The sequence below is a fragment of the Myotis yumanensis genome, unplaced genomic scaffold (genome assembly GCF_028538775.1).
Source record: "Myotis yumanensis isolate MYYU_CA2020_CCGP unplaced genomic scaffold, mMyoYum1.0.hap1 SCAF_9, whole genome shotgun sequence".
Lineage (NCBI taxonomy): Eukaryota > Metazoa > Chordata > Mammalia > Chiroptera > Vespertilionidae > Myotis > Myotis yumanensis.
Genome location: NW_027223760.1, coordinates 23,493,690 through 23,565,778, shown reverse-complemented (window position 1 = coordinate 23,565,778; position 72,089 = coordinate 23,493,690). Strand labels below are relative to the sequence as shown.

The 72,089-nt window shown below is 39.3% G+C and overlaps 3 protein-coding genes, 1 non-coding gene and 2 pseudogenes across 4 annotated transcripts in view; 1 reads left to right on the top strand and 5 right to left on the bottom strand.

Annotated features, from left to right (window-relative positions):
• The window catches only part of CPA2 (carboxypeptidase A2), a 26,359-nt gene extending 22,810 nt beyond the window's left edge, over positions 1–3,549 (bottom strand). The window contains exons 1-3 of the mRNA XM_070423896.1: positions 3,473–3,549; positions 1,021–1,102; positions 223–357 (exon numbers count right to left, since the gene is read on the bottom strand). Of these exons, the coding sequence (XP_070279997.1) occupies positions 223–357; positions 1,021–1,102; positions 3,473–3,537 (282 nt within the window). The 5' untranslated portion in view covers positions 3,538–3,549. The remainder of the gene's footprint in view (positions 1–222; positions 358–1,020; positions 1,103–3,472) is intronic.
• A 21,292-nt stretch (positions 3,550–24,841) lies between these two features.
• SSMEM1 (serine rich single-pass membrane protein 1) lies at positions 24,842–33,059 on the bottom strand. Its single transcript, XM_070425042.1, has 3 exons — positions 32,877–33,059; positions 27,382–27,436; positions 24,842–25,468 (listed from the first exon to the last, which is right to left on the bottom strand). Exons 1-3 carry the CDS (start codon positions 33,057–33,059, stop codon positions 24,978–24,980), a joined length of 729 nt encoding a protein of 242 aa, XP_070281143.1. The 3' UTR covers positions 24,842–24,977.
• A 2,553-nt stretch (positions 33,060–35,612) lies between these two features.
• Positions 35,613–67,087, top strand: TMEM209 (transmembrane protein 209). The gene is made up of 15 exons (XM_070423894.1): positions 35,613–35,659; positions 36,597–36,733; positions 36,870–36,928; positions 37,966–38,097; positions 38,577–38,815; positions 41,731–41,929; positions 49,686–49,861; positions 50,488–50,559; positions 53,354–53,450; positions 55,092–55,217; positions 57,859–57,956; positions 59,765–59,879; positions 59,974–60,071; positions 62,357–62,430; positions 65,670–67,087. Exons 1-15 carry the CDS (start codon positions 35,657–35,659, stop codon positions 65,722–65,724), a joined length of 1,680 nt encoding a protein of 559 aa, XP_070279995.1. The 5' UTR covers positions 35,613–35,656; the 3' UTR covers positions 65,725–67,087.
• Positions 56,855–56,934, bottom strand: LOC139017157 (U4 spliceosomal RNA; annotated as a pseudogene).
• On the bottom strand, positions 59,234–59,686 carry LOC139016196 (small ribosomal subunit protein eS24 pseudogene; annotated as a pseudogene).
• Positions 61,150–61,255, bottom strand: LOC139017082 (U6 spliceosomal RNA). The gene has a single exon (XR_011472767.1). It is a non-coding gene; the product is annotated as a U6 spliceosomal RNA (small nuclear RNA).
• Positions 67,088–72,089: the final 5,002 nt, after the last annotated feature.

Here is a 72,089-nt window from a genome sequence, read left to right as displayed (position 1 = left end):
TTTTGCCCTTTCCCTGAAGTTTTTGATTCCCATACCCAATTTGTGTCAAAAGTAGAAGAGAGAATGACACTGCCTCCCTTCCCACTCTGCAGGGGTGGCCCCGACGGCAGGAAGGCACCACGGGTCCCTTTGCTGGCAGAGGGTACCCAAGGATAAAGGAGGATGGTCCTTCAGTTCAATGGATCAGCAAGCCTCTGGAAGCATGGTCTCTGGGATAATTACCTGAACGTCGTCAATCATGATGGAATATGCAATGTCCTGGGACTCCAAGAAAATTTTGACTGCCTGGACACTGACAAAGGGAACTCGGACATGGGCTGTCTCTCCTGGGATGGTGGGTAATTTCCAGAAATCAAGCTGAAAGGGATGAAAGACCAAGGCAGTGAGTGGGGAATTCCAGGGAAAAGGACAGCTCAGCACTGATGGAATTCAAGAAATCAATTCATATCTACTTTATCTCAAGCCTACAAGACTGGAATCCTTGTAAAATCACTGTGATATTGCAAGAAGGGTTTTTAAATAGCCAAGCATCCGCATATGAGTTATAACCCTCCCCCTCTTCCCATGGCTAGATATTAAAATGGGCAGAAGGAACAGATTATTTAAAACTAAAAGAGTTTTTTTTAACAGTTGACATTTAAGGGATCTAATTCATTTTATAACAGAATGTTAAGACTATGCATCATTTTAGGAGGTAAATAGTGCGTTAAAGGTTTTCAAAATTTTTCAAAGTAACTGCAATCTCTCTTTTCATCCTTACAGTAAACCTGTGAGATAGAAGAATGGTTTGCTTGTTCTCATTATACAGAATGGGAAAATGAGACACAGGAAACATGGGTGGCTTGCCCAATGTCACAGAGCTGGGACAAGAGCCCAGGTTTTCTGCATCCCAGCTTCATGAGTTCGCATTCCACACTCTGTCAGAGAAGATTAGATGCAGCCCCAAGTAAGAGATCTCAACCATCGTGTCTAACTGTGGAGTAGTCTCTAGGAAAGAGAAACCCCCTCTCGGACAGATACCTGAAGATGTTCTTCAGCCTCCAGTTCCATCAGATTTTCTATTTGTTCTTCATTCCTTGGTATGATCTCAAGAACTTGATCTCTAAAGGATGTTAACCACAGACATGACCTTAAAAGCAAAACCTGGACACGGTTTCCTGTTGCTTTCTGCTCCTGTTAGTCTCCACATGCCAGGAGGTTAATGCAGCAGTTAATCACCTTTTTGACAATCAAGAAACTGATGAACAGTATACTGACCCACATCCCCAGAATGAGCAGTTGATAGAATGGCTTTACTTCCCCCAAGGGTATGTTATCTAAATAATAATTAAGAGGTTTACCTACTCCTAGCAGGAAGCTTGACATTAAAGTTACCTTTCTTGTAGCTAATGATTATTCTCAAATAGCACCTGCTGCGCATAAAGAATTGGCTTTTAAAACTTGTCTGATCCTGTTTTTCAGATACAAGTAGGGAAAAAGTAGAATAATTAGTTTGGTGCTTGTAAGAGGAATTGAATTCATATCTGGGTAGACCTAGTATGGTTTGTTTGGGTTTTTTTGCTGTGGTTCATTGAAATGTATCAGCGTTGCATCTCCAAGCACCATTTATGTAGCCCACACTTGAGACATGGCTAGGGACAACTGGGACTCAGGAAAGTCATGATGTGCCTCTCTCTCCCCACAAACACATATGTACATAATGGCGAACAAAGGATATCAAGGACAATTTGGCAGGAAAAAGAAGTTGCAAAACAAGCAAACACATATCTTTAGAAAAAAATTGGGTAGCAGAGCTGAATTTTTGTCACCCTTGGTGACAGATGTTTCTCCTCAATCCCTTTCTCCAAGCAGGCTGATTTCTGGTGTCACTACCCTGCCCATTTGTACAGTGGGGAAGGGATTGGTACAAAGAGCATACACAGGGATAAGGATGTAGGCCTTCCGAAACCAAGCACCATGCAATTCCCAATGAACTCGAGTGGAAGATATATGATAGAATGAGATCTTCAAGGCTCTCCTGCCACAGATGGTCTGAAAATTCTTTCATTTGAGTCTCATTCCTTTTGATCAGGGGTCCTCAAACTACAGCCCGTGGGCCACATGCAAATACAAATATTGTATTTGTTCCCGTTTTGTTTTTTTACTTCAAAATAAGATATGTGCAGTGTGCATAGGAATCTGTTCATAGTTTTTTTTTTAAACTATAGTCTGGCCCTCCAATGGTCTGAGGGACAGTGAAGTGGCCCCCTATTTTAAAAGTTTGAGGACCCCTGCTTTTGATGAATGCATAGATTCCCAAGAGTCCTGCTTTAAAATGGAAAGGCACTTGGAAAAGTAATACATTAAGCTAATATTTCCTGGTGTGCGTGCTAAGGAATAGTAGCCATTTGAGTTACTCAACACTTAAAAAAAAAAGTAAAGCAGAGTTTCATAATCAAAAATATTGGGTAGATGCCGCAACCCAGATCCCCCCTCATAGATTTACAGAGCATGCTAATTTAGTAAAAGAACCTAGAAATCCGATAGTTTATTTAACTCTCTGATTCCAAGTTTATTTGACCACCCACTTTTGAGGGCCAAATTTATTTGTCCACTTTGTTAGTTCCCTGGAATACTCTTCAAGAAATGCTGGCTAGCCCTAGCCGTTTGGCTCAACGGTTAGAGCGTTGGCCTGCAGAATGAAGAGTCATGGATTCGATTCCCATCAAGGGCAATCCCTGGCCCTTATTAGGGCACATGCGGGAGGCAACCAATCGATGTGTCTCTTTCACATCAATGTTTCTCTCCCGCCTCCCCCCCACCCCTAGCCTTACACTCTCTCTAAAAAAAAAATCAATGGAAAAATATCCTCTGGTTGTGGATGAACAAAAACAACAACAATAACAAAACAAAAGAAGAAATGCTGCCTAAAGCCTTTCATAGAATCTTGGAACCAAAGTATTTTGGAGCAAAGATGAATCTTACAACGCCATGAGAGTTGGATTTGGATTGGTCTTCCCACTTCATGAAGTTCCACTACCTGGGCAGTAGATTTGCAGATGGGGAAGACAAGGGTTGACATGGAGGATGAAACCAAGGAAGGTAGGGAGAAGGAGGTGGGAGGATAACCTATCACTTACTGAGGTGGCACTGAGATAAATGGCCAAACAGCTTTATTTTCAGTCATGCCTGTCACCTCTACATCCTGATCATCAGAGGGGAAAATGAGTAAGGACGGAGAGAAATAAGGTATATGTATTCGGTTTTCAGTTTTGTTGTTTTATTTAAATGTCATTCATCTTTCTCTCTCTCTCTCTCTCTCTCTCTCTCTCTCTCTCTCTCTCTCCTATTAATCCCACTATCTCCTCTCCAAATCTAAGAGAACCCTCTGAAAATGCTGAATACCTACATCCATGATTCTGCCACAATCCAGTGAGAGCCTCTGTGCATCAAGTAAGCAAAATTCAGACAGGTATCAGAAAGCGTAACTTACCCCACAAATGTTTCTCGACAGTAGATATGCCCCAGAAGGGCACCAAACAACAGGATCCACCTCATTGTCAAGGGTTCTCCTAGAGTCCAGAATGCAGTGTCGGTCCTGAAGTTATTTATAGGGACCGTGACTGAGGCTGACCTATCGGCAGTCTGAGAACTCAGGTGAATTCCCACCTGGTAAAATTCCCACCTGCAGGTCAAATTCTCAAGGTTGTAGACCCACCTGTGTGATATCTGCCATTCGTACATTTTCCATTCCTACGGTGAGATAACAAACTTTAATGGAAAGAGCATACCAAGGGCAAATTACGTATTTATGATTTTGAACATAAAGTGCCACTAGCTCTACTCAGTGACAGAAGCCAGATTAATAGACCTAGAGGTTAAAGTCCATTCTGGGTCTCTAACAAAAAAAAGGGACACAGCATTTATAGCAATTATTTGGGCATCCTGTCTATCACATTCCATTAGTTTGCTCATTTGTTTGTTTTTATAATGTTTACCCTTAAACACTGCAATCACTGAGTCCACATCTGCGGAGTCTCCCTGTAGATGTGGCCCTGTCTAGTTCTCACTCTATATTAAAACAAAACAGAAGGCCTTTTAATATCCAATTCTGAACTGTCTCTAAAGTCATCCATCTGCATTTGTACCAAATTGATGTCTTTGTTTCTGTACCATTTCCCAAACTGAAAATGCCTTTCTGATTATGATAATGAAATTGCTCGTAATAGAAAGTTTATATAAAACGGAAGTGTTTTTGCGTAATCACCAATAGTTTCCCCACCCAAAGAAAATCATTTGCTTTATATCTTTCCAAATTTCTGTGTTTTAGAGCCTTTCCTTAAGCAAAAAATTATATCATATCATAGATTTTGATTTTTAAACAAAGATTTTTTTTAAAAAAAGCAAAGGTGATATTTTCTTGTCTATAACATAGCTACTTTTAGGACTCATACTTTATTGCATTTTAGTCATTCACTCACATTATATTCAGCCTAGCAAGAATCAACCATAAACAGACACAAGGAAATATTCGTCTGTCCTCTGTGTGTCAAATTCTTCATCTGCATGCACTTTAAATCCTTGGGTTAGAATTCTCAAGTACCTACTTGAAAAGGAAAGGGTGTTTCTGGTTTAAGAAACACCTGGATAAAACTTGTGGGGGTTTTTTAGTCTCTTGGGTGTCTGGAGAAAATAGAAACAGAGAGGCCGAGGCCATGATTTATCCTCAGATCCCCAGCACTTCTCAAGTAAACAGTAGTCATATGAATTGAAGTGAGTGTGCTTGGGGAACCAGTAAAAGCTTCTTGGAAAAGGCGGGGATTGAACTGAGTCTGAGAGTGGGTAGGATTTGCCGAGGAGGGCCTGGATTTCTGGTGGTAGGGAAACAGGTGGGCAACTGGGAAAACACGTGGCACACGGTTGGATCAGGGGGAAAACGTGCCCCACTCCGGCAGCTTTGACCTTGGACAGGGGGGAAGGTAGGGCTACATGGCGGAGGGCCTCCCAGTCCAAGCAGAGGAGTTTACACCAGATGAGAGGGGAAGCGTAGAGCCCCGGGAGATGTCTGAGCAGGTACCTGATGATGAAGACAGTATTGACAATCAGGAGTCTTATAAGATGGGTTGCCCGGCAGAGATACTCTAAGCAGGGAGCCAAGGACTTAAAATGATGCCTCTGGATTAATGGTAGCAGAGGGGATGCATGAGATGGGCTCGAAGAGGTATTTCAGTGGAAGGATCACAAGGGCCTGTTGAGTGATTGGGCCTGACTGGGTACAGGAGGGGGTGGGGGGGGGGGGTGCTTTCCAGGGGCTAAGAGCCACCTCCCTGGAAGCCTCTCAGCAGTTCTTCACCCAGTTGTCACCTTGTGGCTTCAAAGAGGAATTTTTACTGGGAATTGCCACTCAACGAATTGAATTCCCTGTAAGTGTAAAATACATGACAGCTCTCTTTTCTTCCTGAAAAGGACAGTGCGATGAGCCTAGAGCTGCCGTGGGCATCCAAGGTAAGTTTGCATCCCTCAATACTGAGCCTGGAGTTCGTCCAAAGAAGAGAGAAGACTCTAGCACCACGCCTGAGATGAGGAAAAGAACATTCCCTGGGATGGGTGAAAATAGTAATTTTAAATAAATAAATACATAAATAAATAAATAAAGTCGGAGGAGGCGAAAGCACAAGCTTTAATAGGAGGCTGTAGGGAAAACTCCAGAAAGCATTGTTGTTTCTGTCACTGTTGTTCCTGACAATCTACACAGATCCTTACCAAATAGAGCTTCATCCTTCTACCCCTTCATTCTAGATTCTAGAAGCTGCATAAAATCTGTTTAGATCGCTATATTGAGGTGCACCTGACATACAATAAACTGTATATATTTAAAATATGCAATTTGACAGTAGATGCAAAAATGAAGAAATAAATGAAGCCCTAGCCGGTTTGGCTCAGTGGCTAGAGTGTTGGCCTGGGAACTGAAGGGTCCGATGTTTGATTCTGGCCAAGGGCACATGCCCGGGTTGCGGGCTCGATCCCCAGTGGGGGACGTGCAGAAGGCAGCCAATCAATGACTCTCTCTCATCATTGATGTTTCTGGCTCTCTTTCCCTCTCCCTTCCTCTCTGAAACCAATAAAGATATATATTTTTTTAAATTTTGAACGTCTTTGCATGTAGAAACAGTATTACTTGTAGTAAAAGGAGTTCTACAGCTCTGTTAGTAAACCATTAATGATATTTTTCAGAACATTATGGATTAGATAGACTCCTATGCTCTGACTGGAAAGTTCATACTTTCTGGAAAAATAAATGTGCTCCAAATTTCAATCAACCGAACTTTAAACCAAAGTTTCCATCAGAGGAAGATCATTACTTCAGAGTTGCTCGAGTCTCTGCCCCACATGAGCAAGGCAACTCTAAAATTTTATGGGATTGCTTTGTTTTGACAATTATACTGTGGGTATACTAGTACAGTGGTCGGCAAACCGAGGCTCACGAGCCACATGCGGCTCTTTGGCCCCTTGAGTGTGGCTCTTCCACAAAATACCAAGTGCGGGTGCGCACGTACAGTGCGATTGAAACTTCGTGGCCCATGCGCAGAAGTCGGTTTTCGTCCTGGGCGAGTCTATTTTGAAGAAGTGGCGTTAGAAGAAGTGGGGGTATGCTTGCTGAGGTCGACCCCGCGGATTGAGGACATTTTTAGCAAAGGCCAGCTTAGGAGTACCCTAATTAAGTTAATCACAATGTACCTACCTATATAGTTTAAGTTTAAAAAATTTGGCTCTCAAAAGAAATTTCAATCGTTGTCCTGTTGATATTTGACTCTGTTGACTAATGAGTTTGCCGACCACTGTACTAGTATAAGATGTTAATGTTAGAGAAAGACGAATGAAAGATATACAGAAACTCCCTTGGCAACTTTTCTGTCTTGACAACTTTTCTGCAAATCCAAAGTTATTCCAAAAATTACTCTAAAATTAAAAGTTTATTAAAAAAAATAAAACTTTCTGGGAAGCCACATGCAAAACAATGAAAACGGTGGAAAATATTTGCAACATAAATTTTATGTGTGTATGTATGCATGTATTTTGCAGCCAAGAAAGTAAGAGTTTATTAAGGACATAGTGTCATGCCTGAAGTCACAGGTAACTAATGCTTAAAGACCTGACTTACAGCAACATCTATTTTAAAGGGTTAATAGCCTTACTATGTGGACAGTACTTATAAAACTTTACAAGAAAATATCTTGTAGAAAATAGGCAATAATAAAAATAGGCAGAACAAGCACACACACACACACACTATACACACAAGTATATAACCAAATATTTTTAAATGTTCAATATCTGTAGCAACCAAAGAAATGCTATTTTTAAAAATGAGATGCCATTTTTTTCATCAATCAGGTTAGCCAAGTTGTTGGTATGTTTTTTTTAAATATATTTTTATTAATTTCAGAGAGGAAAGGAGAGGGAGAGAGAGATAGAAACATTAATGATGAGAGAGAACCATTGACTGGCTGCTTCCTCCACGCCCACACTGGGGATCAAGTCTGCAACCTGGGCATGTGCCCTGACCAGAAATCGAACTGTGACCTCCTGCTTCATAGGTCGATGCTCAACCACTGAGCCAAGCCAGTTGGGCGGGGTACTTTTTATTGTAAAAAATGTTTGTTTGCTTGTTTTTTTTAATTTATTTTTCAGTTACAGTTGGCATACAATATTATATTAGAGTCAGGTGTACAACCTAATGATTAGACATTTATATACCTTATGAAGTGAACACCCTAGTAAGTCGAGTACCCACACACCTAACACCATACATAGTTTTTACAATATTATTGACTATATTCCCTATACTGTACTTTACATCCCCATGACAATTTTTATAACTGACAGTTTGTACTTCTTAATCCCTTTGACCTTTTTCACCCAAATCTAGAAATTAATTTAATCAAGGAGGTAAAAACCTGTACTTGGAAATCTAAGACACTGAAGAAAGAAAATGAAGAAGGTACAAAGAAATGGAAGGATTTACCATGCTCATGGATAGGAAGAAATAATATGGTTAAAATGGCCATACTACCCAAGGTAATCTACAGATTCTATATTTGTTTTTAATATCCAGAACTGGTGAGGGTTTGGAGAAAATGGGCAATAGTGGAAGAGTGTATACTATTACAACTTTCCAAGAGACAGATTTGGCAATTCAAATCCAAAAACTTGCCCTAGTTGGTTTGGCTCAGTGGGTAGAGCATTAGCCTGTGGATCAAAGGGTCCCAGGTTCGATTCCAGTCAAGGGCCCGTACCTTGGTTGCAGGCTCCTCCGTAGGCCTGAAGTCTGGTCAAGGCTCATGCAGGAGGCAACTAATCGATGTGTTTCTCTCACATCGATGTTTCTCTCTTCCTCTCTCCCTAAAAATCAATGGAAAAAATATCCTTGGGCAAGGATTAAAAATCAATACTAATATGGACCTCTACACCTACTGTTCTACTTTTAGGAATTTATTCTAAAAAGTTCCTCATAAATACACATAAAGATTTACCTAGAATTTACATGTTTTAAAATGGTGAAAAATTAGAAAAATCCTAATGTCTTCTAATTGGCAACTGGTTAAATCAAACAGAGCAAATTCACACCAACCAAAGATGAGGTGACCATTAAAAATTATGTTGTATAAGAATATTATGACCATGTAAAGACATGGAAAGATGTTATGGGATATTGCAGGTTTTTTTTTAAAGGCAGCTTACAAAAGGAAAGAAGGAAGGAAGGAAGGAAGGAAGGAAGGAAGGAAGGAAGGAAGGAAGGAAGGAAGGGAGAGAGGGAGGGAGGGAGGAAGGAAGGAAGGAAAGGATGGAGGGAGGGAGGGGGAGGGAGGGAGGGAAGGAAGGAAGGAAGGAAAGAAGGAAGGAAGGAAGGAAGGAAGGAAGGAAGGAAGGAAGGGAGGGAGGGAGAGAGGGAGGGAGGGAGGGAGGAAGGAAGGAAGAAAGGATGGAGGGAGGGAGGGGGAGGGAGGGAGGGAAGGAAAGAAGGAAGGAAGGAAGGAAGGAAGGAAGGAAGGAAGGAAGGAAGGAAGGAAGGAAGGAAGGAAGGACACGTATTCAAATTGTTAATATAGGAAGGAAATACACCAAAAAGTCTTTTCCTCTCTCTCTCCTGCTCTCTCTAAAAATCAATGGAAAAATATCCTCGGGTGAGGATTTAAAAAATAAATAAACATACTGCATAAAAGTTAAACAATACACTTACCTGGGGTAGTTAATTCTCAAGAACTTAAAAAAAAAATCACAAAATCCTTAATTTCAGCCTGCATTACATAATAGGCTTTTTTTTCTCAATTGCAAAAGTAACTGATGCTGATTATTAAGAATTGAAACATTACAGCTCTGCTGGTGTGGCTCAGTGGTTGAGAGTCGACCTATGAACCAGGAGGTCATGGTTTGATTCCTGGTCAGGGCACATGCCCGAGTTGCAGGCTCGATCCCCAGCAGCTGGTCAATGATTCTCTCTCATCACTGATGTTTCTACCTCTCTCCCTCTCCCTTTCTCTATGAAATTAATAAAAAAATATATATTTTTAAAAGAATTAAACATTATGGAAATACCTCAGAAAATTAAGGTATCTCTAGAGATAATTAACACTTCGAGCTATATAAACACGTATTGTTATTATTGACTATTTTTGTTAAGTGGTAGATTATACAGCATTTGGAGAGAGCTGAATTGTATTCCACTATATGGATATACTGTAATTTATTTAACCAGTCTCTCATGCATGGCATCAAATTTTTACTATTTCAAAGCCTGTTACAAGGAACATTTCAGCACTACTTTTGAATACTCTTTACTTTTTCTGCTTCTAAAATAATATTCTCACAGTAAAACCATTCAAACATTACTGAAAATGATAACACAAAAATGTGACAACCTCTTATATTGCCCACCCCCAACTTCTCTGCCCTAATCTGTACCTCTGCTCATTGTTACCAGTTGGGTGAATATTCCACAAGAATTTTTCTTCTGTGTCTATTTTTACCAGCTTACCTTTTTCTTTTACAAAATTTTGGACAGACTCTATATACGGTCCAAATTATATTTTTAACTTAAAAATATAATTTGGCTATTTTTCCATCCATGCTCATCAAGAAGAAACTAGTTCAATAAATTATAATCTATACAGTGGAATACTATGCATCCACTAAAAGGAAATGATACATCTTTATGAATGAACATGGAATGATGTCAAAAAGCAAAAAAAAAAAAAAGGCAAGTGGTTGAATAGCATTTATTACAATTCAATTTTTGTAAGAAAATTAATATTTTGGCTGGTATGACTCAGTGGTTAGAGTGTCAGCCCTCGGACAAAAGGGTCTCAGTTTCAATTCCTGGTCAAGGGCACATGCATTGATCTCTCTTCTCTTCTCTTCTCTTCTCTTCTCTTCTCTTCTCTCTCTCCCTTCCATTCTCTCTAAAAATCAATGGAAAAAATATCCCCGGGTGAGGATTAACCAAAAATATATAATAATAATAATCTGTACAATCATCCCTGGCTATCCAAATCTATTTATCTAAAGGCAGATAGCAAGAGGTAAAGTTTGGCTAGTGAATTCAGATAGTGAAGGATATTCAGTTTTCAAAATGTATTCAGCTCTGAAGTTTCAGATAAAGAATACCAAGATTTGGGGTGAGAAGAAATATATCTCAAAATATTTACCCGAATCCATTCAGTTCCCAGGTTTGGAAAGCAAGAGTTCAGCTTACTACATGTGTTTATGCACAGAAAAAAAAATAGTCTGGAAATTATATGCATTGAACTGTTGGCAGTAATCATCTTTGGGATGCAATTTTCTTTCTATTTTAACATAGCTATCATTTTAATTTCTTACAATGTGCATAGGCACTTCTAATCAGAAAACCACACAATAAAAATGTCATTTTAAAAAAGCAGATTCTAGGAACATGGCAACTCTTAAGCACTTCAGTGAATAATATCCTTAAGTATGTTTCTACATATATTTTTGTATATCTGAAAGAATTTTTCTATTGGACCAATTCTTTTTTAAAGAGATGATTATTTCATGGTTAATATTTTCTTGTTTGGTTTTTTTGAAAGAGAAAGAGAAGCATCGATTTGTTGTACTTATTTATGCATTCAGTTGTTGTTTCTTTTTCCATTGGTAGAAACCTAGGTGGATGGGGACAGCACTCTAACCAACTGAGTTACTCAGCCAGGCAATTGGACCAATTCTCTTTTTTTTCGTTTTGTTTTGTTTCGTTAATCCTCAACTGAGAATATTTCCCAATTTTAGAGAGTGGAAGGGAGGGGGAGAGACGGGGAGAGAGAGAGAGAGAGAGAGAGAGAGAGAGAAACATTGACTGGCTGCCTCCCATACACATCCCGACCTGAGTCCCAGAAGGAGTCTACAACTGAGGTATATGCCCTTGACCAGAACTGAACCTGAGACCCTTCAGTCTGCAGACTGACGCTGTATCCACTGAGCCAAACCGGTGAGGGCTGAACCAATTCTTAATAATGGAATTGCTAGAACACAAAGTCCAAGCATTTTTTATATTCTCAGGTTGCCCTCTAAAGAAATTATACCAGTTTTCTTTCCCACCAACATTTCTTTGAAGGGCCTGATTGCCACAGCTTCCAAATACTGGCTCCATCACATACTGGTCGATCTAAAATAAGAAAAATGCCTGTCTATTATGTATTTCTTTAATTACTTGTAAAGTTGAGCATCTTTTTATATACTTATTGGGCCTTTGGAATTCCTCTTCTGTGAACTTTCTATTCATATATTGTGACCATTTTTCTACTAACTTGTTTGGTTTAATCTTTTGTTTTGTTTAGTTTTGTTTTTTAAATCTTTGTTACTGAAAATATTACATCTGTCCCCCTTTTTCCCCAATTAACCCCCTCCATCCCTCCTCCACCTCCCACCCCAGGCCTTCACCACCCTATTGTCTGTGTCCATGGGTTATGCATATATGCATACAAGGTCTTTGGTTGATCACCTCCCACCCACCCACCCTCCCCCGCCTTTCCTCTGAGATTCCTCACTCTGTTCCATGCTTCCATGTCTCTGAATCCATTCCATTCATCAGTTTATTTTGTTAATTAGATTCCACATATGAGTGAGATCTTGTGATACTTGTCTTTCTCTGATTGACTTATTTCACTTAGTATGATACTCTCCAGGTCCCTCCATGCTATCTCAAAGGGTAAGGGATTCTTTTTTTTTTACTGCTGCATAACATTCCATGGTATAAATCAGTGGTTCTCAACCTTCTGGCCCTTTAAGTACAGTTCCTCATGTTGTGACCCAACCATAAAATTATTTTCGTTGCTACTTCATAACTGTAATGTTGCTACTGTTATGAATCGTGATGTAAATACCTGATATGCAGGATGGTCTTAGGTGACCCCTGTGAAAGGGTCATCCGACATCCAAAGGGGTCGCGACCCACAGGTTGAGAACCGCTGGGAAAATGTACCACAGCTTTTTTATCCACTCATCTACTGATGGGCACTTGGGCTGTTTCCAGATCTTAGTTATCATACATTGAGCTGCTATGAACGTAGGGGTGCATACATTTCTTCTGATTGGTGTTTCAGGTTTCTTAGGATATAGTCCTAGAAGTGGAATCACTGGGTCAAATGGCAGTTCCATACTTTTTGTCCGGGAAGCCCTTTATTTCACCATCTATTTTGAATAATAGCCTTGCTGGACGTAGTAATCTTGATTTCAGATCCTTGCTTTCTATTACCTTGAGTACTTCATGCCTTTCCCTTCTGGCCTGTAAAGTTTATGATGAGAAGTCAGCTGACAACCTTATAGGAGCTTCTTTGTAGGTAACAGTTTGCTTTTCTCTTGCTGCCTTTTAAGATTCTCTCTTTGTCTTTAATTTTTGGCATTTTAATTAGAATGTGTCTGGGTGTGGGCCTGTTTGGATTCTTCTTGCTTGGGACTCTCTGTGCCTCCTGAATTGTGTGGCTTTTTCCTTCACCGGGTTAGGGAAGTTTTCTGCCATTATTTTGTCAAACATGTTCTCTCTTTCTCCCTTTCTGTCTCTTCTGGCACACCTGCTATTCAAATATTGTTACGTTTGCTGTCCTCCTGTTTTTTAATTGTTTTTTTCTTTTTGATTCTCTGATGAGTTATTTTTTTCTACACTGTCTTCTAATTCACTGATCCAATCCTCAGCTTCCCCTAATCTGCTGTGTACTCCTTCTAATGTGTCTTTATTTGTGCTATGTCATTCTTTATTTCTGTTTTCATAGTTATTATACCTTTTCTCATGCTGTTGAGCATCTTTATCATCATTATTCTGAACTCTATATTAGATAAATTTCTTATCTCCATTTCTTTTATCTCTTTTGGCAAATTCTCTTGTTCTTTCATTTGAGGTTGTATCTTTGTCTCCTCATTTTGGCTTCCAGTTTGGGTTTGTGACTATGCATTAGGTAGATCTGCTACACTTCTCAATCTCTAGTGCAGGAAAATGTCAAACGCGGTTTCTGACTAATTAGATCAAGCAAATACTCAAAGCCTCCAGAAACCACCTCTGCCTACAGACTGATTGGATTCAGTCTTGAATAGCCCACATGCAATAGTCCACAGGTGTGGCAAGGTTTTTTCAGCTCCTTGGAGGCTGTTATTCTCAATTTCTGAATGGGCCTCAGAAACTCCACATCATGGGGCAATGTGTTCTCCAATAGGGTAGGTCAATTGTCTTCCCCCCCAGGCCCGTGGTTGGCGAACCGTGGCTCACGAGCCACATGCGGCTCTTTGGCCTCTTGAGTGTGGCTCTTCCACAAAATACCACGTGTGGGCGCGCAGTACAGTGCGATTGAAACTTCGTGGCCCATGCGCAGAAGTCCGTATTTTGTGGAAGAGCTGGTATTTTGTGGAAGAGCCACACTCAAGGGGCCAAAGAGCCGCATGTGGCTCGCGAGCCTCGGTTTGCCGAGCAGCAGTTTGCCGACCACTGCCCCAGGCAAAACCACCTGAATAGCAAATGTCTGCATGAGAAAGATGACCTGTGCAGCATGAGGGAATGACTCAGCACAGGAAACTGGGGTGTCTGCCTTCTGAGCTCTAACCCAACCGTGACTTCTGCTCACACAGCTCCAGTCCACTCTCCCTCCCTCTACTGGAGCACAGGTGAGTGTCTGTACAGGGAATTTTGTGTGTTGGCCCTTTAAAAGGGTGCCTGCATTTCCAGCCATTTCTCCCTGGCAGATAGCAACCCGTGCTACTTTTCACACCTAGTTGTTATATGGGCACCCTTCTCAGTTTTGGTGCTCTGCTGGGGAGCCCAGCTTGCAGATTAGACCCCAGAGTCTTTAGTGGCAATCCCCCACAGCTGAGATCTCTCTCTGGAACTTAAGTTGCTGTCTTTGGGAGACCAGCCAGCCCTTTCTCACCCCCGCCCCTCCTACAGTCTCTGTGTGGTCTCCACTTCCCGTCCTCGGTCATCAGGGTTCCCTCCAGCGAGTCTTCAGTTGATTATTCAGGGAGTATTTCTGTATTTTAGTTGTAATTCCAGTTTGGTCCTGGGAGCATGTCCATGCAGCATCTACTTACTCTGCCATCATTTTTAATCTCCTATCTCAGTGGTTCTCAACCTTCCTAATGCCGAGACCCTTTAATACAGTTCCTCATGTTGTGGTGGCCCCCAACCATAAAATTATTTTCATTGCTATTTCATAACTGTAATTTTGCTACTGTAATGAATCATAACGTAAATATCTGATATGCAGGATGTATTTTTATTGTTACAAATTGAACATAACTAAAGCACAGTGATTAATCACAAAAACAATATGTAATTATATACAGTGGGGCCTTGACTTACGAGTTTAATTCGTTCCGTGATGGAGCTCATAACTCAAATTACTCGTATGTCAAATCAACAGTGAACGAGTGAGACACGTGATGCTGGGCTGATGTTGTGGCATTCGCTGCGCCAACTAGCGGTAGGGTATCTGAAGCTGGCTTGTAACCCGAATTTTAGCTCGCAACTCAAAGCAAAAATCGGCCGAGAGACGGCTCGTATCTCAAAAAACTCGTTAGTTGGGACACTCGTAAGTCAAGGCCCCACAGTATGTGTTTTCCGATGGTCTTAGGCGACCCATGTGAAAGGGTTGTTCAACCCCCAAAGGGGTCGTGACCCACAGGTTGAGAACTGCTGTCCTATCTTATTTTAAAATTCTTTATATGTTACGAATATTAAGGGTTGCCCTAATTTCGTGTTCCAAATTTTTTCCTAGTTTGTCTTTGTCTTTTTACTGTATTTACTGAGTCTCTCTTTCTCTGTCTCCCCTTCTCATCTCTCTCTTTCTCAGTTTCAATATTTTTAAGCAGTTCAAGTATCAGTCTTTAAGTCTTCTGGATTTATTTGTATTTTGCTTGGAAAACTCTTCCCTGCTTTGAGATTAGAAAACTGTTTGCTGGCACTTTTTTCTAGCACTTTTATGGTTTCCTTGTTTTCTCTTTCAATCTTGTTTCATCTGGTATTAATATTTATATAAGGAATTCATTCACATCACCTTTCAGATATATTCTTCAGGAATATATTTCTCAACATTTTATGTGTTTTTTAAATTTTGATCTTTTTTCCCCCACACATGAACAGAGTCAACAGGCTTAAGTCCAAATATATGATTGATACTAAAATGCACCCCTTCCAGCTTGTCTAATGATTTCCAGCTTTGTTTCAACTGCACTAAATTTATTAAAATCTACTCTTCTTATCGCTAACACCAACACATTCATTTTCCATGTATAAATGTCAAAGACTAAATATTCAACTAGATATGCAAACATTGATGCACGAAGATATTGATGCCAATAAAACTAAACAATGCAGTTGTTTGAAAAGTTCATTCATGAGCTTACGTACAAAAATTCAAGTTCTGGGAATTTAGGAGTATCAGTGCATATTGTCCAAAAATTCCAGTTATATTTGAACATCAAACATTTGAAAGACTGGGTTTCATTAGAGTAAGCTATGAACAGGTCTACAACAGGGGTCTTAACTGTGGGAACCCAGCTTTCCTGGGAGAGCCACAGAATATGTTAGAGGGGTGACCTTTGAGATTAGTCTTAAAATTGAGGAGAGGTTCAACACTTGAAGAGTTCAACATTTAAAGATTTGGTGACTGGCCTACAGGCAGAGGAATCAAGTGTGGGAAGGTGGCTAGACTGGAATGGGTTTTTTTCAAGTCTCAATACTATCTTTTCTCTACCCTCCCAACTTCCCCTCATCTGATTCAGGACTTACTCTTACTGATTATTTGACCTCATTCACAACAATAGTATTACTCCAACCCTACATATGCATTTAATGCCTTCTCATTTTATCTTTAATTGTGCAGTAAAAGGCTTTTCTCTCTTTTTTAAAAAAAAAAAAAATTTTTTTTTTAAATTGATTTCAGAGAGGGAGGGAGAGGGAGAGAGAGAAAAAACATCAATGATGAGAGAGAACCATTGATTGGCTGCCTCCTGCATACCCCACACTGGGGATCAAGCCCGCAACCCAGGCATATGCCCTGACCAGGAATTAAACCGTGACCTCCTGGTTCATAGGTTGAGGCTCAACCACTGAGCCATGCTGGCCAGGCGGCTTGCCACTTTTTAAAGGAACTTCAGACAAAAACAAAGCAGATCAGGAGATTTTACAGGATATGGCCAAATGACCAAATTTAGCCCTTTGTTGGTATGGTAACTGGGGTACCAGGTAGCCTTGGCTTCTCACCCCTCAGAATGCCCCTCCTGACTGGTACAAGGTAATATTTCCCTTTTGTCAAGGTCTGGACCCTGCCCTCACACAGGTCACCTTCGTAACACCTTCCCAGTTGCACTCCCAGCCTCTTTCCTCAATCCAAGGCCCCTACCTCCCACCTCATCCCAATATACCTGAATCATTATTATACTGAAAAAAATATTTTTTCAATATTATTTAAAAACCTAATCCTACTTTCTCTACTCCCTGAGCCCCAAGACTCTGCACATTTGAAATTAATTAAAATATTTTAATGCCAGAATTCCCAGCTTACCGGCCATCAGTATATAGCCCTGAATCTCCTCTATATCAAGTGAGTTTTCTGAAAAGCATGCTTTATGTTGTATTTCTAGGCAGTGTGAGCTGGAGCTGGCTCAGACCAGTTTGCCAGAGCCAACGTGCTCATCTCTTCCCAACTCCACGTTCAGTGATGTCACTTTGGTAGCTTGAAATAAGCAACAGTGGGAGTATTTATATCACTGATAAATCAGCAAGTGCATCAAAACAAGGGCTTTTAACAATCAGAGGCAATTGTTAAACATTTACCAACACACCACTGTTTTAAGGATTCTTTTGGTTTCTCATAATAGAAACCCACTTGAGCTAGCATAATCTCAAAGGGAAATTTATTATAAGAATCTGCTAGTGAAATGCCATGACGCCCATGAGTGGGTAAACAACTGGGCCTCAGGAAGTAACTGGAATCAGGGAAAAGGATTTCAAGTTTGATTCCCCATCAAGGGCATGTTCATACCTGAATTGCAGGTTCTACCCACAGGGCTCCCATCACCCCCCATTGGGGCGCGTGCGGGAGGCAACCAATCAATGTGTCTCTCTCACAGGCATGTTTCTCTGTCTCCCCCTCCTTCCCTTCCTTCCAATATCTCTAAAAATCAATGGGAAAAATACCCTCGGGTGAGAATTAACAAAAGAAAGAAGAAGGTCTTACTGAAATCAGTGCCTGGACCAGGTGAAGGTGGGTGGGAACTGGCAGGATCACACTGTACCGGCATTCATGAGACTTGGGGTAGAAGAGGCTTCCAGAAAGAAGAGTAATAAAGCAGTCACCCCCAAAAAGGCCCACAACATTTACATAGACCTTTATAAATGAATAGCCACCGGCCCCATCAAAACATGCATTTTGTTTAGTATTTAACATCTGCTGTATTATGGAGTGCTTCCCAGGTCAAAGGAGCTGTTTTAAAAATTATAGATGATAAGAAGATGACTAAGACTGTATTGGCTGCAAGTAACAGAAAAGCCAGCTTAAAACGCTTAAACAATAAAAGAGAATTTTCTTGCCTGATAAGTCAAATAGTAGGATGGTTCCAGAGTTTGCTAATTCAGCAGCTCAGGATTTAGTCTTTTCCACAGTCTCCCTCTGACATATTCAGAGTAATGCCTTTATGGACACGTGTAACTGTCACGGTTGCAGACATCAGGTGCAGACTTGAAATCCTCCACCAAACAAAAAGGGACCATTTCTTCCCTGGGCAAGTCTTTTTTTAAAGACCAAAAAGACTTTTCTGAGAATGCCACCACCAGCAAACTACCGTTTCCAGAATTAGATCATGAACCCATGCGTGAACCACTCATTGACGGCCCCGCATTGCCATGGCTGGCTTAAACAATCAGGACCTAATTCCAAGTCTTGAAGGGAGGTGGAACGATGAAACAAAAATGAGGGTCTGCTTGAATGGAAGGAAAACAATCAAAGGAGGCTGCCACAGACCCTTTCTGCAGCTGAAGGGGTGCAATCAGAGAAGAGAGACAAAAGGACCCTGGCCCTAAGTGGCATTTCTCCAAGCCCCTTTGTCTCTTACTCAACTCTGACCTGCCAGTCAGTCTTACTAACCCTGGCTGCAGACCCTTCCACTGGGGCCTGGTTTTTATCTCCTCGCTTCCCCCTTTTGATTTACACTAATTAGTAGCAGAGCTGGCTCCCTGCCTGATGTTCTCACTGCTAAATCAAGATTTTGAACACATGAAACTTCATGGTGAGAGAGGGCCCTAATAAACAAAGACAATTATGGACAACAGATCCCTGTAATGAGGCAGCTTGAGGAACTGCCTGTGAAAGAAGCCAAGCTCAGAAGATTTAAAAAAAAAAAAAAAAAAAAAGATAAGGACAAGAAAACAGTATGGCCCAGGATTATAACATTTTTGTTTTTTAGTTTCTTGTGTTTTTTAGAGCATATTATGTATTTCCTTTGGTGCACTAAGTGGATATTTGCAATGAGAAATGTAATTCATAAAAGGACAAGTATATCTTTTTTCATAATGCATCTTCCAACTTCTCTAGGCCTCTCCAAAAAATTCCAGTTGACATTAAAGAAAAAATCAGTTTTCTATTTTCATCTGTACCTTTGTTAAATTTAGATTAAAAGTGCAACTCCTTTTTACAACAGAAAAGTGACTATAATCTAATATTGTTGATAATAATAGGTACCAAAAAAAAAAAAAGCATTTTCTCCCTTTATCTCCTTCCCACCCCCACATGTTTGTGCCCTTCTCTCAAGTACCTCTGTGACCACATGTTCCTGACGGAGAGAGAATATCCAGGTGGCCTGGCACTTGGAAACTTGTCAGATGTTATTCAAAGCAATAAAGAACACATCATACAAGTCTCTAGTATATTGTTACAGGGAAACCCTATTTAGAATTCACTAATTGGGAATTTGTAATAATTTAAGGAAGGGCTGGCTGAAGTTAACCTTTGTACTATCTATGCAAAAGAAAAAGAAAAAGAGTTCACTAAAGTTTTGAATAGTGTAAACAAGATTGGAAGGGGAATAATTATCTACTTAAAAGAACCAGTTGTTTTGAAAAGCTTTAGAAGTATCCTTTTACATACAAACAGGGTAATTATGATTTAAACAAAGGCTGGCCTGTTTCTAAGGCTTCTTTGAAATGTCAATTACAAATTATGCTCATCTATTCACCAAGGCTAAGCCCACCCCTGTGTACCAGGCAACAGTTGGTTAGCTTGCTTCCACTTACTCTGTATAGAAATAATAAATTCCTAAATTCTTTTAAAGTAATCGAATTCAGTTCAGGCTTTTCACTGATCTAAACAGTTGGTCCATCCTATAGTATGGACAGTGGTTCTCAACCTTCTGGCCCTTTAAGTACAGTTCCTCGTGTTGTGACCCAACCATAAAATTATTTTCATTGCTACTTCATAACTGTAATGTTGCTACTGTTATGAATCATAATGTAAATATCTGATATGCAAGATGGTCTTAGGCAACCCGTGTGAAAGGGTCGTTTGACCGCCAAAGGGGTCGCGACCCACAGGTTGAGAACCGCTGGTATGGATGAAGATTTTACTAATGGCTAGCGTACAACCATCAAAAATGCAGAGAGTGACAACTGCCTTCACTCACTCAGTGGAAGAGCTGGTTAATACCGAAAATCTGCAAAGAAAGCTACTCCCGAGCACTGGCTTTGTGGGGCTTCTTTTCTTGCCATAGGAAGAAACACATTTCGAATTGCAACTGAATACACACACACTGGAGCAGAAACAATACTTACCCTTATTATGTGCACTACTCTGTTATTTTCTATTTACTTTCTAATAAATGCTAGTCACAACCCACTAAATTTGATTTCACACTCTATTAATGGGTGGCTGTTTTGGAAACTACTCTAGCATCTGCTGGGAGATAGTATTCCTTCCTGGGAGAAAGGGATGGCAGTGGGGAAGAGCAGTGGTTGCTACCTGGTTTCCTGGATGTTGTCCTCTCCCCATTCTCCTCTCAAATCCTTGGTCATCAACCTCATTGCCTCTTATACCTTGACTAGTGGCCCAGTGCATGAAATTCGTGCAGGGGGTGGGGGTGTCCCTCAGTCTGGCCTGCACCCTCTCGCAATCCAGGACCGCTGGCTCCTAACTGCTCACCTGCCTGCCTGCCTGATTGCCCCTAACCGCCTCGCCCCATGGCTTTGTCTGGAAGGACATCCGGAAGGTCTCCCGGAAGGCCTCCCAGTCTAATTAGCATATTACCCTTTTATTAGTATAGATACTCAGTGCAAAGTTCATTCTTACCCTCGCCAACCTTTCCAGCTAATTTTCTATTCCCCTTCCCCCTTTTTTTTTTTTTCCCCAAAAGACCCTATGTTGTACAGCCTCTCCACTCAACAGTGTGAGCCCCCTCCAGCTTTACTAAACTGCTCCCATCGCCGCTCGGTTTCTGACTCTGCTCCATTTTCCATTAACAGGCCCCTGTTCACTTTGGATTCAGGTTGGTATTTGGTATAGTTCTCCCAAGTTCTTATCTAATCGCTCTCCATTGAGAACACAGATAATGTATTATCATCATGGTAAAAACAAAATCTTTGTGGTCAGACAAGACCCAGCTCCCCCACACTCACCAGCTGTATGATCTTGGGTATATCATTTAATTTCCCTAAGCCTCAGTTTCCTTATCCATAAAACTGGGAAAAGATGTATTCTGCAGGCTTGTGAAGGGTAAATAATCTTTACAAAATGCTTACCTCGGTGCTTGGCTTATGGCAAGCACTCTCTAAATGTTAGTGTTATCAGAATTATTATCGTTGTTGTTGTTTAGATTTTACCTACTAGCTCATTTCCATCTCTGTTGGACTATTCCCTGCATCACATAGCTCCCTGCATGGCAATTCCTGACAAGAATGATGATGTTTGATGTAAGCGGACATTGCCGCAGCTGTCAGTTCTGAACAGTTAGCTGCATGGAAGGGCCACAGCTGGGAGGCAAGCCCAGGGACTCCATGCCACCCAAGCAGGTCGCAACCAGACACAGCCTGGTTTATCCCATTTACCAAGGGGGAACTGAAGAGGAGAAGTTATGCAGCTCAGGGACCCCACCCTGATAGCCCACACCAGACTGCATATAAGCAACATCCAGCCAAGACTAGAGTTTGCAGCCCTGGTTCCATGAACTGTCTCCCACATCAATGGCTCTGTACCTTGCTCATTAATCCCATCCCAACATGCCTAGCTATGCTTTCGCTCCTCATCCCACACCTTTGCCTTAGTCCAGCGGTTCTCAACCTGTGGGTCGAGACCCCTTTGGGGGTCGAACGACCCTTTCACAGGGGTTGCCTAAATACATCCTGCATATCAGATATTTACATTACGATTCATAACAGTAGCAAAATTACAGTTATGAAGTAGCAACGAAAATAATTTTATGGTTGGGTCACAACATGAGAAACTGTATTAAAGGGTCGCAGCATTAGGAAGGTTGAGAACCACTGCCTTAGTCCTTTGATGCAGTGGATTTCTTTCCTTGGCTTTGTTTGGCTCTGTTTTCAGTTTAATGTACTCACAGATTACCCTAGTTAATCCCCTCATACTTAGAGGCCCTGGTTTATCTCAACCCTAATTCCTTCTTCCTATAGGTGGCTTTTACCCCCTAACTCTGATCTGTTCTAGCCCCATGGATAAAACCATGAAAAGTAAGTCTTCGATATAAATGACTCTTCAGAAAATAGTGTCATTGGTTTATATTCTAAACCCACAAGCAAGACATTTGGGGCATGTTTCCTTACTCTGTTATCTAGATAATAGTCATCTTTTCCTGGTAAGATTATATCTGCTTAGACATCACTTATGGCTGTGTAGGAGGTAGTGATTAACTTACCTTAAAATCAGGATCTTCCATCTTCAGAGAATAATGGTTAAATCATAGTAATTAACAGCCCAAACTCTGAAGCCAGAAAACTTGGGTCTAAATCCTGCCTCTGCAAACTACGACTATATATTTACTTGTTTTGTTTGTCTTTTGTGTTTTGTGTTGGTGCTCTTTAGATAAACAAAATAAGATCTTGATCTTATCAAGTTAGAAATATCATACTTATTAAGTTTTAGATGTTGGCCTCTGCCTTGCTTTCTCTGTCACCTAGCTTTCCTCAGCTCCTCCTTTTTGAATTTGTGCATCCCTTTGTATATCTATTCACTGCATTATTTATCTGTCATGTCTGGCACTGTGCTGGGTCACAGAAATACAAAGGTGACAAATCATGGACTCTACCTTTATGGGTATGTATATATGCATATACAGGAGTGGGTAAAAGTAAGTTTACAGTTGAGTACATGAAACAGAGAGTGAATAAAGCTACTGTAATAATCATAACCTGCATGTATTTTTCCAAACTGTAAACCTACTTTTGCCAACATATATATACACATATGTAATATATATATATACAAACACATTCATTAAAATATTAAGGGTGCTGATATGGAGGACTTTTCAATGTGCACTGGAGCATTAGAAAGGGCCTAGTGAATTTGCCTGAGGGAACACAGTGGAGGAGGGTGTGGAGAAGTAAAGGACATCTACATGGAAAAGGTAGACCTGTTTCGATTGTGAGGCAATCTGAATAAGACAGTCTCCTCAAATAAGCTCAGAAATAGCCCCCATGTCCTGGACTCTAATAGCCTATTGGACTCTAGTTCTGATGGTAGAGGCTCCCACATTGCCCTCCTGGTCTCTTTGTTGTACAGCAATCAGTTAAGGAAGCTGCTGTTATCAGTGACTCATGAGCCCTGTGTCAGAGCTCTGTGATCTTCCCTCCCCTAAAAGGCTCAGTCCCTGTGTTGCAATCTTTATCATATGTAGCACTTAAGTCCTCCCCTAAGACCTAAAGCCCTTTTTTGAACTTTAGCTTAGTGACCAGAGTCTCTGCTGCTTATCAAACCTGGCCAGCCCTCTTCTCTGGAATCTGGGTTTCATTTTCTATCCCAGCTGGGTTCTGCCATTAGAGAGTGATAGCCAGAATGGCCACCCCCTCCCCTAGGCCTACTGAGTTCCCCACTGCTGGGATCCCCACTTAACTGGAAAGCCCAGCCCCAACTATGTCTAGGTTACAGCTAACTTTTGACAAAGACCAAACTTTAAGTCAGGCTCTTCTGAGCCCTCTTGTTGACCAGATCTCAACTCGGTTGTCTATCCTATCTTTGGCCTGTCCAGCCCAGTTTTAGCAAAAATACTGCTAAGTAGGTTTAGTGAGAGTGTCCCGTCCACCCTTGAGCTCTGATCACCCTTGACATCTGATCGAGTTCCTCATCTTCCATCTTTGATGTGTAAGTCCTTGGCCTGCCTTCACCAAGAATTCTATTAGGTTAGTTTAGCAGAAACCCCTTATCCCTGATGTTTCCTCCTAATAATTTCTATTCACTGACCCCCTTACCCTGCTCCTTGGCTATAAATCATGGCGTGTCCTTGCTGTATTTGGAGTAGAGCTTGATTTCTCTCCTCTATTGCAATAGATTTGACCCCTGTAACAATAGTGTTGAATAAAGTCTTCCTTACCATAAGTGTCAGAATAAATTTTTTTTTAACATTTGCCCTGCCCTTTGGACAATAACAATGGACAGCCCATGGGCCAGCTGCCCTTCTAGGTCTACCTTCCCTCCTTGGTCTCCTCCAAGAATCAGAGATCTTATTCCAGGCTCTTGAGCTCCTCCTCCTCACCAGCCTCCAGCTGACGCATGTGCAGCAATACAGCCCAGATAGAGTTAGTCACCTGAAAATATGGACCTGGAGAATATGGGCCAATTCTATTCTAACCAACTTCACTTAACTCATTGTCAGTCAGATCATCAAAACATATGAATAATTGTAAATGGTTCTGAACATAAATATATTTTTAAAGAGCTTCCTTAAACAAAATACATATACTCAAGGGATAAAATACCTGTCTTGTGCTCTTTTGAATAAAAAAAAGATAGTGGATGCAGATCTCTGATTCTCCAATGGTGCCATGAACAAATTCATTGGCCTGTTTTTGGACAAATAATTATTTGAAATTTTACCTCTTGGGTTCCAAGTATTTTTGTTGTTATTTTAATTTTTTTTTTTAATCCTCACCCAAGCATCTTTTTCCATTGAATTTTTAGAGGTGGAAGAGAGAGGGAAAGACAGACAGAAATATTGACATGAGAGAAATACATGGATTGAGATTGGTTGCCTCCTGCATGAGCCAACCAGGGCCGGTGCTGGGGAGGAGCCAGCAACCGAAGTACATGCTCTTGACGGGAATTGAACCCGGGACCCTTTGGTCTGCAGGCTGATGCTCTATCCACTGAGCCAAACCGGCTAGGGTTTTGTTGTTGTTAATAGAGAGACTTTATTATAAAAAGCCTCCTCGCCTACAGCTCTGGTGATTTTTCCTGTTTTATCTCTTTCATTTAGCTTCAAATAAGGTAAGGACTCGATAAAATTCAAAATTTACTGAATTTTGTGTTAATCTCAGGTACAGAATTTTCCTCTTGAATATCTCCCTTCTTGGGGGCTGTTGCTGTTGTGTTTTGAAGGAAATGGCGTGCCAACCATTCATTGGTTCTCATGGCTTTGCAGTGGAGGCAGGGCCTTTCCCTGACTTGGTAGCTTCCCACACTCTTTTGCTTCTGAACTGTTTTTCTTTTAATACCGGCTGGTGATGGGTGTTCATTTTCACTCTCCTTCCACGAGGAGGCTCCGGAGTCAGATTCTTCACTGTCATACTCAGTAGTATCACTGTCAGGTTGGGTCTGATTCACCTGGCTGAATTGAGAATGGTACATAGATCGTCTTCGTTTAAGATAGGCATTTACCAAAGCCACTTCTGAGTCAGTTATAGGAGTAAGCTGGATCTGCTTTGGTTTTTTCATCTTTTGTGGAGAGTCCCAGGCACCATCTTCGTTTTGCCACTTACGGGAAGTATCTTTGCTTGCTAACAATCAATGAAACAAATCAACAAGTTAGGCACATGGTTGGTTACCATACCTTCACATTACCTAAGAGCCTATAACATGTGTGGGCTCACTCTTAGTTGCCATTTGCCAAGCCACCACTTTTCTCCACTTACTTGCAAGTGTTGGCAGCTGACGGCATTTTCCAGTACCATACCAGATCTTCCAAATACCGGAAGGTCAAATAGATGCTTGACATATGACTTTTGAAGTTTCATGAGCCCTGATATAAGATCAAGGGGAAAAACTCTAAACTTTTCCAGAGAAGGACCCTTTTCTCCTTTGAAGTCTTAAAGATTCACGTGTTTATATGAATGTGATTTGGGTAGCAGGAGACTAAAAAGAATCTTTTCTTTATACAGTGGTGTACTGGAATTGGCTGGTCAATAACTTAGTTAAGCTTTCAGAAATTTTGTGAGATAGTTGTTAAACACAGACATTAGTAAAAAATTAAACTATCAACATTTACATCAATTTATTACAAATAAACATAATGCTCAAAACATCACTTCCTAATTATTTTATTACATTTTATTATGATGTATGCTCTTGAAGCTATTTGTCTGTTGTTGGGTGTTGGAAATACCACATAATGATGTGCTACTGTGCATCTCCTTCCCAGCTCCATGTTCAGTGACATATTAGTGACTTGAAATCAGTTTGGGAAGGATAAAAATCAACAAGAGCCCAAAGTCAGGCATTGTTTTATGGTTTTGTTGACTGTCTAGGTTTAAAGTGATGGAGAACATGGTACTAACCTAGATTTACATTTAAAAGTATCATGCCTATAGCCATTACATTGAGAATAGCACCTCCAAAAACTAAGGAAATATTCTTCCAGAATATTCTAAAGCTATTATCCAATTTGCCAAGAAGTCACATCATTGACAACCAAGTTAAGTTCCAACATACATCTTGTTTCTTTCATATTACTCTTTAGGGAAAGTAACATTCATAATGGAACTACACTTGTTGATCAATTGCAGACATAAGTTGGCTAAGGATGCAAGAGTCTGGTAAAAATCAAGGAGAGTATTTTGTGAGAATCAGTGGTCTATATGGAATTTACCATAAAGAGTATTTTATATTTTACTAGAGGCCGGATGCATGAAATTCATGCATGGGGGGGGGGGGGGGCCCAGCCCAGCCTGCGCCCTCTCTTGCAATCTGGGACCCCTCGCTCCTAACCGCCCTCCTGCTCACTCCTTACCACTTGGCTCACTGCTCCTTAGCGCTGCCATGGAGGCAGGAGAGGCTCCTGCCACTGCAGCTGTGCTCGCTAGCCATGAGCCTAACTTCTGGCTGAGCAGTGCTCCCCCAGTGGGAGCACACTGACCACCAGGGGGCAGCTCCTGCATTGAGTGTCTTTCCCTTGGTGGTCAGTGTGCGTAATAGCGACCAGTCATTCTGGCCATCCAGTCTTTCCACCCTAATGGTCGCTGGGCTTTTATTATATAGATTATTTGTAAATTATGTTATATACATCCTTTATATCAGTAATTTTTTTAAAATGTATACACACATCTTTGGAGAGTCAATTGTTAAACATTTTCCAGCACACAACTGCTTATGGGTTATTGAAAAAGATGTTATTTACAGCTCATAATCCTGTAGTAATTCTAACCATAAGTGTGTGTAAAAAGGAAGCTGTGTGAAGGGAGAATGCTGAGGAATGAAAAGAACTTTAGCTTTACCTACGAGTAATTCATAGCCCCTACTAAATTAAAGCAGCTAAATTACCCTGCACTAAAGCAAGGAGCTTGTCCAATAAGCTGCCACAGGTCTTGGGGAGGCCCTATAACACGCTTGGCTGTTCACCTCTGTTGCTTGCTTTCCACACTCGCAACATAGTTCTCTCATCAAAGTCCAATACTAAATATGCACCAGCTCTCACCTTTACTTACTGAAGTGCTTGTCCCACTATCTTCATCCTTTTTCTTCTCAGACATCTGTTTTAGAAATATAGATTAGTGATGGTGATCTTACATCATACACACCCTCAGATCATTCACACCCTCATAGTCCCAACTAATATGTACAGATGCAAAAGTTGGACAGTAAAGAAGGCTGATAGGGGAAAAAAATGGACTCATCTGGAATGTGGTGTGGAAGGAAAACTCTATGGATACCCTGGACCACCAGAAAGATGAACAAGTGGGTCCTAGAGCAAGTTTAACCTGAAACATTTCTGGAGGCAAAAATAACAAAAGTGAAGCTTTCCTATTTTGGGCACATCATAAGAAGGCAGAGAAAATAGAAGATAGCGGATTCTTCACTAGAAAGGCCAAATACGAGATGAATCGACTTCCCCAAAGAAGCCAGAGGCATGAGTCCACAGCAGTGGAGCGGGTTGCTGAGGACAGGACATTGTGGACACCACTCATTCGTAGTGTCACCAGGAGTTGGAGTCACTCAATGGCACACACAATAGTCATCATAGTTGGTTGCTTTTCAGTTTCGCTTCTGCTGCCCATTAGGAAGACCATACTTTGATAGCAGAATCTACCAAAATGTTAGAACCAAGCAAAAGGAACAAAGACTTGAGGGAAAATAATGATGATAAGGGGCTATAGGTTATAAAGTTTTTCTGTATTCATATGATAGAGAAATAGCATTTAAAAAGAGATTTGATAGTAAGTACTATGATTAGTGTTTTAAATTAATTTTTTTAAGCCTCACTCGAGGACATTTTTTCCATTGATTTTTTTGATAGAGTGGAAGGGAGAGAAAGGAGGGGGTGGGGGGAGAGAGAGAGAAACATCCATGTGAGAGAGACACATTGACCAAGGTACGTGCCCTTGACCGGGAATCAAACCCGAGGCCCTTAAGTCCGCAAGCTGATGCTCTAACACTGAGCAAAACCAGCTAGGACTTTAAATTACTTTTTAAAGGGCATTTTATCAAGTCACATTATCAATAATTCTTTCAGATCTTTACCTCAATTCATAGACTTAGTATCTCCTAAATTCTTCAGAAACTTTCCTTCAAAATGCAACCAAAACATTTATTATCTGTGAATATGGCAACCAGAATAGATTTCTCTGAATAGTTCCAATTTCAAATATTCTGCCTAATACAACATAAATGTATTTGTCCCATTTATCAGATCAGTCTCCTACTTTTTCATGCTGAAGATGGTTTTGTCCAATAATCCTATAAGAGAGGAATATGCTAATTAGCCATTACACTCTGAGGCATAATGACCAAGTGCATCACGACCAGATCACAGATCAGCAGGAGGGTGGGCCGGCGAGGTACGAGGTACAAGCAAGCTGCAAGAGAGCTACAGGAGGGGGCAGGGCAGCAAACTATGGGGAGGAGGGGGGAGGGGAGAAGGAGGGGGGAGCTACAGGAGGGCGGTAGCACCTACTGGCACAAGGATTCATGGGCAGGGCTATTGGTACAAATATAAAGCTCCTCCTCCTTCAGATTATATTAAAAAAAATCTTTTTAAAAAATCTTTAAAAAAATCTTTTTTTAATATATTTTATTGATTTTTTAGAGAGGAAGGGAGAGAGATAGAGAGTTAGAAACATCCATGAGAGAGAAATATAGATCAGCTGCCTCCTGCACACCCCCTACTGGGGATGTGCCCGCAACCCAGGTACATGCCCTTGACCAGAATCGAACCTGGGACCTTTCAGTCCGCAGGCCAATGCTCTATCCACTGAACCGGCTTCGGCTATATCAAAAATTTTAGGAATACTCATAACACTTTTGACACATAATTCTTTTGGGAACTTTTCACCAGGAAATAACCCCCCAAAGAGAAAAAGTTTTGTGTACAGAAATATTCATCACAGCGTAATTCGGATAATATAAAATACAAAATTCAAAAATAGACATGGTTAATTAAATGCAGTATAATTATACAATCATATAATATATAGTTGTGGAGATGATTATGGTAAAAGTATGTTATAATATGAAGAAATAAATGTTATAATATTAAGTTAAAAATCAAGATGCAAAGTTGTATATACAGTATGATCACAAGTTAGCTAAAAATATGAAAAGAAAAAAGATTTTAAAGGATTCCAGGAGTGTTAGCAATGGCTAACTTTGAGTGGTAAAGTAATTTTTCCCCTCTAATTTTTCAAATTGTCTAAATACAGAAAAAATGAATTTATGTAAAATCAAACACTCTTTGGGTTGAAAAGTGCCATACTTGGGGTATTCATAATTGCAATCTAAGATCTTTGGCCCATTCCTTTCTCTTTTTTAAAATATATTTTTATTTATTTCAGAGAGGAAGGGAGAGGAAGAGATAGAAACATCAATGATGAGAGAGAATCATTGATCAGCTGTCCAAACAAATATATAAGCTAAACGCAGCATATATAGTCTCTGAAAGCAAAAGGTAAATGTATCTTAAAAAGTGGCAAATCCAGCCCTTGCCAGTGTGGCTCAGTTGGTTTTCCTGTCAAGGGACATACCAGGTTGTGGGTTTGATCCCCAGTCAGGGCATGTATAGTAGGCAACCAAACAGTGTTTCTCATATTCTCATTCTCTCTCTCTCTCTCTCTCTCTCTCTCTCTCCTCCCCCCAACTAAAAATAATTTCTTAAAAAGTGGCAAATCCAGAGGAAATCAGTGTGCTTCATGTTTGAGGATAATTACCACCACACTTCCATCACACTTTTACCATTACTTCAAGGTTTGTAAATAAAGGCTTATAGTTTAGCAGAGAAAATGAAGTTCAAAGGGAAGGAAAAATTCCATCCTCCTTGACTAGTCCTCATATGATTCTCAGATTTCAAATCTGGGACCCTTTAGAAGAAGCAGTTCAGCTGAACAAAATAGAAGATGAAACTTCTAAGATAATTAAGGTTTTAATTAGCACTGAATAAATTAATTCAACATTTCAACTATGCTTTGAAGCAAACAAATGATATGGCAGGAAACTTGGGTTTACGCTTCCAAGTTTGTGTGAGATTGGACAAGTCACTTAATTTCTTTGGGCCTTATCAATTTTAAAAAGGATAGATAACTGATATCTAACTTGCTTACAAACAGGAGACTGGACCCTATGCCAGTGGTAGGCAAACCATGGCTCGCCACATGCGGCTCTTTGGCCCCTTGAGTGTGGGTCTTCCACAAAATACCACGTACTGGCGCGCAAGTACAGTGCGATTGAAACTTCGTGGCCCATGCGCAGAAGTCGGTTTTCAGAAAGGAGATAGACGAAACAAGTATACAAGACGAGTGTGGATGGGAGAGTTGGAAGGGGTCAACCTCAGCAAACGTACCTCAATCAGATTGAGGACGAGTTTAGCAAAGGCCAGTTTAGGAGTACCCTAATTAAGTTAATCACAATGTACCTACCTACATAGTTTAAGTTTAAAAAATTTGGCTCTCAAAAGAAGTTTCAATCCTTGTACTGTTGATTAATGAGTTTGCCGACCACTGCCCTATGCAATCTTGAGGTCCTAGAAGCTTGGGTCACTATGACTATGACAGAAGCAAGGGAGTAGAAGAACACAGCTTAGGTCTCTTAAGTGGTCTTCATGATGAAATTGCCAGGAATCAATTTCAATTTTTTGATAATTTTCTAAAGTAGCTTTTCTTGCCAGACCAGACAAATTCAATATACTTAGCTAGGGAGTCTAAGATACATATAAGCTATCGCTTCTAAATCTCCTTTTGGCAAAGTATCTACCTTATGAAACATTTAAACTTTAGATCAGGGGTCCTCAAACTACGGCCCTCGGGCCACATGCAAATACAAATATTGTATTTGTTCCTGTTTTGTTATTTTACTTTAAAATAAGATATGTGCAGTGTGCCTAGGAATTTGTTCATAGTTTTTTTTAAAACTATAGTCCGGCCCTCCAACGGTCTGAGGGACAGTGAACTGGCTCCCTGTTTAAAAAGTTTGAGGACCCCTGCTATAGATGAAACTTCTTAAGGGGGAAGACATGACGAGGGAAAGGGTCTTTGATTATTATAATGGAATCCAGCTGGCATAGACATAACAAACCTCCTCCTCTCCATCTAGAGCTGATATAGCACTCAGTCTAGCTGACCACCGACAGCCCAGGGTTCTGGCTGCAATGCTAAATGATGGTGGTTTGATTAATCGTCAACCTGGTATTAATGGCCAGCAAGGATCCCATGTCAGCGACTTACAAGAGCTTGGTCACAGTCATTATATATTGGAACATAACAGTCCTGATAAACTGAGCTACCTCATTCCTAAGAGGATGGTATTTTTTTCTGCTAGGAGGTGGTCTAGAGTAGCGACTTTAGTTCTGTTTAGTTTCATTTAGTTCTGTAGCTTATTCTATTCTGAGAGTATGTTGCCCTATTCTAAAATCCCCAAAATATTACAACACATATCCAATAAATAAAATGACTTTTTTATTTGTAATTAAAATTACCTGGCTACACAAGGAATTTCAAGGTCATTAACCAGTAGGGAAGTTTATCCCAGCATTACACAGCATATTAACAAAGTACAAACCACCTCAATATCTCAAAATTGCAGATTTGTTATGGTGCAACCACAGACAAAACAAAAGTACGCAGTCACTAAGAATTCTGCTGTGTGAATATAATTTGGAGAAGTGTTACAATATCAAGTTTTAAAAAGCAGGATATGAAACTATACACTATAACATAAATGCCAACCATGTAAGATCAAAAGATAGAGAAATGGAGAAATATATATTGTTAGAGAGAAAAAGAAAAACTAGAACATACTACAAAATGTTAACAGTGGTTATCTCTAAGAAATAGGATTACAGTAGTTTAAATTTTCTTCTTCATCCTTTTCTGTATTCTTGGATTCTCTAGAACAGCGGTTCTCAACCTGTGGGTAGCGACCCCTTTGGGGGTCGAACGACCCTTTCACAGGGGTCGCCTAAGACCATCGGAAAACAGGTATATAATTACATATTGTTTTGTGATTAATCACTATGCTTTAATTATGTTCAATTTGTAACAATGAAATTGGGGGTCACCACAACATGAGGAACTGTAATAAAGGGTCGCAGCATTAGGAAGGTTGAGAACCACTGCTCTACAATAAGATTGTATTGTTTTTAAAACTAGAAAACAAACTTTAAAAAAGTAGTTTCATCAAAGTAAAGTGAATTTTATTTTAATGAAAAAAACACCTAGTGTACAGTAAACATATTATTTAAAATAAAAAGAATATCCTACCCTGTCAAACTACAGCAGGAAGGCCAGGGAGGGTGGAGGGGGTAGGGGGGGTGGTAAGAGATCAACCAAAGGACTTGTATGCATGCATATAAGCATAAGACACTGGGGGGTAGGGGAGGCCAGGGGATTGTCAAGGGCGGGGGAAAAAAAGGAGAAATATGTAATACTCCTTGTAATAATTTAAGCAATAAAAAAATATATTAAAAAAAAAAAAAGAATATCCTACCCAGAAAGGAGCTCGAGAGAAGAACATCAAGACCAATATAATGACAAAATACCAGAAGAGTAAGGTCCCTACTGCCCCGCAGGAGTCATCCTGCCAGCACTCATGATCCTGACTTGGAATGCTGAAAGTTAGCGGTCTGGGGGGAGGATCCACCGCCCAAAATAAGGAAAGAAGTTCTCCCATGAGGGCTTCTTGCTTCAAAAGTAAAACATGCTCAAAGGGATGACAGTGGCTGGGAAGTACTTCACTCCACATGTATGACAACTTCCTTGACAACCTATTATGACATACACTTCAGCAACTGTGACAGGAACTGACAAACCCTTCTTAGATTCCTAAATTTTTGGAGATTTACTTAAATTACTTTTATGAAAGTTTATGGTCTTTCCTCATAACTTAATATAGTGTGTTCTGCCTTATTTCCCCCCATCCCTGAAATTTGTATATATAATAGACCCTTAAGCAACATTGGTTTGAATCACATGGGTCCACTAATTAGGATTTTTTTTTTTCAATAAATACCTGTAATGTTTTGATCTGCATTTGGGAGCCCAAGGATGCAGAAAGCTGACTGTATGCATTGATCTATGCCATTTTCTATAGGGGATTTGAGCATTCTTGAATTTCGGTTTGGGACCCAAACCCCTGCAAATACTGAGGTAGTTAAGTTTTAGGGGAGTCAAAAGTTATACTTGGAGTTTCTACTGTGAGGAGGTTGGTGCCCCTAACCCCCATTTTGTTCAATGGTCAATACTGTATTTTCTTTTTTAAATTGAATTTAGAGAGAGAGAGAAGAAAGGAGAGGGAGAGAGAGAGCCTCCTGCACACCCCCTACTAGAGATGGAGCCCCAAACCCAGGCATGTGCCCTGACCCAGAATCAAACTGGCCATCTCTTGGTGCATGGGACAACACTCAGCCAACGAGCCACAATGGCCAGGGCTGTACTATATTTTCTTTACATACAGTATTTTAATGTCTTTAAATCTTAGTCTCTGAAGTACCCATTTTATTCAGTCTCTTATGATTGTAAATTAACATACATTCTAATGTGTTATAGACTGAACTGTGTTCCCCAAAATTCATCTGTTGAAGCTTTAATCTTCAATTTGTCTATAATTAGAGACGGTGCTTTTAAACAGGTAATTAAGTTTAAATGAGGTCATAAGGGTGGGGCTCTAATCCGATATGACCGGTGACATTAGAAGAGGAAGAGATAGTAAGGCTGTTCAAGCACAGAAAAAAAAAGGCCAGAAAGAAGGTGTCCATCTGTAAACCAAAGGAGACAAGCCTTAGGAGAAACCAATTCTGCTGGAATCTTGATCTTAGACTTTCAACCTCCAAAACTGAAAAAAATTCTTTTGTGTAAGCCACCTAGTCTGTAGTGTTTTGTTAAGGCAACACTAGCATACTAATGTGTAATGCCAAGTAGCAGTAGTGTTCCTTATTAAGCCTTGAATAAATGCACAGTAATTTATAGATTGCATTAAAAGGAAAATTATCCATGTGTCTGTTGTGAATGACATCAAATGTATACAATTTCTTCTTAGGTAAGAGCCAGACATGGGATAAGGAGGAACCTGGTATTCTTAATTTGACTGTACATAGAACCCTTTCACTTTGAACAATTTTCAAGTTAGTTCATCTCTCAATCTAAAACTAGAGCAAAACACCATTGCTATTAAGACGATCTAAAAATTATAAAAATCCCACTCTAAAAAAAAAATCTCTCAGATGTGTAAAACCACAGCATACCTTCATTTTCTCAATATGCAATACCACAGGGAAACGTCGTTTTCTTCTATTGGACTTTAGGAACATTTTAAGAAAGATTTTGGTCTTTGGGACTTGCATGATGTAACAATTCACTAGCTTGCGATATGGGGTGTTTTTATTAGGGGCACCCTTCTCTGCATCCTCAAGGACACGTCCTCAGGCCCTGCCCATTCTGATGGTTGTCTGCCTGAGGCCTGCTGCTTCCTCCAGGCAGCTAGTGGGGAGCCGCACCTGGGCCCAGGTGCCTCCCAGTGCACCTGCCCTCCTTCCCCCAGCAGAGCTCCCGGAGGCAGTCATCAGAGCGCTTTCACTCTTACACCCCTGCATGGTTCGGCGACACACTGCAGGCGTTTGTATTTGTTCAATAAAACCAAACTGAACTCTATGATGAACTTTTCCCCGGGATTACAAGTTCTTCCAAAGAAAATGCAGGAAATTTAAATATTTTTTTTAAAACCTCAAAACCACTAACAACTCTAACAAAACACATTTGAGTTTTTCTTGTTACTGCTGCACCTTCATTACACGGATATTTAAGAATGAACATGGGGTCGGAACATTTTTTTTTGAACACAGTTGTGAGAAATGCTTTGTCATTGCTGATGGTGTCTGGACACATCACAACGTACTCTAACCGACCCATTAGCCACTCTACTGAATAAAATGTCTTAAAATGTGAGTCCATAAGTGCCCTAAAGAAGCTATATTTATATGAATACACAGAAATTTACTTTCTTATAGTTATCAATGAGGACTCGGAACCTGGTCTGAATCTTTGCTGCTCAGTTTTCTCCCCGCACCTGAGCGCCAGCCACAAATCCGAGAGTGTTTCCCTGGTAACGCATTCAGTCCCCGTCTCTCCCCGCCCCTCCCCTTCTCTTCTCGCGAGAAGAGAGAACCCGTTCTTCCGTTAACGTAGACCTGTAAGCAGGTCTTTTCGCCTGACCGTTGGCTCCGCGCATGTGCAGTAGAGTTGGCGCGAGTCAGCGGCTTCCGGCCAGAGATCATGGTGCGTTTTCGGGGTCATTTTTTGTGCTTCCTGGACGCAAATCCACGCGGGCCGTGGGAATTCAGGGCCCGCGCATCTGCCGCGGGCTTAGCCAAAGCGGGGGGTGTGGCCCGGTGGCCCGCCACCCTTAAAGGAACGGAGGAAATGCGATAGGGTTGCCGAAGTTCGGACTGGGAGAGCCGGGAGGGAAGCCGGTTGGCCTGGGGAGTTGGGACTCCGGCCGGGTGGCGGGAAGGGCACTGCTGTGTGCGCAGGGATGCGACTCCATGTAACTGGAACAAATCTTACACTTGTCCGCGAGAGATGAGGTCCAGCAAAACAAAGAAAATGCAAATCCCAGTGTAGACCAAGGCCGAATGCATACTCCTCCCCACGCGCCCTCAGCTCCCTCACATGAACACTGGCCCCTCTAAAAGTTACAAACAAAACTGAGATCCCTGGCGGGAATCCGCCTGAGTGCAGAGTGAAGCGCATGGGCAGCGAATGGCCGCTGCGGAAGGCTTTATTTAGGAAGCTTTTAAAGCCTTACCGCGCAAAGGGGGTAGTGTCTCCCGAAACTTTGTGGTGGAGTTTCCTAAATTAGCCCTTGGGCTAGTCCTTGTGACATATTTCAAAAACACGCTATAGAGCGACTGCAGACATGACCACCAACACATAAATTACGTGCTAAGACATTTTTATCTGTTGAAGCATGAAGCTGTTTTCTTTAAGTGACCAGCCACTTCTTTGTTGATGACAGTACAGCGCTGATGAGGTTATAATTCAGGGTTCCCTTTTCATATCCGGATACTAAACTGTAAAACATGTCGGAAAGACATTTTAAAGATGAGGGAAAGTACGTGCAACTTTTACTTGCTGTTATGAAGGATACGAGTGTGATTTCTTAAACGGAGTCGTTTCTTTTTGATTAATTCTGGTGCTTTTTGTTTTTGAATAGATGCAAGGGGAGTCTAACCCTAGTGCTTCCCTTATCGACAGAACCATCAAGATGAGAAAAGAAACAGAAGCTAGGAAAGTGGTTTTAGCCTGGGGACTCCTAAATGTGTCTATGGCTGGAATGATATATACTGAAATGTAAGTTAATCAGGAAAAAAAAAAATTTTTTTTTAAGAGGCCAATGGTTGGCTCCACAGGTTTTTTTTTGTGTTTGTTTTTATTTTGGTGTGTTTTGTATTTTAAAGACATTGAAAAGCCTTTCTAATTTTTTCAGGACTGGAAAATTGATTAGTTCATATTATAATGTGACATACTGGCCTCTCTGGTATATTGGTAAGTCATTAATTTTCACTGTGAATTAGAGTTACTGTCAATGAAAAACTGCACTCGAGTTTACCTCAGCTTAGTATCCATGCCTTCATCCAACAAATATTTGAGTGCCTACTGTGTTCCAAAAACTGAATGCAGCAGGAAGGGAACAAAGTCCCTGCCCTCATGGAAGGGACATTCCAGGAGAGGAGACAATCGCATTAAACAATACAATTCTAGAGAATAATGAGGTCTGTGAAGAAAAATAGTTTGGGGCAGTGAGATCTGTATTTGTTACTCTCCCTGAAATGCCTTTCCTACTTCTCTAATTTTTTACCTTTCAAAACCAATCAGATTTCTACAGCATTGATGCCTTCCTCAGTCTCCTCGTTTCTTCATCTCCCTGCTCTTCAGTCGTCTTTGGGTATAGAGTCCTATGGCCATTAAAGGAAATTCCATCGTCTAATGTACACATTAGTCTAAAGCAGCCGTGGGCAAACTACGGCCCGTGAGCCGGATCGGGCCCGTTTGAAATGAATAAAACTAAAAAAAAAAAGACCGTACCCTTTTCTGTAATGATGTTTACTTTGAATTTATATTAGTTCACACAAACACTCCATCCATGCTTTTGTTCCAGCCCTCCGGTCCAGTTTAAGAACCCATTGTGGCCCTCGAGTCAAAAAGTTTGCCCACCCCTGATCTAAAGTCTGTGATAGAAGTAGTGTGGAAAATGGAAGAGCAAGAGTTTTGGAATCTCCATACCTGAGTTAGAATCAAGAATTAGCTGTGTGCTCTTGCAAAATAACTTTATTTCTCTACAACTGTTGGTTGATCTTTAAAATAAAGATGAAAATGTTTATTGTACTAGTTTTAAGGATTAGTGATACTATTTTGAAACTTAGTAGTAAGTACCCTACACATAATAGACATTAAGTGGTAACTGATAGGAAAAAGAAGTTTTCCATTTTGTTAATTGGCTAAAGTATAAAGAGTTCTGTTTCCCCTTTTAAATGTTTCACACACACACCCTTTAAAAAAAATGAATTGTTGTTTTCTTACAGAGCTTGCCCTTGCATCTCTCTTCAGCCTAAATGCTTTGTTTGACTTTTGGAGATATTTCAAATATACTGTGGCACCAACAAGTCTGGTTGTTAGCCCTGGACAGCAAACACTTTTAGGGTTAAAAACAGCTGGTAAGTGTTTGCGTCTTTTGCAAAGATGGGGGAAAGGTTGGCAATAACTCTTTCTCAGTTTAATTTTCCCTTTTTCTAGACTCAGCTGGAAGGGGCTTAGGCCATCCGGTTCAACTATATTAAGCAGGTCTATAATAAATTGTCTTAAGACCAGTGACTATTATTCCTGTATGTATAGATTAAATGAAATTAGCAATCAATAGCCTCCTGAAAGTTTGTTCTGTTTAATTATAATTAAAATTAAATTACTAATGCTTGCTGCATTGAAGCTAATTTCTTATTTTGAACTCTGGAAATGGTAAACAACTAATTTGTGTCTTTTGGTAATAATACTTTATGTAATTTAACAACCAAGTTCTCTTACTTTCCTTTTTGTTTTTTGAAGAAAAAGATTCAGTTCATTAAATCTGTTTTCATAGAAATGTTATTTATATACACACACATTTTATTTATTTGCCATTTATTTATGTTTCTTCTAGTTGTACAGACTACTCCTCCACATGACCTGGCAGCCACCCAAATTCCTCCCTCTCCACCTTCTTCAATTCAGGGTCAGAGTGTGTTGAGTTACAGCCCATCTCGTTCACCCAGTACCAGCCCCAAGTTCACCACCAGCTGTATAACTGGATACAGCCCTCAGCTACAAGGGCTGTCGTCAGGGGGCAGTGGTTCTTATAGCCCAGGAATGACCTACTCACCCATCAGTGGTTATAATAAGGTAAGGACTCTTTTCTCTTGGCCAGTCAAGTTATTTCAGAATTTGGAGGTACCTATACAATCTATTGAGTTGAAATTCCTCATTTCATCAATGAAGAAATGGAGAAACAGTGGGTAATGGAGTTTCCCAAATTGCCCATTTAAGAGCCAATAATAGACCCAGATTTTAGTTAGAAGTTTTTGTTTTTTAAAAAATATATATTGTTATTGACTTTGGGGGGGGGGGGGGGGGGGCAAGGGAGAGAGAAGAGAGAAACACCAACGTGCGAGCATATCGATTGAGCCCGAAACCTGGCATGAGCCCTGACCAGGAATCAAACCACTAACATTTTGGTGCATGGGAGGACACTCCAACCAACTGAGCCACCCAGTCAGGGCTATAAAGGATATTATAGGAAAATGTTTGGTTAAATTTAAATAAAACAGGGACATAAAATTAAAAATGGATAGTATTGTCATTTATGTGAAAAAAATACATTGACATAGCCATATACATGTAAAGATTTGAAAGTACATAAAATGTGAAAAGGGATTATATTATCTCTGGGTGGCAAAGTTCTAAGTGTGACTTTTTTTTTTTTCATACTTCTTAGTTGTGTTAAAACATGCATATATCACTTTAAAAAAATAGGCTTTATATTTGAGCAGTTTTAGGGTCCTAGAAAAATTGAGTGAAAGATGCAGAGATTTCCCATATGCCCCCTGCACACAGGCACAGCCTTCCCAACTGTCAACATCAGGCTCAAGAGTGGTACAGTTGTTAGAATTGAAGAACCGACACTGACACATCATTCTCACCCAGAGTCCATGGCTCACATTAGGGTCCACTCTTGATGCTACACATTCTGTGGGTTTGGTCAAATATACAAAGATGTGTATCCACCATTATGGTATACAGACTATTTCTATTGCCTTAAAAATCCTTATGCCGCCCTAACCGGTTTGGCTCAGTGGATAGAGCGTCGGCCTGCAGACTGAAGGGTCCCAGGTTTGATTCCCGTCAAGGGCATGTTCCTTGGTTGCGGGCACATCCCCAGTAGGGAGTGTGCAGGAGGCAGCTGAATCCATGATGTTTCTCTCTCATTGATGTTTCTAACTCTCTATCCCTCTCCCTTTCTCTCTGTAAAAAGTCAATAAAATATATATTTTTAAAAAAATCCTCATGCTCCGTGTCCCTCCCCATTCAGTGTCAGGATTCAGTGTCAGCCCTGAACCTTCCTTTCTGTAAGTTGAGGGGGAGGGGTATCATATCAGCAGCAGTCATCAACCCACCAATGGGATCTACTGAGTGATGAATGGATTGCTGTTTAAATGCTAAGAGTCACTGGCCTGACCAAAACACAGCATGGCCACGGGGTTCCTGTAGAGATGGCCCTCAGTTTCCACCTTTCCCCAAAACATTTGCCTCTTGCCTGATGGGGGAGGGGTTTCTCAAGACCCCTGACTGGAGCCCATTGAGCTCTCTCCCTGCCTGTGTAGATAGGGCAGGGGTGGGCAAACTTTTTGACTCGAGGGCCACAATGGGTTCTTAAACTGGACCGGAGGGCCGGAACAAAAGCATGGATGGAGTGTTTGTGTGAACTAATATAAATTCAAAGTAAACATCATTACATAAAAGGGTACGGTCTTTTTTTTTTTCAGTTTTATTCATTTCAAACGGGCGGATCCGGCTCACGGGCAGTAGTTTGCCCACGGCTGAGATAGGTGCTATGAAGTGGGGCTGGGGACCAAGAGCTGTTACTGCCATTTGGAAATACTTGCCTTGCGTAGATCCAGCCTTGATGTTTTTCTGATATCCTAGTGATAGCAGACCCTGCACAAAGTGTTATCAGAGTTAATACTGTGAGGAGACAAAATAATGAAAATAGTTTTACCAAAAAAATGAACCATCACATAATGTTTGCATTTTATCATTGATTTGAGTGCATCTTTAGAAAACTGAATGTAACAAAAACCCAGGACATTTTTGGAAATTGTATGCTCTCTAGCAACTTTGTGTGAATTTTTATACAGGCACTGTTATATGAGTTATAAAATGTTTAAAAATAGAAAAAAAAATCCACATGTTCCACTTATTCATCCTTCCCCCAACCCCTGACAACAGCTGATCTTTTTATTGTCTCCATAGTTTTTTTTTGTTTGTTTTTTTGAATCCTCACCTGAGGATATTTTTCCATTGATTTTTAGAGAGAGTGGAAGAGAGCAGGAAAGGCAGAGAGAAATATCAGTGTGAGAGAAACACATCGATTGGTTGCCTCCTGCACAAGCCCCGACCAGGGCCTGGGTTAGGGAGGAACCTAACTAGAATCAAACCCCGGACCCTTCGATCCTTAGGCCAATGCTGTATCCACTGAGCCAAACCGGCTAGGGCTGTCTCCATAATTTTGCCTTTTTCAGAATACCATATAGTTGTCATTGTATTGTATGTAACCTCAGATTAGCTTCTTTCACTTAATATGCATTTAGCTTCCTTTATGTTTTTTCATAGCTTCTTTTAGTGCTGAATAATATCCCATTGCCCAGATGTGCCACAGTTTGTCTATTTACCTACTAAAGTAGGTTGCTTCCAAGTTTTGGCAGTTATGAATAAAACTATATAAACATCTGTGTGCAGGTTTTTGTGTGGACATAAGCTTTCAACTCCTTTGGGTAAATACCTGTGAGCACGATTGCTAGATGTATGGTAAGAGTATGTTTAGTTTTGTAAGAAACCATCAGGCTGTCTTCCAAAGTGGCTGTACCATTTTGCATTCCCACCAGCAATGAACGAGAGTTCCTATTGCTTCATATCCGGGTCAGCATGGTCGTGTCAGTGGTCTGGATTTTATTATTGGTGTATTACTTTTTGAAAGTCAAAAGCCAAAACAAAAGTAAATTTCAATTAAGTAAAATAAAGGTTATTTTTATTTTGTATAGTTGGCAAGTCATAGTCCCTCTCCTTCTTCGTACCCTACCACTGTCGGACCCGTGGAGGGCAGTGGATTGCGATCTCGCTACCGTTCTTCACCCACTGTCTATAACTCCCCTACTGACAAACACGACTACATGACAGACCTACGAACCTTGGATACTTTTCTTAGAAGTGAAGAAGAGAAACAGCATAGAGTTAAGCTGGGTATGTACATATATTTTTAGACCTAACATATATATGGTGTCACTTTACATTATCCTTAACCTATTATTTCCGTTACTTGGATTATCTGTGCATAGATGTTAAGTCTTTTTAACTTATATACCTTGTGTAGCTTAGGAGAGAAATACATTTTGTTTTTATATTTTATGCAGTTAGAGTTAAGTTCCAAATTTAAGAAGTAAAATAAAGCTGAACTAACTGAGAAATCTTGAACCTTTCATCTACATTAAGATTGAAAGCTTTTTTATATAATGTAAGTTTTATAATTTCTATTTAAAAGTTAAGACTATCAAATTTTTTTGAAGTGGCCGGTACAGCAAAGCTCAGTGAAGTGATAGTTGTCTCCTTTGGGAAGGTTGGTTTGGCCTGGAACGATGAAGGACAGAGCAGGGATTTACGCTGAAAGTGCTGCTGTTTTTCAAAACATTTTAAACTTATCTTTAATTTACCTTGGGAAACAATGTTAGAAAATGTTAATCTATTTGTGGTGGATTTGATTATTACAAAGTCAATTATTTGACACCAGATTAGGTTATTGAGCAGAGTAATGATTTTTCCCCCTCAGGAACTTTCACAGAAAGCACATTAGGTGCTAAAGCATGGCCACAATGAGGAAGCCAGTTATTGGACCATGACTCTTTGTGTCACTTTAAATCTCTCCATTGATTTTTAATATAATTTGGCCTGGAATTGCCACAAATGTCAGAGAAACAAATCAATATTATCTTGTTATTTGTCAATGCGTGCTATTTCTTTTAAATTTTGAAATATTTCAAGAACACTGAAAACTATAGGCTATAGTTCAAAGAACAATCTATTAACCCTCTACATATCCTTGTCATAGCCAGAGCTTTTCTGACTTCCGTTTTTATTTCTTCTTTGGCATAAAGGAATTGTTTGGAAATATTGTTATTATTGATTAGTGTTGCTTTTAATTTCCAAATATATGAAATGAAAGGCTTGGTTATCTTTTTTCTATTCTCTAAGTTGATTGTGCTATGGTTAGAGATTCTGATCTGTACCCTATTGATTTTTGGTATTTTTTTCAGACTTGCTTTTAGGCCTGCTGTGTGATGATTTTTTATAAATGGTTCTTGTTATATTGAAAAAAATGCATAGTCTCAAATATCGGACCCCATATTTATTTATTTAGTAAGCTTTTTGGTGGTGTTCTTAAGTTCTTTATTAATTTTTGTCTGCTTGATCGATTAGTCACGAAGGAACTGTGTTAAAAACTGTCACTGATTGTCTTCCAGTAAATATCTCCTCGTAATTGTGTCAAATTTGCTAAGTGTCTATGAGACTTTGTTAAGTGCATGTAAATTCAGAATCGTTAATATCTTTCTGGCCAATTACTCCTTTTATCACTTAGGCTTTTTGCCTTCAAGAATATTTTGTCTGACATTAACACAGCTGTACTGTTTTCATTTGGTTAGCATTTGCTGGGTACATCTATGTTTATCCCTATACTTTTAACACTTCTGTGCCCATAGATTTTAGTTAAGTATTTTGTACAAATTAATTTGTAAATAATAAGTATTTGGTGGGGGGGGAGCTACTTTGAGACTATACAAATATCCTCTTTCTCATTAAATTTGACTTCCTAGTTTTAACATCCTTTTGAGATTCTTTTCAAAATTAATTATTACTATGTTTGTTGTCGTGGCTTTCTAATTCTGTCATTCTTTTAACATTTATACCTTATTTGTTTAAACTTTTTTGTGATATATACGTAAGATTTATCATTTTAACCATTTTTTAATTGAATTTATTGGGAGTGACATTGGTTAATAAAACTATATAGGTTACAGCCCTGGCCCAGTGGCTCAATTGATTGGAGCATCGCATATACAAAAGATGATGAGTTCAATCTCCAGTCAGCACATATGGGAGGTAGCAGATCAGTGTCTCTCTCTCTCTCTGTCTCTCTCTCTCTCTTTTCCTCTCGCACTAAAAAAATAAAATCATTGGGTAAGGCTTAAAAAAAATTACATAGGTTTCAGGTGTACAATTTAATACATCAACTATATATTGTATTGTGTATTCATCACCCCAAGTCTCCTTCCATCATCACATTTTGACCATTTTTAAGTGTATAATTCAGTGGTATTAAGTACATTCACATTGTTGGGCAACCACCTTTCATATTTATTTATTGGCATTGTACTCTAAGATGGACCTTTTTCTTCTTCTCAATTATGTCATTTATTTTAATGGTTATATTGTCTCAGATTTGGCTAGTGGGCCTCTGACTTCAGTGTTCTTTAGACATGACATTATTCATTCTTGAGCACTTTTTTTTTTTAACTTTTGCGGACCACAAGATATTTCAGACTCCTTTTGTATTTTTCCTACTACCTGGCTCTGGAGTCATTCTGTTTCTTTAAGAGGCTGTAGTTGCTTTTAGTGAAAAATAATATTTAGAAATTAGTATCTGGGTATTGGATGTGCCATGTTAATGGGGTGTCATTACTCTAGGTCCTCTCAGCAGACAGCTAGGAAATATATCTATAATAGAGGCCCGATGTATGAAATTCATGCGGAGGGCGGGGGTGCCCTCAGCCTGCACCCCCTTGCAGTTCGGGACCTCTCACTCCTAACTGCCCGTCTGCTCGCTCCTTACCGCTTGGCTCGCCACTGTGCTCGCCAGCCGTGAGCCCAGCTTCTGGTTGAGCAGCGCTCCCCCAGTGGGAGCACATTGACCACCAGGGGCAGCTCCTGCATTAACCTTTTCCCCCCTCGTGGTCAGTGCATGTCATAGCAACCGGTTATTCTGGTTGTTCCACCATAACCGTTGCTGGACTTTTATTATATAGGTATGTACATGCACATACACATCTATATGTATTTCTACATCTATCCATCTATATTAATCCATCAGTTGATTCTTCAATAACATGGGTTTGAATGGCATGTGTCCACTAACAAGTGTTTCGTTTTGTTTTTTCAGTAAATATGTACAGTACTGTAAATACATGTTCTCTTATGATTTTCTTTCTTTTTTAAATATTTTTATTGATTTCAGAGAGGGAGAGAAAGAGGGAGAGATAGAAACATCAATGATGAGAGAGAATTACTGATTGGCTGCTTCCTGCACGCCCCCTACTGGGGATCGAGCCTGCAACCCAAGCATGTGCCCTTGAACAGAATTGAACCCGGGACCCTTCAGTCCACAGGCCAATGCACTATCCACTGAGCTAAACCAGCTAGGGTTCTTAATGATTTTCTTTTTTTTTTTTTTTTAAATATATTTTTATTGATTTTTTACAGAGAGGAAGGGAGAGAGACAGAGAGTCAGAAACATCGATGAGAGAGAAACATCGATCAGCTGCCTCCTGCACACCCCCCACTGGGGACGTGCCCACAACCCAGGCACATGCCCTTGGCCGGAATCGAACCTGGAACCCTTCAGTCCGCAGGCCGACGCTCTATCCACTGAGCCAAACCGGTTTCGGCTTAATGATTTTCTTAATAGCATTTTCTTTTCTCTAGTTTACTTTATTGTAAGAATACAGTACATAATACATATAACACACAGAATATGTGTTAATCGACTGTTTATGTTATGGGTAAAGCTTCTGGTCAACAGGAGACTATTAGTAGTTAAGTTTTGACAGAGTTGAAAGTTATACATAGATTTTTGACTGGAAGGGTGGGTTAGGTGCCCCTAACCCCCGCATTGTTCAAGGGTCAACTGTATTAAAAACCTTGAGTTCATACTAATACTTCCAATTCCAATCCAGCCATGCTGGGTTTATTCTAGCCTCTTCTCCCTTTCTGTATTTGTAACTTCTTTCTCCAGTAGTGAGAAACCGGGCCCTCATGTACTCTTTCTCACGTACCCACTTTTTTGCTAAAGAGCCACTTCATCCCTAAATAGTTCACATGCATCTCCTGAGAACAAGGACACTTTCCTTTCTATCTTAAGTATTTTCAATATGATCATCATACTTAAGATACTACCATTATTCATGTTCACATTTCCTACACAGTAATGACCTTTGTAGCCCCCCCCCCCCTTTTACTAATCTAATTAAGGTTCACGTATTGCATTTAGTTGTCATGCTTCTGTCTTCTTTAATCTAGAAAACTTAAGGTTTTTTGCATCTTTTATGACATTTACATTTTGAAGAGGTTAGGCTAGTTGTATTGCACAATTGGATTTATGTGATCATTTTCTCATTAGAATCAGTTTAAATATTTTTTGTCAAGAATACAACTTAGGTGGTGATGTGTTCCTTTTAGTGTATGACATCAGGAGACACATGATATCTTCTTGTTCCTTTATTGATAATGTTAAATTGGATCATTGGCCAAGGTGATGCAACCTGATTTCTCCATAATAGCTTTTCCCTTTTGTAATTTACAAATAATCTGTAGTGTGATTCTTTGAGACTGTGAATATACGGTACTGTTCCCCATACAGCCTTTCAACAAGTGATTTTAGCTAGCATCCGTTGATGGTCCTTTCCCAATAAGTGAATATAGTGGTAATTTCACAATGTAAGCTTGCTAATACTTTTCATTTCTTCTACATTTAGTCGTTTAGCATTCTTCTGTAAAGAACTTTCTGTTTACCCCACAGTTTGTTCATTTTAGTCAGTTGGGACTCATGGTTGGTTCTTTCTTTAGCAACGTCTAAACTGCTTTTAACTAATTGAGTTTTTTAATTCGTATTTTTTCATTTTTCAGTTTTATTTGGCTTTCTTTCAAATATGCCTGGTTTATTTTAGAGTATCTTGTTTTGTTCCTGTCTTCAATTCCTCTCCTATCTCAATCACTTAAACATACTTTAACAAAGCTTCTGTCTAATAGTTCAGTTATCTGACGTTCGTGGAGGTGAAATACTAACATTTTTTTATCTTCTGGATTCATGCTTTGAGCTTTTTTCCTTGTGATTCATCTGTTTTTCTTTTGTGTTTTTGGTAGGCTCATCTTCAGTAGAGTTTTATCTGTGCTTTTTCTATCCTGGGTGGGCTGGATGTAAGCCTTGTTTTCTCTGAGAAGTTTGTATATGACTCTGCCAGGTCCCTAAGGAATATCATTAACTTTGAACTAACTTAAGTACTGTCTAGGCTTAAAAAATTAATCTCCCAACAGCCTAAGACACATAAGCTTCCTTGTTATCTCTTGGTACCCAGTGGTCAGATTATTTTCTTATCCACCGAGAATGTGGCCTCTGAGGTTCCTGGTCCTATGCCAGGTGCAAGGGATGGAGGTTGGAGAAAGGTCTCTATCCAACTCTCTACATCTTTATTTCCTATATCTTTATTTCCTACATCTTCATTTCCTACATCTTCATTTCCAGTTCCCATTTGGCCACTGAAATCCAAGCCGATAGGTATCCTAAAACCTACAAAATTCTTCAGAGCAGCCACAGCATCAGCTTACACACAGGCCACTCTGATTTTCACTTCTCTCTTCATTTCTAGCCACTGGCTATTCCTCTTAACTTTTTTGCAAGCTCCATTACCCATTGAAATAAAGTGTTTTATTTTAATAAATAAATAAATATATATATATATATATATATATATATATATATATATACACACACTAGGGGCCCAGTGCACAAATTTGTGCACCTTGAAAGGAACTGTGGGCACAGGGGCGGGTCTCAGCCCATCCTCCATGCCCCCGCCTAGCCCCTCCCACTACGCCTCCCTGTCTACCAGCAGCTCCACTCCTGCTGCCGCCACTGCTCCCACACACTGACGGTGCTGGCCCCACTTGCACCCACTGACAGTGCGGAACGATTGGGGCTGGCATCAGCAGCGGGTGCAAGCCAGGGCTCCGGCACTGGTGCCAGCTGCGAGTGCGAGCAGGGCCAGCGACAGGAGTGGGTGCAAGAGGTGGCTGCCTGCCCTGATCACCCCTCAGGAGCAAGAGGAAGTGAAGAAAGCCCTGAGGGGCAATCAGGGCCGGCTGCCGCCGCTCACACTTACTGACAGCGTGGAACGATCAGGGCCAGTGGGCACAAGCATCGGGCAGGACCACAGCGCACAGGAGCAAAGAATTTTCAGTAACTTGCCCTGATGACAGTAACCAGTGCCCTGCCTTGGTCTGGCGCCCCTTCTCATCTACTCCACCATCCTGCATCGGCCAACGCCTGCCATGTTCTGCGCATGCCCCCTGGTGGTCAGCACACATCATAGCAACCGGTTGTTAGGTTTTTCCGCCGTTCGGTCTATTTGCATATTAGGGTTTTTATATATATAGATAGTAAGAGATCAACCGAAGGACTTGTATGCATGCATATAAGCATAACCAATGGACATAAGACACTGGGAGGTAAGGGAGGCCAGGGGATTGTCAAGGGCGGGTGGGGAAAAAAAAGGACACATATGTAATACCCTTTGTAATACTTTAAGCAATAAAAAAAAAAACATTTCTATTTGTGATTGTTGTGTGTGGGTATGAAGTATCAATTGGTATCCTATCTAATAATAGACAAACAGGGTAATTGACCATACCTTCGCTATGCCTCCCATTGGCTAATCAGCTCAATATGCAAATTAACCGCCAACAAAAATGGTGGTTAATTTGCATACAGCGCGAAGCGTAGGAGCGAAGATTGAAGGCAGCTCCGGCCGGAGCGAAGGCCTGGGTCCCGGGTGCTGGAGGAAAACCGGTGCTGGCAGCTAAGGGGAGGGAAGGCCTATTGCACAAATCTTCGTGCAACAGGCCTCTAGTTTTTTATATTAGTTAAACTCTGAAAAAATAAGCCCTTTATAAGTATATAATTATCTTTCAAAACTTGCTGTTTATTCAAATACTGTGCTAAGTGCTAGGGGAAAAAAATACTCTCTGCCCTCCAGAAGCTCACATTCTATTTGGAAAGAGTTAAACTATGGCCCAGTGTTGCTTGGTTGGTTGGAGTGTTGGTCCCACACTCTGGAGGGCCTTGGGTTCGATTCCTGGTCAGGGCATGTGCCCAGTTTTCAGGTTTGATCACTGGTTGGGGCATGTGCAAGAGGCAACCAATCTGTGTTTCACTGTCATGTGGATGTTTCTCTCTCTCTCTCTCTCTCTCTCTCTCTCTCTCTCGCTCTCCCTCCCGCTTCCTCTCTCTCTCTAAAATCAATTTTTTTAAAAAAGCATGTCAGGTAAGGTTTTAAAAAAGAAAGATAATTGACTTTAATGTGATAATTACTCTCATAATTATAGGACTAAGTCCCTAAATATAACTTTTTACATTTCCTAGAAGTAAATTATTCAGAAGTGTGATCAGCAGTCTCTTTTATTTCAACACAGGAATTACAACAGGATATGAGTAAACACAGTGTAGTGCAGGGAAGAGTGAGTTTAGTTGCTAGCCCAAAGAGTAGTTTATTAATAGGAGGCTGTAGTTATCCCATTCAGAAAGATTTAAGCAAGGAACTTCCTTAGCCTATTTATTTCCTGAATAAATCTCTCTTTTATTTCTCGTTGAATCATTTGAAAGTCTTAGAGAGTGAAACAAGCTTAATTTTACAACCAAACAAACCACTTTCCACACTTACGATTATGGCTCTTAAATTAATACTGTTCCGAAATGTCCTTGTTAACTTTTAGCATAAGTAGTTCATGTTCTCTAAAGAAAAAATAATGCTAGGGAGGAGAAAAAAGAGAAGCGCCTTGAGGCTCTGTCTTCCTTGGTTGCCCTTGCCTCTGTGCCTAGGTACCCTGTGCTCACATACTAACTCTAGATGTCAAAATGCCTACTACACACTGATTCTCTTTAAATTCATCATTGTAGGGAGCCCAGATTCTACCTCGCCTTCCACCAGTCCTACTTTCTGGAACTACAATCGTTCTATGGGAGATTATGTACAAACTCTAAAGAAGTTTCAATATCAGCTTGCCTGTAGGTCCCAGGCTCCATGTGCTAACAAAGATGAAGCCGATCTTGGTTCTAAACAAGCTGCAGAGGAGGTAAATGAAAATAAAAATGACTTAATATTTATGATTTACAGATTATTAGGAAGTCATCTTTTTTACTTCTGGAACTCTTTTTGTCCCTGTAACCTCCACTTTTACTGGCGGATAACATAAATTTGGCACATTAAAGAGTGGAAAGTCTCCTATCTAAATCTGTACCTAAAATGGAATAATACTGCATGTTTTACTCTTTATAACACATAGTTGACCTTAGTATCCTGCCTAAAACATTTTTCTGCATTCATTTATAAAAAGGTATCTCAAGTATCAATTTCTATTTAACATAAACAGAACTCTTGTTTTTAAAATATATTTAGGTTAAGAACAATTGACAGTCTAACTTCATCAGTTTAATACCAAATACAGGATTTTTACTTTGTTCCTAAAAAGCAAGAAGAATGTTTTTTAATCATACCGACATTAGGAATTTCAAAGATATGTCTGCATGAATAGCAACAAATGCGTAATAAAAAAAATATTACATATTAGATCATTATTGACATGTATGAAGTTTTTTCCCCCAAAGTATTCCAAATATTTTTGAGGTTGAGGAAAAGAATAACTGATTTCTGGCAAGATTTTTTTCCTCACTGATTGTTCATTTTAAACGTTTTTAATAGGTTTGGGCAAGAGTGACTATGAATAGACAACTTCTTGACCATATGGATTCATGGACAGCTAAGTTCAGAAATGTAAGTTTGACATTACTCTTTGGACATTATTAGTGCCTCTTAATATACAAAGTATGTTATTAGAATATCAATTAGAGATCTTAATTATTAATTAGATATCAGAAATTGTAAAAGTGCAATATGGATGGAACATATATAAGGATAAACTTGACATTTACCTTATGGAGTCCATTTTTTGTGTGTGTGTGTCCATTTTTAAGGGATTTTTTTCCCCTCTATGTTTAGTAAATCAGTGTCTTTTGAATAGATAAAGGAACAATATGACCTTCTTCCCTTTTCCAACATCTCAATTTTATTTTTCAAAGAGCTTTTTTGTCAGAGCCTATTGTGTGTCTAGAAATGTGTGGGAAACAAAATGAGGTTCTTGCGGGAGGCTCGGTTGGTTGGAGCATTGTCCTGTATACCAAAAAGATTTCAAGTTCAATTCCCAGTCAGATCACATGCCTGGGTTGCAGGCTTGATCTCCAGTGGGGAGCATGTGGGAGGCAGCTGATTGATGAATACATATCAGTTTCTTTGATTTGTTTTTTAAAGAAGAACCCTCTCTGTTTTTGGCCTGGAGGTTGGGAAGGCCAATTCTTCCATGTACAGAGTGCGTTAATTCCTTTGTTTCCACCCCTGCCTCTCTTTCTCGCCCTCTGTAGTGCCTGTATGTCCCAGGTTCTGCTGGGCACATTGGCCCCTCCTCCACTGCAGGTGTCCACGGAGATTCTGTAGAGGACACCACTTCTTCCCCTGTTTCATGTTGCAACAGTTATTCATCTGCAGCTACTCATTTCTAGAAATACCTTGAAATCACTTTCACTCCTTTTGCATTCTTTTATTGTAATTTAAATAGGGTATCAAGAGGGAGTGATGAAAAATAGCAGCCTATTTTCTTGAACCAGAAGTCTGGATGGGTTTTGTTTTTTTTTAAATATATTTTTATTGATTTCAGAAAGGAAGGGAAAGGGAGAGAGAAATAGAAACATCAGTGACAGAATCATCAATTGGCTGCCTCCTGTACCCCCTGCAGACTTGTGCCCTGACTGGAATCGAACCCTGGACCCTTCAGTCCCACTGAGCTAAACCAGCTAGGGCTGGATGACTTTTTAAAAATAAAATTTTTTCCCGGTCATATACACAATGGAATACTATGCTGCTGTAAAAAAGAAGGAATACTTACCATTTGCAACAGCATGGATGGAACTGGAGAGCATTATGCTAAGTGAAATAAGCCAGTCACTGAAAGAAAAATACCACATGATCTCACTCATTTATGGATAATAAGGACCATTATAAACTGATGAACAAAAATAGATACAGAGGCAGAGCAGCATTAAACAGACTGTCAAACTACAGCAGGAAGGCTGGGGAGGGATTGGCGGGGAGGGGGTGGGGGGGGGCGGATAAGAGATCAACCAAAGGACTTGTATGCATGCATATAAGCATAACCAATGGACACAAGACACTGGGGGGTAGGGGAGGCCGGGGGAAGGTCAAGGGGGGGAAAAAAGGAGACAAATGTACTAACTACTCTTTGTAATTATATTTTAAGCAATAAATAAATAAATAAATAAATTAAAATAAAATTTTTGCCCTGTCCTGTGTGCTTAGTGATTAGAGCAATGGCCAACACACCGCAGAGTCATGGGTTTGATTCCTAGTCAAGGGCACTTCAATCCCTCGCCCCTGTTGTGGCAAATGTGGGAGGCAACCAGTTGATGTGTCTCTCTCCCTCTCTCTCTCAATCCTCCTCCCCTCCCTCCTTTCCAGTCTCTCTAAAAATCAATGGGAAAAATATCCTTGGGTGAAAATTAACAAAAAGTGAAATACAATTAAATTAAAATAGATAAATAAAAATTCTTGAGCCCAGCCCTGGAGGAACTCAATCAGACTTTCTGGGAATGGGGCCTAGATCTCTCTCCTGAACCCCTTAGATCAGTTTGTTGCAGCGAAAGAGTAGCTGACAACGTAGAATGTGTTTAAATAAATGTTGGAAGTATGAATGAGTGAAATGATATTTTAGAATTGTACTCTCTCTTATTTCCACATATAGGCTTGTCTAAAGTGCCAATATATTTAAAATATAAAGGGTTGGGTGAGAGTATTAGCTTAAAAGAAATATAAGCACGATCCCTTATCTGAATTCCTTAGGCTACAGTGTTCTAAAATTTAGAATTTGGGGGATTTTTTTTTTTTAAGGAATAGTAGACATTTATTTGACCTGAAACTTTTTTCATCCTTTAATTTTATGGTTAAACAGACGCATGGAAACAGAAATGGTGGAAGTTTCTAAAAACATACACACACACAAAAAAAAGAAACAACACAAATAAACCAGATAAGCTATTTCCTTAGACAGTGTTTTCATTTCCTGGAATTAGTTTGATAATAGCCACACAAAGTGGCATTTGAAATTCCTAGTCCTAAAGTAATATGGTAATATTCACAAGCCAGTTTGAAATATAATACATTTGTTTGCTCCGTGGTTAGGGAATTGGGTGAGCCTGCTGAGTTAATCCTTTTAGCTTAGTATAATAAGCATAGAAAGAAACATTTAAGAAAAACTTAACATACAACTGGATGTTTCATATATTCTTCAAAAAAAAACCAGGCATATGTGATTTAAGACTATAACTTAATCAGCTTACTTAACTTGGACTTCAGGTAGCTGCTACTTCCATTCTCTTTCACTATACTCTGTAATATTTAAAGCACACAACAATAAAAAAATCTTAAGAGTCTTGTGAATAATTATTTGAGAAATGCTTTGGAGTTACATGTGTAAAATCTTTACCTCATTTTTTCCTAGTGGATCAATGAGACAATATTAGTGTCACTTGTACAAGAGATTGAGTCTGTCAGCACACAGATGAGACGCATGGGTTGTCCAGAGCTGCAAATAGGAGGTATGTGAAAATAGAGCCCAGCATTTGATTTACCCTTCGGTGAACCTGCAGGTGGGACATTTCTTCTGTAGTGGGCTATTTAACAACTTCCTTTGTTATCTTGAGGTGAAGGAAATAAAACTAAATCTTTATAATATAATTTTTTTTAATATTAAGTTTTATTGAAATATAATTTACTTACATATAGTTCATCAATTTAACTCTACAATTCAAAGGTTTGAGTTGTACAACCATCACCATAGTCAATCTTAAGACTATTTCATCACTTCAAAAAGAAACCCACATACTCTTAGCAGTCACCTCTGCTTTCCCACCACCACCCATTCTCCAGCCCTAGGCAACTAGCAGGCTTCTTTCTGTCTCTATAGATAGACCTCTTCTGGATATTTTGTACAAATGGGATATGCAATATGTTGTCCTTTGTGACTGGCTTCTTTTTTTTTTTTTTTTTTTTTTTTTTAATATATTTTATTGATTTTTTACAGAGAGGAAGGGAGAGAGATAGAGAGTTAGAAACATCGATGAGAGAGAAATATCGATCAGCTGCCTCCTGCACATCTCCCACTGGGGATGTGCCCGCAACCCAGGTACATGCCCTTGACCGGAATCGAACCTGGGACCTTTCAGTCCACAGGCCGACGCTCTATCCACTGAGCCAAACCGGTATTGGCATGACTGGCTTCTTTCACTTAATATAATAATGTTGTCAAGTTTCATCCATGTTGTGACATCTGTCAGTACCAGCATGATGTGCTTTTTAAAAAAGAACACCATTGCTTTATGACTACAAAAGCAGTATACAGTGTTCAAGTAGAAAATTCAAAAAGTACAAAAATACACAAAGAAGAATATTACTTACCATTCAGCTTCCAGCAATAACCATTATCAATTTAGTCACGACCAATTGTTATTTTTTTTAAGAAATACTATGATATTAACTATATCAATTGTATGTTATCTTATAATTTAAGAACATGAAAAGTGTATATTCAGGGGTTGAGGAAATATGGTACATACATATGTATGTATTTCTAATTAAATCAGAGTCTTATGTTTTTTTCCCCTTGCTCTTTCTATTTTGTTAAGTATTATCCAGTATTATTTTTATGGCTGGACTGTAGTGTATTAATTGTTTATATATCTTCCAAAATGGATCTGGCTGATTCTTTGGGGGGCTGGGAGGAGGAAGGGAGGGAGACAGAGAGAGATAGATATCTGGCCGCCTTTGTCAGAAATGATAAAATAAATTATAAGTTGCCAAAGCCGGTTTGGCTCAGTGGATAGAGCGTCAGCCTGCGGACTGAAGGGTCCCGGGTTCGATTCCGGTCAAGGGCATGTACCTTGGTTGCGGGCACATCCCCAGTGGGGGGGTGTGCAGGAGGCAGCTGATCGATGTTTCTCTCTCATCGATGTTTCTAACTCTCTATCTCTCTCCCTTCCTCTCTGTAAAAAATCAATAAAATATATTAAAAAAAAATAAAATAAATAAATTATAAGTAGATAAATGCAAATTGTTAAGATAAACTATTATTGCTGTTATTTACTAGTATTCCTACAACATTTATGTAGGAAGAGCATTTTAAGTATTTTTTAGAGGCCCAAGTGAATAATAATGTTTTTGGTGTGTTTTATTTTTAACAGAGGCTAATATTACCAGCTTGAAACAAGCTGCTCTGGTCAAAGCTCCTCTCATTCCAACTCTGAATACAATTGTGCAGTACCTGGACCTTACCCCAAATCAGGAATACTTGTTTGAAAGGATCAAAGGTAACTATTGATTTGAAGAGGGGGGAAAAAACGAGAACTTTTTCACTACTTTCAGATTTTATAAATAAAGATAACAAAGGGGAAAATTTTTTGCAAAAAATTAAAAATATCACTAAGTATGATCTTACGTTTTATAAAAATATATTTAATTACAGCTTTATTAAGAGTTATATTTGAACAACTTGGGTTTTATGTTTTATATGCTTAAGAATTGTCAAAATAATATACTTAGCCTTGAATATGTTAGTTAATAATTTTATTCTATATAGAAAGACTTAAAAAATGAGCTAAAAAGGCTCAATGAGTATTTCACTCATTTTCTATTCTTAAACTATCAAAAATGGTGCCACTTTGACATTCTTTATAATTTCAGCAAGGTGATTCTTATTTCTTTCCATTTTTATGTCATATTTATGTTCTTTTGTTGTTGTTGTTTTGTTAATCCTCACTTGAAAATATTTTTTCCATTCATTTTTAGAGAGAGTGGTGGGGTGAGGGAGGGAGGGAGGGAGAAGGAGAGAGAAACATTGATGCCAGGGATGGAACCTGCAACTCAGGTACATGCGCTTGGCTGGGAATTGGGCCCATGACCCTTTGGTGCTCAGGTTTGACACTCTAACTGCTAAGCCCCACTGGCCAGGGCTATTATGTTCCTTTTTTTACATTTTGTTATCTTCTGATCATTTGGGGGAAATGTGATCTGAGGAAGCTGACTTGAGAATCAGGAAATTTATCCTCCCTGATATTCCCACACACTCTCTTTTTGCCTATTTTCATTTGGGTAAACTCTAAAATGTTCTTATCTGTAAAGCAAGTTTTAGAAATAGTATCTCACTCTTCAGATTTATTGTAAATCTTAATTTTAAAATATTATGCTACATCCTTTTTCCCCCTAGGTTTGACTGAGGTACAGGAATAAGCATTTATCATGACTTTTAAAAATCTTTTTATATAAGGAGAATTCAAACATACATAAAACTAGACACAACAGTATGCTCCACACTTTTGTACCTAGCACCCGGTCCCAACAACCATCAGTCCCGGGCAGTCTCTGCCCTCTCCATATCCCAATCTACCTCCTCTCTTCCTGTGTGTGTGAAGCAAATCCAATGTATCATTATCACTTTATCTGTAAATATCTCTAGATATCTCTAAAAGATAAAACCTTTTAAAAAACATAACTATAATTATTACATCTAATATTTTTAACAATTTCTTTTTAAATGTGTATATATATATATATTGATTTCAGAGAAGAAGGGAGGGAGAGAGAGAGATAGAAACATCAATGATGAGAGAGAATCATTGATCGGCTGCCTCCTGCACTCCCCCTGCTGGGCATCGAGCCTGCAACCCGGGCATGTGCCCTGACCGGAAATCAAACCATGACTTCTTGGTTCATAGGTTGACTCTCAACCATTGGAGCCATACCACCTGCGCTATGATAATTTATTTATATCATGAAATATACAGTCTATATATACAAATTTCCAACCATCTCTTACAATGTGTAATTACTTTTTTTTGGTACTGTTTATTTGAATTGGGATTCAAATATTATCACATATTGTGATTGGTTGCTATATTTGTTTCTTTTAAGCTATAGGTTTCCCATCCATCATTTTTTTTCTTTGCAACTTATTTTTTTTTTTCCAATTAGCAATAATCGCGCCTTGGATAAACCTCACTGGCTACAATACTGCCACTGCGCAGAGCTCATTTTTTGAAAGAACTGGATTGTTTGTCCTATAGTGTTTCCCATGGTATGGATTTTGTTGAATGCATCCCCATGGTGTACTTTTACGTGACCCTCTGTTCTCTGTTATTTCCTGAAAATTTAGGTTACAATTTTTTGGCAAGATTGCCCCATAGGTAGGTTTGTATATAAAAAAAAAAAAAGTGTGTGTGTGTGCACATGCACATGCGCGAGCGCTCATATATATACAAATTATATATAAAGTATTAATATATATCAAATATACAAAGAAGTACAATGAACCCTGTATAAGCCTTCTAGATTGAATAGTTATTAACATTTTCCATATTTGATTCTCTCTCTCTCTCTCTCTCTACACATATACATGTACATATATGTATACATACACACTTTCTTTTGCTCATTTGAAAGTATATTGTATAGGCATTATTATTTTTCAGCATGCGAATTCCTAAAAGAATAAATTCCCCTACATTACCATAATACAATTAAAAATTTAAAATATTTCTATATTATCTAATATACAATTCAAATTTCCCAATTGTCCAAATAATGTTATATGCCCTATTTTTTTTCTAACCAGGAATAAAGTGTAGGTTCACACATTAAATGTATTATTTCATCTTTTTCTTTTTCTTTTTTCTTTTTCTTTTTTTTTTTTTGTCTCTTGTCTCGAATCTGCCACCTTTTGCCTACATGACATTGACTTTAAGAATCCAGAATATTAGTCTTATCTTACATTTTGGATTTATGTAATTCTTTCTTCTGGTGATCTTTAAGTTAATCTTTTATATTTATGTTATGGATCGTTTAATCAGGTTAACGATTTTAAGATGATATGCTTCTCTTATTATAACCCCTTAGCCGTTTTCCCCTCATTTTTGCACAGTCTTAGCTTTTTAAATTTCACCTTTATTGGCACAGAACTTTCTCAGGGAGGCTGTATGAGCTCGTTTCGATGGAATAGAGGTGGAGACTTCAAAGGACGCAAGTGGGATACAGACCTGCCCACTGATTCTGCTGTAAGTCTGCAGTTTTATTTTTTGTTGTTGTTTTTCAGTGGTTTTTGTTTGTTTGTTTTTAGTGCTTTTGGAGAGAGAGAGAAATGCCGATTTGTTGTTCTACTTATTGATGCATTATTGGTTGCTTCTTGTATGTGCCCTGATTGGGGATCAAACCTGCAACCTTGGCACATCAGGATGATGCTCTAACCAACTGAGCTACTCGGCCAGGGTGTTTTTTCAGTTTTGTTATTGGATTTCTGTGTTTTTATTTTCCCGTTATCAAAATAAATATTAAAAAGAATTTGGAAACTAAAGTAGAAATAAATTAAAATTGTACCAACATCTTAACCCAATAAGTGTTACTATTTTGGTGTATTTTTTTCCCTTTACTTAGGATGTACTATTTTTTAATGTTTTAATCATGTATGTAAAATGATATATCTTGTTTTTTTTTCACTTTTGCAATATTTAACTAGGTTTTTTATTATTATATACTGTCATTTAACTGTTCTCCAATATTAGACTTAAAAGTTTGAGAAATGTGATAGGGGAAGGGATTTTTGTTTTTCTATCTTAAATAATATTGCAAGGAATATCATGATGCATATTTCTTTCTTATTTGAAATTACTACTTTAAGAAAGATTCCTTGCCCTAACTGGTTTTGCTCAGTGGATAGAGCTTCGGCCTGCAGACTGAAGGATCCCAGGTTCAATTCCGGTCAAGGGCACATGCCGGGTTGTGGGCTCGATCCCCAGTAGGGGGCATGCAGGAGGCAGCTAATCAATTATTCTCTCTCATCATTGATGTTTCTATCTCTCTCCCTCTCCCTCTCTGAAATCAATAAAAATTAAAATTAAAATTAAAAAAAAAAGATTCCTAAAATTAGATTTATAAGATTCCTAGAATTAGATTTATTAGATTTATAAGAATTGGGTCATTTATGAGTTTTTCAAAATCATGTTCTTTATTTTTTTTATAGTGACTTTTGTGTGAAAATGATGTTTTAAATGCTGATATTCAAATTGAGAATTGAATAAATATGTATTTTTTTTTATCTTGGTTTTGCTGCTCATTAGCTATATGGGTGTGAATGATCTACTTAACAGAAAACTAGGAATGTCTTTTATCTTTTCATTTTACAGATTTGATCTTAAAACCACTTGAAAGCATTTTTGCTAATTCTCTCTTTAGGGAAAAAATTTTAAATTAGAGTTATAAACACAGATTTTTTTTTTTACACGTAAAAGTTTGGTTTATTAATCCTCTCATGAAAAATCTGCACCATCACCACAGATAAAGTCACTGAAGAATTTTTACTTCTTTTTGCCAGCACCAACATTGGCCTTTGCAGCCCCCCTGACTGTCTTCATTCTGTTCTTGGGTTCCTTTCTCTGTTTTCTTGAGGTCTTCTTTTTTTCATATAGGCCATGTCTTACAAGTCTGTGTTTGGGTTCATTTTTCTTTGCGTAATCCAAGGAATCATACACAAATCATGCCAAAGCTAATTGTCTTGCCACCACCAAAGTGGGTTCTGAAGCCAAACACAAAGATGACATCTGGTGTGGTCTTACACATTTTGGCTAGTTTTTCTCGAATTTCTGTCTTGGGTACTGTTGCCTTCCCAGGGTGAAGGACGTCAATGACCATTTGCTTCCGCTGAAGTATTCTGTTGGTCATGAACTTCCTGGTCAGGATAGTTACTGTGTCATTCATGATGAAGATTGACCTTCAAGCAGCCAGGAAGGAAAAGAACACATGTTTTTAAAGGGCTACATCCATGATAGATTTTCATGCTGATTTTGAAAAGTTGTTTTCTCATTTTTAGATCATTATGCATGTGTTTTGCACCTACCTTGATTCCAGATTACCTCCACATCCTAAATACCCCGACGGAAAAACATTTACTTCTCAGCACTTTGTTCAGACACCAAATAAACCAGGTATAAGCCTCTTCTGAAAGAATGAGTTGAACTTTTTACATGAAATACATCTGGTGATTTTGTTTGTTTTTCATGTAGCATATTTCCTTTACAGATGTGACAAATGAGAATGTCTTTTGCATTTATCAGAGTGCTATCAACCCTCCCCATTATGAGCTAATCTACCAGCGTCATGTCTACAATCTTCCAAAGGTACTTCTAAATGTAGAAGCTGCTATTATAGAATGTCACGGATGACTTGCTTTGATGATGTTTTTAAAATTAGAATCTCTTGTTTATGGAATAGGTAAACTTTTTAAATTAGGGAAAATGTGTTTCTTGCTTCAGCCCATTTTTAACTATAAAATATATGTTTAATTGGGGAAAGTATAAAGAAAAATCACTCATTATTTTATTACTTAGAGGCAGCTGTTAACATTTTGGTGTACTGTTTTCGGTAAATTTCATTTTGCTCTTTTTCTGTACTTTTTTTTTTTTTAGTCCTCACCTGAGGATATTTTTTCCATTGATTTTTCAGAGAGACTGGAAAGGAGGGAGGGAAAGATGAAGAGGGAGAGAGAAACATCAACGTGAGAGAGACACATTGATTGGTTGCCTCCTGCATGTGCCTCGACTAGGGCCGGGGATGGAGCCTGCAACCCAGGTACTCGCCCTCGACCAGGAATCAAATCCTCGACCCTTCATCCTTGGGCCAATGTTTTAACCATTGAGCACACCAGCCAGGGCCCTCTCTTATTTTTTATGGGTTGAAATCATTTATGTAAATGATTTTAAAGATTAACTTTATAATTTCCATACCATTAGAAATCTTCATAAAGGTACTTTTTAAAAAATATATTTATATTTATTTATTTTAATATATGTTTATTGATTTCAGGGAGAAAGGGAGAAGGAGAAATAGAAACATCAATGATGAGAGAGAATCATTGATCAGCTGCCTCCTGCACGACCCCTACTGGGGATTGAGTCCACAACCCAGGCATGTGCCCTGACCTGTAATCGATCCCGTCACCTCTTGGGTCATGGTTGACGCTCAACCACTGAACCACACTGACGGTGCTCTAATTCTTAATTACCATAAATATTGCTGAATATTCATCTTTATATGTATAGCTATCTGCATTTTGGGTGATTTCTTTAGCTCAGAGTCCAAAAGTAAAATTCTAGGTTACAGAATATCTTCAAGGCTTTTAAAATTGATATCAAACTACTTTATAAAAAAGGGAATTGTACCAATTTACACTTCTATCGAGGGTTTTGTTTGTTTGTCTTTAATATGGAACACTTCACTAATTTGTGTGTTACCGTGCACAGGGTCCATGCTAATCTTCCCTGTATTGTTCTAATCTTAGTATATGTGCTTCTGAAGCCAGCATTACCCAGGTGTTTTATTCTTGATTGTAAACATCAGTTCTTTTGAGGACCTTTGCAGTTATTTTTGTTATCAGTGCCTTTACTAAGAAATTTTTACATTGACTATAATTATAAAATGTGTTCTCCATCAGATTCCCAAGGAAGAATATTAATTTCAATTTTTCAATTTTAATATTTCAACTTTCTAAAAGTATAAATATTTTGAGCCATTGAACTTCCTTTGAAAATTTTTTTTTTTTTTTAAGAAACACTGTGTTTTAAAAATTATGTATCCTTAGATTCTTGAGTAAAAAGACTGAATCAGAGTAAGTAGGTACAAGTTGATCAGTGAATTGAAAACCTAAGTTAGGAGCTAGTTTAAAGACCAGAAATTACATATCATTGCTTGATTTTAGGGCTAGTAAAATGCTGCCGTGTAGTCACTTGTAGATAAAATAAATTTATGTTTAACCTGTTACTTATATTGTCATTAACATATAATTGAAGTATGATTTAAAGTTTTTTAATCCCCATACTTTTGTTTATGCTGTTAATTTTTGAGATAGAGCATTTTCTGTGTGTAGTATGCAGGGGCACCAGCCTAACAATAGCTCTCTTCCAGGACTTTGTAAATGCTTCTCTCCATGTATAGAAACTTCCCAGTCTGTTTACTTTCTGCTCATCTTTCAGGTCTCAACTTTAAAATCTCTTCCTCAGAGAGGCATTCCCTGGTTCACCAGTCCGGGTCAGAGGCCCACATGTGTTCCCATGGCACCTTCCCCCTCCCCCTCATAACATTCATCACACTTTTTGTAATTCTGAATTTTCTGTCTGCCTTTTACTACACTTTAAGCTCCTTGATTTAATGGATCCTCTCTGTCTTACTCACTTCAGTATTCCCACTTCCTAGCACAAAGTAGGCACTGTCTTTAATGAGTGAGTGAAAATCTGAGTTACATGGAATTCTGAGTTTGTAGAATGTGAATTGATAGGATTTGCATTTATCTATCAGACTGAATCTTTTGCTTGGTTTAGTTTTTGTGGGGGTTTTTTTGTGTTGTTGTTGTTGTTTTCTTTTGCTTGATTTAGTTTAAATCTTGCTGTCTTTTTTGTCTTTGTTCCAGGGCCGAAATAATATGTTTCATACATTATTAATGTTCCTTTACATCATAAAGACCAAAGAGTCAGGAATGCTTGGGTAGGTATTTGTGCTTAAAAAACACAAGTACATAATTTATTAACTGATTTTCTTCCTTTAAGATTTTGCAGGAGTTTCAAGTGGTGACTTTGGGAAGTGGGCTTGGGTAATACAGGGAACTGCTTATTTCTGTCATTAACTTTTAGCACTATATGATTTATTAAATTATGAGTATGCATTTTGATAAAATTTTTTTAAATGTATTATAAAAATGCCCTTCAAAAATGGTAATTTCTAGCCACGGTGGCTCAGTTGGTTGGAGCTTTAGACATATTTTAACCCTTTGCACTCCGAACCATTCTGGACATTGGCTACCAGCTACTCGACGCTACTTTGCGGCGGAAACGTGCATTTACAGACCCTCGTATTATTTAGTATAATTTTGGAACCAAGTAACGTATTATAATGATATTGGACTTATATGAATTGGGTGACATCAAGGAATGTATATTTGCAAAAAACACAATATTTTATTGTTTATAATTTTGTACAGTATGATAAGTTTTGTAACACTCCCCAATATGCATTGCAGGCTGATTAGTGCATGTTTGACAGTAATAAGTGGTTTGATGCCTGCCACCAGGTGTTTTCCTGTTAGAACACACAATGCAGTCCCATTTTCTTTGTCCCACATCGGGAATATGTAGTTTATTGTTTAATCCGACACAAAACCCGCTGACATTTCTTGTATATATCTTAGTAATTTTACGATATTTTGATTTAATTTCTTGTGCCATTTCAAGATAAAACTTCAGGGAAACATGCATGTCTCAAAAAGTTGCGTTGAAATAACTCAATTCCCTGTAATCACTAATAAACTGCAATGTCCCCTGAGAGGGGACATCCGAGTGATATGCTAGAATTCCGATGTCCCCTGAGAGGGGACAGCGGAGTGCAAAGGGTTAAATAAACAATGAAGTTTTAGTTTTTTGTCGTTTTGTTTTGTTTTTGTTAATCCTCACACAAGGATATTTTTCCCATTGATTTTTAGACAGAGTAGAAGGGAGGGGGAGAGACAGAGAAAGAGAAACATCGATGTGAGAGAGACACATCAATTGGTGGCCCTGGTTCAGGCCGGGGATTGAGCCTGCAACCGAGGTACGTGCCCTTGACCGGAATCAAACCCAGGACCCTTCAGTCTACGGGCCAACACTCCAATCACTGAGCCAAACTGGCTAGGGCTAGTTTTCTGTTTTAGTTGAAAATTTATCTTTTCTTCTGTAGATCCAAATTGATATTTAGATGCATAAATGATTTGCCATGATGGTGTGAATCTTGTGTTGAGTGCCACATACAATTGTCATATGCATAAAAATGTAAAAGCTTTAAAAGTACTCAATGGAACAATAACTTATTCAAAGGCCAAAAACAAATTGATACAGTGCTTATCTTTAAGTGTACAACTTATATGTAGAAAATGAAACATTTTTGACCAAGACTAATTTGTGTTTTATTTATTTTGGGGTTTTTTTTAACCAAGGAAAATAACTTTGAATTAAATTTAAAAGTATGATTGCTTACTCTTTTTAATATATTCTAAAATAATGAAATGGTTAAAAACTACTACCCTGTATCTTAAAGGAAATAGCAAGTGGCTCAAATATACTCCATTTGGAATCATGCCCGTTAATCAGCAGATTGATCCAAAAACATTTTTAATTTAATGCCACGTATCTGTGTCGTTACTGGAATAAGATGAATGTTTTACTTCCAAAGGGGAAAAAATCTAGACAGAATTGACCACATAGTAATTTAAGTGTTCTGTTCAGCGAAAGACATCATAAATAAAGTTTAAAGTTAAATGTCATACTGAAACAAAGCATTATAGTTGTTAATATTCATCACATGTAAAGCATGTAAGTTAATTAGAAAAGAAAAATATAGAAAGTGGTCAAAGACACAAAAGACTTTTTCATAGAAAATGTTATGCAAATGGTCAATAAACATGAAAAGATGCTTAGCCTCATAGACAAGCCCAAATTAAAACATTTTTCTATCAAATTGAGATTTATCATTGTGTGTCGGTGAAGGTATGAAAAAATAGGAAAATAATGGCTGATAGAAATTACCTTTTTTGAAGGGCATTTTTGTAATATATATTTTTAATTTTTATCAAAATGAATACATACTCATAATTTAATAAATCATATAGTGCTAAAAGTTAATGACAGAAATAAGCAGTTCCCTGTATTACCCAAGCCCACTTCCCAAAGTCACCACTTGAAACTCCTGTAGCTTTTCATTCTGATATTACTCCTATGACTCCAAGTAATAGAGGTGTGCAGCCCTCTCTTGATTCTTCAGTGTTGGACATAGTTGATTGATTTCTTACTCTGTTAGATGAGTAATTTATCTCTCTTATAGCCCTCTTCTCACACTTTAAATACAGTTATATTACTCTCTGGAGTAGAAACCGATTTTTCTTTTTGTTAATCCTCACCCGAGGATATTTTTTCCCCCATTGATTTTTAAAGAGAGTGGAAGGGAGGGAAGAGAGAGAGAGAGAGAGAGAGAGAGAGAGACATCAACTGGTTGCCTCCCGCACACACACCCCCTCCCCCTTCCCCCCCCAACTAGGGCGGGAATCGAGCCTGCACACAAACCTGTGATCCATCAGTGTGTGGGCCACCACTAACCACTGAGCAGATCAGCTAAGGTGATTTTTCTTTATTTATTTTTTAATATATTTTTTATTGTTGGTAGTATTACAGATATCTCCTGTTTCCCCCCCTTATTCCCCTCCTCCCAGCCCCTACCTACCCCCTCAGTGATTTTTTTTATATGTGAAATATGGTTTAGTTTATATTAATGCCCATATGCAAATCCACTAAAGCATCTCTAATATTGGAAAATTCCTAATTCAAGTCAAATAGGTAAATTTCTCTAAGAGGCCTGTCTCTATAGTCTCCATTTAGAAAAATTTTATTACACATTTACTTTGATTTTATCTACTAAAATGATCCTGTTAACTCTACCTGATATAATAGTTATTGAGGCTCACTGAAAAATTAATTTTCAACACTGTAAATTCATTTATTCTAAATTTGGGTTTTAAGCACAATTAAGAAAGTAATTACTGTTAATAGAATTCAGCTGATAAACCATGTGGACCATAACTTATTACAGAATACTGTTAAATGTCATCAATTAAACATGCACTCTGTGTTTAGTTATATGAGAAAAGACCTTCAATGCTTGGCAATCAGTTTCACTAAAACTTTTTTCTTTTTTCTTTATAGGAGAGTTAATCTTGGTCTATCTGGTGTGAATATTTTGTGGATTTTTGGCGAGTAGTTGGTCATTTAATTCCAAACATTTGGACTTTTATTTGTCTGAATCAGAAGTTGAATCTAAGTATCTCTGAGTCACCACCTCTTTTGTTTTATGACATGTGTATATTGCAGACTCTTTAGATTTAATGAAAAATAGCTATTTTGGAAACTTTCTTGTAAAAGTATGTCCTATATCTTCAACAACAGACATTACTCTCGATTTTTTATCACATTTCAGATTTTTCAGTTGCTTACAAAACTGCAACCCTTCAGGATTGTTGTTAACCTAAAACAGTGCAGTCCCCCCTTCATTAAATAAAGATGAGTCCCTTTTCATTGTAACTTTCAAATAAGAATCATCTACCTGATTCTTCCCCACAAAAATTGACTCTTCAATTACATTATTTAATGTAAGTACTTAAAAAGAAACAAGCAAATTATCTGACTTTTTTCATCTCTATCTTTTCCCAGTGTTTGGCAAATCAGCCCAAGGCCCATGTTTTAAAAATGAAATCAACTCCTAAGGAATGGATTAGTTAGTTCCTGTGTATTTTTTATTGTGCTTAAAAAGTCAACTCTTCGATTAAATTTAGCTGATAGGATTAAACTATTTGGTCTTAGTTAAGAAGCTGAGGACATCAAGAAAACTACTGCTTTGTTTTTTGTTTTAATCCTCACTCTATATGTTGTTGTATTTTCATTGATTTTAGAAAGAGGAAGAGAGAGGGAGAGAGAGAGAAACATCAATTGGTTGCCTCCCGAACACGCCCCAACCAGAGTTTAAACCGGCAACGTGGGCAGTGCCCTGACTAGGAATCTGACCGGTGACCTTAGGTTCATGGGACAGAGCTCCAATCAACTGAGCCGCACTGGCCAGGGCTGCTTTGGTTTTAATAACTCAAGTCAAATAGGGAAAATTTTCTAAGAGGCCTATCTCTGTATCATCCACTTTAAAAAGTTTCATTCCATGAGAGTTCCCTTTAAGATCCATATGATATGTTTACATTTTTTAGGTATTCAAAATATCTGGAGAATGAGAAGTTACCAGGTTTATAAGTTTTGCATGACTATTTTTTTAAATGTGTATATGTAGTACCTCTGTGGCCAGCCAACAATTGCATATGTTTTCTGGATTGCCATATTAGACTATTCCCAACACCTGGAAATAACTAAAACCAGTATCTTCTGAATAACCGCATGTCAGTATTTTATGTGCAGCCCGTTTTGTATAATTTGTAAATTTTTTTAACTTGTTTCTGTTTTTTAAAAGTCTTATGTCCACTGGAAAGGTGTTTCTATATTTTAACTGCTTTTGATATATGTTGATATGTTTGCTATGATATTTTAGAGGAAAATGTGAATTAAACGTGTTAAATATGAGGACATGTTAAGATCTAAGTCTGTTTCATTTTGTTGTTGTTGTTGTTAATCCGCCCTCAGGGATATTTTTCCATTGATTTTTAGAGAGAGTGGAAGGGAGCGGGAGAGACAGAGAGAGACATCAATGTGAGACTCTCACATCGATTGTTTGCCTCCCAGGGCTGGGACCAAGCCTGCAATGGAGGTACATGCCCTTGACTGGAATCGAACCCGAGACCCTTCCATCCGCAGGCTGATGCTCTAGCCCAGTGGTTCTCAACCTTCTGGCCCTTTAAATACAGTTCCTCATGTTGTGACCCCAACCATAAAATTATTTTCGTTGCTACTTCATAACTGTAATGTTGCTATTGTTATGAATTGTAATGTAAATATCTGATATGCAGGATGGTCTTAGGCGACCCCTGTGAAAGGGTCTTTCGGCCGCCAAAGGGGTCACGACCCACAGGTTGAGAACCGCTGCTCTAGCCACTGAGCAAACCCAGCCAGGGCTAATTTACTCTTTCAATAGTTATTAAAGGTGTCATGGGATAACAGTTGCTTTGCTGTTAGACTATTTGGTGCATATTCTTTATTAAAGGCAAAAAGGAGAAAATGTTAGCAATACATAAAACAAAATATTTCTTTATAGGATTTAAGGCATCTTTTAGTCCAAAAATTCAAAACTACAATATTTTCTTTTTTTTAAATGACTGTCAAAAAATACAATATACTGTAAATATACAAGTAAAAAGACTAGGCCTAAAAAAGAAAAGATATTCTGTTTGCATGCTAAGTCTAGTGGGGCTTACTATACTCTGGGTAGCCTTCCTATATTAACTCATCTTCACAAATGTTTGAGCCAGCTTATGCTTTAATGCAGCCTTTATTAAAAATTCACACTCAGGAAGACAGTGTACTGCAAATATGGTAAATTTATTGGTCCTATGTTAAAAATGAGTAAATATTTACTTTTCTCTAATTAAATGTTATTTATAGGATATTTTTCACAAGTTTTTTTGCTTGACATCCTTGTGGGCTTAAATCTACTAATCTTCTAGATTATGTTCACTATATCATTTATTCTTTTTCCTATGGATATGAGCCTTGAATTCAGCCAAATTTGTTTAGGGGAATAGTTAGGTTATTATAATTTAGTTCCTACTGAGTCATAAAAATGCTATGTTGCTTGGGTTTCTCAAACTGATATATACTTTAAACTGATTTTAATGGTGAGGACATGCAGCATGTGGATGGCACTTTCTAAACCCAGGTTTGTAATAAAAACCCTTTAAATGTGGGCCTTCCTCAGAGGTCAGTCTTTGGTCCTCTGTTTCACTGTATTAGGCTTTCCCTTAGAGATCTCATTCATTCAACGACTTCATTTATCACTTCTCTGCACTTGAGATTCTCAAGTTCATCACCAACCAAAACATCGCTCATGAGCTCTAGTTTTAAATTTCCTGTGACCTGTCAGACATTTCCACTTAGGCATCCTGCAGGCTCTGTCTGAACTGAATTCGCATCTGTTGAAAACAGCTCCCTCTTCTTACATCCCTTTTTCTGTTCAGTGTATCAGCAGTTGCCTACGCTCAAAACTCTGGTGTCATCTTTGATTCGTTGAGCTCCCTGGGTCCCCAATCCAATCAGGCAGCAAACCTCATTCATTCTTTCTTAACAATGTCTCTTGCAGCTGTCCCTTTCCATTTCTGCTGCCGCTATGCTCATTTACACCCTTATCAACTCACATAGGACTACTGCAACAGCCTAATTAATCTCACAGCTTCCTAATGGTTGCCATGCTTCCAGATTTTCCAATTCATCCTGCACATTCTCTTCAAATTCATCTTCCTAAAACACCTGTTTGATCATTTCATTTCCCTGATAAATTCCTTAGCTTGACATTTAAAGCCCTCCGCAATCTGGTCCCAAGCTAGCCTTATCCCCCAGACCTTGGCCCTAGCTGGTGCAGGCTGCTCCTTGCTGGGCCCCCTGCAAGCTACCTCTGGTCATCCTGATCACTCTCTGGGGATGCCCCATCCGCCTCCACAGTCTACCCTGCTGACAGACTTCACTCTAATGAAACTTGTTCCCTTTTGGAGCTGGTCCTGACTACTCCAGCTGCCAGCCACTTCTCCCCAGGGTGATTGGATCTGTGCCCCTTTCTTGGTACCCAGCAGTCATATGAATGGATTCATAAATGACTTCTAGTTTCTCTAACAGAGTATCCTTATATCTTGCTTCATCCTCATAAAAGAACAGTTTTTTACAGCTGTACTGCTGTGGAAGAGAACTTGGTGAAGACCGCTGCTTTTTGAGAAAGGCTTACATTCATCTCTTTGAAGGACAGACACCTTTTGAGCAGCCCAGCACTTTGGCTTTCCTTTGTGGCTAGGTAAGGAGGACACGCTCCTCGACAGCTGCCGCAGGGGGACTGCCCGAAAGTGAAAAGTGAAGGTGTTAGGAAAACGACACCACCAATTCCATGGACTCTTGGGGTCTTCCATTGCACTCAGCAGCAGCACACTGTCCCAGCTGCCACAGGGCTCACGGGAGGGATGGGAGAAGCTACCGGTTCACGTATCCCTCCAGCTGTCCCGGACAGTGTGTGAGGGCAGGCAGCAGAGGGCTGAGCTCTCTGGCAAGAAGGCTTTGGGGAAGGATCTGTGTGGGGCCCTTATCTGCCACTTAGAGGGATTTGCACAGTCAGCACCTGTGCTTCTTGGGCCCGGTGACTGCCACGTCTCTCGTTGGGTATGACAGTGGCTCTGCTGAATTTGCAGGATTAGTAGGCATTAGCTGTGAGCCATATCGCCAATTTGTTCCCTGGATGGCCATCAGCAACTTCATTTCCACAGTGAGTGAGCTGCACTGACCTGGGGAACAGGTTATTGATTCTACGGGGGTGGCACCTCATTTGGGATTAGGGAGAAGAGTCTGATACAGCAGGATGGACATGGAGAACAGCTTTGTGTGTCCCTGGGACCCTGTCCACCTAGGACAGCAGTGACCCCAAAGATATTTCATAGCAAAGTCACACACAAACAACCCTGGGCACTGCTATGGATGAAATTGAAAGCTATAAGTAAGTTTTTTCATGCCCTAAAAACAAAATGAATATTCCAACGTCTGTCAAACTAGGACAGCTAGTGGCCTAAATGGGCTGTAACTTGTGAGGACTGAGCTTTGTCACTGATTGGAGCAGGGCAATTAACCTTTACACTGTGATTTCTGATTAACATAAAGATACTCCCCATGCCTCAGATCATTGAGAAGCTAAAAGTGATAGTACTTTTAGGTAGTTTTTTTTTTTTTTTTTTTTTTTTAAGCATTTAAAAGTCTCTCAAAATAACATTAGTGTAAACATAGGAAATGGCCCCTTTGGCTTTGTAACACAACTATCTCATTTTGGGGTCGTGCTGAACTACAGATCTTCATGGCCTTGACACCCCAACCATCCTAGCCCAACTGTATCTGTGGTCTCCTTCCTCTGTCCTTCGCCCCCCCCCCCACACCCCCACACACCCCCTACTCCTACCCCCTCAGACAAGGCCATCCCCAGTCATAACAGTACTGTCCTTGTAGCCTAGCGGCTGGGCTTTCTGGTCTACCAAGAAAACATTCTCCTTTCCCATTTCTAAACCGGAGGGAAAAAATAACAATCCTGAATCAGACTCGGCTTTCATGAACTGCGACCCATAGGAGGCAAGTCAGAAGGTGGTGATCTGCTTTGTTGGGGGCAAAACTTGTTTTTTCAGGAGCAGCAGCCAGGCGTGCTTCTTCCTCAAACACGTGGTGTGTAAACGAGTCAGGCCGCTCTCTGATAGTTTTGGCTCAGGATACAGGCATTAGCTTACTGAGCTCCAACTCCAAAGAAAGGCTCCTTGTGTTCCGAACGGGGAGGGGTATCATCCCCTGGACAGCCTGAGGGGCGGAGAGGAGTCCAGCTAACTCCTGGAAAGTCTGAACGAAAGCCACCAGCCCCCAAACCTGGTGGTTTGAGAAAGTGTTATATGGCTTCCATCTCAAGTTTGTCAACCACCCTTAAAAAGAAAGTCAGTGCAATGTTCTGCTTGAATTCTTTAAAGTCTTTTTTATGCCATCTTGAACATTCCTGGAGTTAAATGCCTTAAAGTGGTGGTTAGACTCCACTTAGACCAAGCGCCTTGGACAGAACTCGGAGGCAAAATCCGCATCCTGGAATAGTGTCTCTTCAGTAAGACTAGATATTTTCTATGTAGCCAGAGTAATTACGTTTCCTCGAGGTTACTGTATTACTCTGGATACGTTGCTGCTTTTTCCCACCTTGCAACTCGTATTTCCCCACACATACCCCCTCTCCGCTCACCCACCCCTGTAGTTTCTATTAGAGAGGGATCTGTGAGTGTTGCTGGCTTGCTCTCCTGCCCCTATCCTGGCAGGTGCAACAGTAGAGCAAAAGCTAGAAAAACACCCAAGGCAAACTGCAGGTCTCTCAGATGAAACTCCTGTAAACAAGACTACAGCTTCCTTGAGAGCAGGTGTGTATTAGATGCTTGGTAAATATGTGTTGAATCAATAATTGGGTTAAGTAAGCAGAATTCACTGGAAAAGCAAGCCTTTTTTTGGACTGAAATTTTCAGTGAGCACTTTTTTCATGCTGAAGGGCATGGAGAGCTCTCTGGCTGGTGAGTATAAGTGTGATAAAGAAGAGAAGCAAGCCCCTGGCAATTGGCAATTGGATCAAAACTCAGAAGGGAAGGCCAGAGGGCCCACTCTGCATGTCCATGCATTCCTCTGTGGTGGGCTGTATGAAAACATTCAATAGTATAGGTTGTGTATATGACATGGGGGTGGGGAAAGCCATCTAGATACATATCTGCCAGTAGTTTCTCAGTAAGATGCAAAATTGGTGGCATCACAAGCCCTCATAGCTGGGAATGTATTTGGGTGAATGCAAGGTATGAGGGCTGGGAACACTCTGATCCAGTCACAGGACACCATTTTCCTGTTCTCTGAAACCATAGAGTTTTCTCCAAATATGTATGTAAC

Bases quoted from the DNA above. Each gene is read 5' to 3' on its own strand.
- SSMEM1 (XM_070425042.1), bottom strand. From the start codon at position 33,059: ATGGGAGAACTTCTTTCCTTATTTTGGGCGGTGGATCCTCCCCCCAGA. The intron at 27,437-32,876 runs GTAGGATATTCT...TTTCTAAAACAG, and splicing joins TCTCTCGAGCTCCTTTCTGG to ATGTCTGAGAAGAAAAAGGA. The intron at 25,469-27,381 runs GTGAGAGCTGGT...ATTGATTGTTAG, and splicing joins AAGCACTTCAGTAAGTAAAG to CAAGCAAAGATACTTCCCGT.
- TMEM209 (XM_070423894.1), top strand. The intron at 41,930-49,685 runs GTATGTACATAT...TCATCATTGTAG, and splicing joins ACAGCATAGAGTTAAGCTGG to GGAGCCCAGATTCTACCTCG. The intron at 59,880-59,973 runs GTATAAGCCTCT...TTTCCTTTACAG, and splicing joins TCAGACACCAAATAAACCAG to ATGTGACAAATGAGAATGTC.